General features: G+C 36.3%; 1 long non-coding RNA gene across 1 annotated transcript; it reads right to left on the bottom strand.

Moving 5' to 3' along the window:
* Positions 1–24590: 24590 nt before the first annotated feature.
* On the bottom strand, positions 24591–57458 carry LOC127557567 (uncharacterized). The gene is made up of 3 exons (XR_007952591.1): positions 57355–57458; positions 26847–26973; positions 24591–25267 (listed from the first exon to the last, which is right to left on the bottom strand). It is a non-coding gene; the product is annotated as an uncharacterized LOC127557567 (long non-coding RNA).
* Between the last annotated feature and the right edge of the window lie 14631 nt (positions 57459–72089).

Genomic DNA, 72089 nt, shown 5'->3' on the forward strand with positions numbered 1-72089 from the left:
TGTTGTTTTCTCCTTTTCCCAGACTATTTCTTGGCTTTGAACTTTAGTCAAAATTGGGCTCTGTTTCTGGGGTGGGAGGGTAAGGCACTGATGCATGCTTGAGCCTTTTTACTTTGCGATTTTCAGACCTAGTTTTGGGAGCTCAGCTTTCCAATGATCCCAAAGTGAGATTATCCCTTTGTCATTGTTCTCTGAGCTTGTGCTCTGGTGTTGACACAGGAAGGACCTCTGCTCCCCTGAAGCCATAAATACTATCCTTCTTCCTGGCCTGAGAACTTTGACCAGGTCCTCTGCTCCCCTGCAGGCACAAATGCTGATAGTTCTCTCTTCCCTGAAACTATGAGCAACAACTCTTCTCCCTTCTGACTAATGACAAATACTCTTCTCCTTTCAGGAACTGTGGCCAGAACACGGAATGGGAAGTGAGTTTTCAGATAGTGCACAGTGTCAGTTCAGAATTCCTTGTAATCTGTTTCTGACAAGTTGTTTGACTCCCTCATTGTCCCTTGGATGAGAGATCCCAAAGCTGTTGATGCTACTGTTGAGACCACCTCTAACATGCTGCTGCATGGACCAACCTCACTCTAGTATCACAGACTATCTATGTTTTCTTGCCAACCTCCTGTGTTTTCTTGGGCTGGAAATATGTTTCACCCTAAACTTTGGTGGCCTTTGCCACTCCACTATTTTAAAGTTGTTTGTAAGGATCAAATGAACTAATTTTTATAAAGCATTTGGCACATAGAGGATACTTAATAAATAATTATTCTTTCCCTCCCTCCATTCATATTTGAATCTAGATCTCTCTCCCCCCACCCAGATAATATCTCCTGATACCCTAAAATATAACTTTCTCTTGTATACATAATTCCCTTCACTACCCTCCGACATAGGCCAAATTTTCTTTCTTTCACTTTGTATACAAGGTAAAAGGCAAGCATAATGCTTTTTTCTCACTGCCTCCTTTAGGTCCTCCCTGTGCCATTATCAATCAACTACCCCTCCTCCCTATTAAAGTTCCCACTAGATCCTTGCTGCTGTTTTCTATGGACCTTCATAACTATACATTATAGAGATTTCTGCTATTTCTGTTCTTCTGTGTATTATGGAAAGGTTCAAGTTTGATGGTATTTGTCAAAGAAAAAAAATTAAATTATAAAATCTATCACATCTTCTTCCCTGTCACTCTTTTTTCTTCCACTATCAGCAAAAGATAGGTATTGGAAAGTCCTCCATGAGTCCATGCAAAGTGAAACGTACTGTGTACAAAGTAATAACAATATTGTGGGATGATCAGCTGTGAATGACTTTGCCATTGTCAGCAATATAATTCAAGATTAATCTGAAGGATTTATGATGAAAAATGCTATCTGTACTAGAAAAAGAATTGATTGTGTATAAATATAGATTGAAGATTTTTTTTTTACTTTATTTTTCTTGTTTTTTTTCTTGGGGGGAGCAAGGATCTATGTTTTTGGGGGGGTTTCATTTTTTTTGCAGCATTTCTTTTATGGAAATCTTTTCCATAACTTCACATGTGCTTCTTTTTTCTTTTTTTGCTGAGGCAATTGGGGTTAAGTGACTTGCCCAGGGTCACACAGCTAGGAAGTGTTAAGTGTCTGAGATCACTTTTGAACTCAGGTCCTCCTGACTTCAGGACTGGTGCTCTATCCACTGCACCACCTAGCTGCCCCTACACTTGCCTTTTCAATAAAGGTGGGGGATGAAGAAGAAGGAAGGAGGAAGGGAGAGAATCTGGAACTGCATTTTTAAAACAAATGTTTAAAATGTTTTATAAGTAACTGGAAAAAATAAAATATTAAATAAAAAATAAAATAAGGATAAGTATCATCATCAATGTGGGAGAATATAATGACAACTTTCTTGATACCGAAAATGTTCTTTCTACTGCAACATAAAGCATTATATGGAATCATGGATATTACAACTGAAATGAGGCTCCACAGACTACATTGCCCCATCTCATTTGACAATTAAAGAAGAGGAAACCCAAAGAAGTTAAATAAGTTTGCTAATTTACAATAGCTAATTTATGGCAGTCATATCGAAAACATGTATTTCCAGTCTACAAATACAAGTTCTTTTTTCCATCATCACATGGCCTTTGGTTGGTATATGTGGCTAATGTAAATGGAGCTCTTTTTCTTAGATATTTTGTCAGTGTAAAATTGTCAGGTATTGTGAATCTGTCCTCAATTTTCAAAATACAAATTTGGCAGCTTTTTCTAAAACACCAAATATACGTGGGATAATTATTGTTGTCTTGAAAATCTGTCAACCCATTTTCTGTCAGTGTTTTGTGCAAAAATGGTATTCAAGAAGTAGTTGTTGATTAAGTCTGAACCCTAATCTCTGCTACTTCTTTCTATAATAACTGGCTATGGAATGAAAATGTACCACCAACACCATACTCAGTGTAAAGGGGACTGTTAAAGACAATAATTGTAGCCCTTATTAACTTCCATAATGGACTGATATTCTGGCCTGATATAACTCCTCATAAGGAAAAGGCTGGGAAACTCGCATCTGGAGAATCTTAATTATGTGTAACGGAAATGCCTTGGAAAGTCTTTGGAGCATATGGATACCTTCTTAACTGGTTCTGGTCTACTAACCACATGGTGACTGGCATTCTTTTCAACTGGCTGCAATTGCAGAACTATAACTGTGGGGTACTTTCAAAGGACTTAATCTCTCTGTCTCTCTCTCCCTCTCTCCCTTTTTCTCTGTCTCTGTCTCTGTCTCTGTCTCTCTGTCTCTCTGTCTGTCTCTATCTCTGTCTCTCTCTGTCTCTCTGTATGTGTGTGTGTCTCTGTTTCTGTCTCTGTCTGTCTCTCTGTCTGTCTCTGTCGTCCTCCCCATCCTCTTACCACCCCTGTTGATCGGTTCTTTTCTCTTGGTTTAATTCCTTCCTGAGACAATAAAAAATGACAACTTTTTAAGTTCTCTTCTCTCCAGGGCCATGATGTGGACAGTTGAAAATGAATGTCAGTTCTCTGTCTAGGTGTTCGCTCATTTTAGGTGAGATCACAATCTATGACCTCATGAGATGAGGGTATAAAGTCATCTGCAAGTGTGAGTAGAATCTATGCCAGGTTTTGCTGAAATTAATGTCTCAAGTAAGGAGAAAGAACTCATCTAGCAGGACTGCCCCATTGGAAATGATCTTGGTGAGACCCCTGCCATGTAGAAACTATATTAAGTCTGAGCCAGTTTATCCCAGAGAGTAAGGTAGTAGGGGAGAGATTGTGCCCTTGAGAAGCTGGGAAGGAATATTTTATTTTTTTCTTGTTTTATTTTCAAAGCAAATATGCCTTTGTAAAAACTAATTGATATTTATTAATTGGCTAAACAGAATTGGGACTTTTATCAGTGTGGGGACCAGGGGAGAACCTCATAATATTGGGAGTTGGAGTCAAACACATTAAAGAAGAAATACCCAATCCCTCAGGGATACTGCCTATAATTCAGAAAGGGAGATATAGCAGTCTGGCTCTGGGATAATAAGGCCAGGGAGATAGCTTGTTACCAGTCACTAGGGTATTTAGGCATCTCTGGAGAAAGTGAATTTGTGTTGAAAGGAAAAAGGTATGTATTTGGAAACCCATAGGGAAATATATGTGGATGGAACTGTATAGTCTTTAGCTTCAAGGAGCCAATTTTGGATTGGATCTATGGAGATCAGATTCTATACCAGAGTAAGGCAGAGTAAGCTTCCTTGCCATCCTGAAGAAAGCAGAAAACAAGTGGTTCCTAGAGCTAATTCCCATAAAGTGATCTCAGATTTGGGGGAAGATGTAATATCATAGATTTAGAGAGGGAAAACATCTAACCTAACTTCTTCTTTTAACTGGTGAGAAAGCTGAGGTTCAATTCTAATAAACTCACTAGAGCTCATTAACAAGTACTTTTAGATTCAAGATTCAAACTGGCTTTGTTTGGGGTTTTTTGATACAATTGGGGTGAAGTGCTCAATTTCACACAGTAAGTATTAAGTGTCTGGATTAAGAGGCTGGATTTGAATTCAGGTCCTTTTGATTCCAGAGCTGGGGCTTTATCCACTGTCCATCTAGCTGCCCCAACAAATACTTTTAAAACATAAATCAATAACTTAACTTGGCACATTCATTCTATCTCTCATAAAAATCAAATGGTATATCCCAGGGTCATACTGGTCGTAAATGCCAGGGCCAGTACTTGAATTCGAGTCAACTAACTCTAAATTTGTATACCAGTCTTGAGCTCTCTGATGTCCCAAATGCTGCATTCTCAGCTCTCCATAGTCCCTTCAGAAAATAAAGAAAATACTCAGGAAGGAGTCAAGGAACTCAGAGTGATAGTCTGATTTTTTGAATGTCTCAATCACCAATCTCTTCAAATATCTGAATAGAGTGATCATGAGCTCCTCACCAAATCTTTTCTCATGCAGGATAAATCTTCCCATTTGTTTTAATTCTGTGGCGTGATTTTCAGTTTCTTTCACCATCTTAATTAAACAAGGTGCTTAATTGCCCCACACTTAACACCGTACACCAAGATAAGATCAAAATGGATTCATGACCTAGGCATAAAGAATGAGATTATAAATAAATTGGAAGAATATAGGATAGTTTACATCTCAGACCTGTGGAAGAAGAAGGAATTTATGACCAAAGAAGAACTAGAGATCATTATTGACCACAAAATAGAAAATTTTGATTATATCAAATTGAAAAGTTTTTGTACAAACAAAACTAATGTAGACAAGATTAGAAGGGAAACAATAAACTGGGAAAACATTTTTACAGTCAAAGGTTCTGATAAAGGCCTCATTTCCAAAATATATAGAGAATTGACTCTAATTTATAAGAAATCAAGCCATTCTCCAATTGATAAATGGTCAAAGAATATGAACAGACAATTTTCAGACGAAGAAATTGAAACTATTTATAGCCATATGAAAATATGTTCCAAATCATTATTGATCAGAGAAATGCAAATTAAGACAACTCTGAGATACCACAACATACCTGTCAGATTGGCTAGAATGACAGGGAAAGATAATGTGGAATGTTGGAGGGGATGTGGGAAAACAGGGACACTGATACATTGTTGGTGGAATTGTGAACACATCCAGCCATTCTGGAGAGCAATTTGGAACTATGCTCAAAAAGTTATCAAACTGTGCATATCCTTTGATCCAGCAGTTTCTACTGGGCTTATACCCCAAAGAGATACTAAAGAAGGGAAAGGAACCTGTATGTGCAAGAATGTTTGTGGCGGCCCTGTGTGTAGTGGCTAGAAGCTGGAAAATGAAAGGATGTCCATCAAGTGGAGAATGGCTGGGTAAATTGTGGTATATGAATGTTATGGAATATTATTGTTCTGTAAGAAATGACCAGCAGGATGAATACAGAGAGGACTGGCGAGACTTACATGAACTGATGCTGAGTGAAATGAGCAGAACCAGGAGATCATTATATACCTCAACAACGATACTGTTTGAGGATGTATTCTGATGGAAGTGGATCTCTTCGATAAAGAGAGCTAATTCAGTTTCAATTGATCAAGGATGGACAGAAGCAGCTACACCCAGAGAAAGAACACTAGGAAATGAATATAAACTGCTTGCATTTTTGTTTTTCTTCCCAGATTATTTATACCTTCTGAATCCAATTCTCCCTGTGCAACAAGAAAACTGTTCGGTTCTGTGCACATATCTTGTATCTAGGATATACTGTAACCTATCAACATGTAAAGGACTCTTGCCATCTGGGGGAGGGGGTGAAGGGAGGGAGGGGAAAAATGGGAACAGAAGTGAGTGCAAGGAATAATGCTGTAAAAAATTACCCTGGCATGGGTTCTGTCAATAAAAAGTTATTAAAATAAATAAATTAAATTAAAAAAAAAAAGGTGCCTAGAAGACAATCCATTTAATGTGGCTTGAAAATACAAGATAAACTATGGGTCTGTCTTGTTCTAGACACTTTTCTTCTATCAAGATAGGCTAAGTTCATTTTTTCAGAGTGTGTTGTTCACTTCTAAAATCCAACTTTCCCTGGGTTCCCATCGAGCAGAGTTTTTCAAGTTACTACTTTTGACAGACAGCTTTAGAATAGGGTCCTTGATGACCTCAGCAATCCCTCCAGCTGCAGAAAATGGATCAATTCTGCATGAAGGAGCAAGATGTGCCAGACACCAGCTGGAGGGAAGAAAGAGGGATGGATGAGTCAAGCAACATTCTGGGAAATCCTAGGTATTTGTTGGGAGTATCTCAGGCTTTCATTTTGTCAGGTTTGAGAGGTTTAATTCCCAGCTTACTAATTAACCTCGTAAAATGTAATCAACAAAAATGATTTCACAACTAGTTTCTTAGATCTGGAAGGGTTTTTTTTTTTTAATTAATCAATATTCAATAGTATTTCCACTTAGGGTAAGGCTGAAACAGCTGCTAAACTCCTGAAGTCCTAAACCAGACTGGTCAAGGAACACTGCCACCATCATGACCCTGATAATAAAAGGAGAGCAACGTGGATGATATGGACCTGTAGCAAAATAGCAGGCTCATACTAGATGCTTTCTGTAAAACTTCTGCTTCTCAGAGCTTAGAGTGGTTAGTAACAGGAGGAAAAAAAAATAAATCTACTTCTTGGGCTATGACTGCTCTCTCCAAATCCTCACCCATGTGAACTTCCTACAAATTTGTAGTGACTCAGCATCAATCTCAGACACAGTTCAAACACAGACTGTGTATTTGTAGTGTGGCAATAACTGGGCTGACTTACATGCAGGAGGGTTTCTACTAGAACAAACTATGTGTGTATGGGAAAACAAGCTAGAGGCGTAATAAAATTATCTAGTCTATTCTTGACCAGGTTAAGAGATTGTTGTGTCTTCCCTATAATTTTTCAGTGCTGAAGGTCTCTTTCTAACTTAATTCCTTCTTTCTTCTTGAGAGAAGCCTGGTTATTTTCTCCATTCTTCTTTAACCTATTGCTGTCCTATCCTCCTTGCCCACCCCACCCCCCAGTCAATAACAGAGAACTTTCCTTCAATTCTCCTAATCAATGTAGAAATGAGGTTAGTTCTGTATGCTTTACCATTAGATTTACCAATCTAATTAATTACAAAGTCTAATCCAATCTGTAGTTTACCCAAACCTCAACAGCCTAAGTAACTCCATTCTACTAGTCCCCAATCATAGAAGCTCCCTTCACAACCTTCTATCTCTTTCATAATCCTTTAATTCTCCAAACTTCCTTTCTAACCTCTTATCTGTCCCCTTCAATTCAATTAAATATAGAATTAGTAAGCACCTATCAGGCACAAAATTCTGTTTAGGTGGCTATGAGACATAAAACATGTACAGAATTCATTACAATATGGAATGATGTCACTTCAAAGTTGCAGTAGAATAGTATATGCAATGTAAAATCTGATTCTTCAATAAAACCTGAAGTCATAATATGAAGGGGAGTTATTTTCAAAGAATAGTTGATTTTAATGAGATCGAGTATCTTATGCTATCATCATCAAAAATTCCTAGAAAATCAGACTTCTGTGGAAGGAGGATCAGCACAAATAGAAGGAGAAGATAGAAAGTATAAACTTAATGGGAAGGAAAAAGGAATCACGTGGGTGACTTAAAGGGATTTAGATTAGTGAAGCAGATCAGAAGTTGAATTTGTAGAAGAGAAATTTGGAAGAAATTAAGGAAAATATGAAAGAGGACAATTCCAGAACAAACTGCTTCTCTAGAATGTATATCAGGATTGAAAGAGGAATGCAATCAAAGATAATTAAGACAAAAGATTCAAGAAGTTTCATGAAAATTCAAAGAAGATTAGGGAGTAAAAGCTGAAAAGGACACTCAAGAAGAAGGTAGTTGGCAAAACAAGTCAAGGCAAGATGAAGTAAGTGGAATAATGAAAGGGTAAAAGAAATTGATAGAGTAGATAGGTGGATTGGACCAACTGGTGAAACGGTCCTGTTAGTGAAGAATTGTATTTCTTTTTGCTTATATTTATATTCCCAGAGATTAGTACAGTGTCTGTCATATAATAATAAATGCCTATTTCCTGCCTGTCTGAAGAGGAGATGGGTGTGAATGTGGAATTGTTGTTGAGGTTATGGAAGAGAATATCATTGCATCTATCATAATAACAAGAGGAAATAATTTGATATGAAAGTTTTGACCAGGCACTTAGGATTTAGATGTAAATACCCACAAGTAGTTTTTCTTTCTTCCTTTCTTTTTTAAAGACTTAAATCTTAGTCAGAGAGAGTAGGAGAAATTGTACAGTGACTTTCATGTAGTATATGACCTTTCTTCTGAGATAGATTGTGAAGAGACTCAATGTATATATCTCTACACTCCAGGATTCAAAGGAGGGGGAGAAATTTTCAAGTTCTGCAATTTACTACTTGTCTGATGTTAAGGAAGTTACTTGATCTCTTTTGTATTAAGCAATTAATCCTCATCTAAAAAAGGAAGGAGTTGAATTAGATGAGCTCTAAAGTTCCTTCCAGGTCTAAAAGCAATCCACCTTAATTAATCAATATAACACTATACCAATCAAACTACCAAAGAGATAATTTATAGAATAGACAATCTGTCGTTTACAACCTGTGGCCAGATCCTGTCAATTCTAACTCCCCAATATCTTCCATATATAGCAGATCTCCTTCTCTTCTCCAACATTGCTGCCATCCTAAATGCATTCTCTCATTTTGTCATTCTTGGACTATAGCAATTGCTTTCTGGCTGGCCTCCCTGTTTCATCTTTCCCCACTCTAGTCTATTCTTTAGTCAGTTATAAAATTTTATTTCTAAAACACAGGCCTGACCATGTCACTCTCTTTCCTCCATCTAATGGAATCTCCCATTTAGCTTTAAAACCTTTTATAACTTGTTCCCTTCGTTTTTTCCAGTGTTCTCATACCTTCCTCTTTCCTGATTGCCCTCTCACTTATTCTACTACACAATTTGACTTGTCCTTGCTGTTCCTCAAAGACCACATTGTCCCATCTCCCATGTCTGAATTTTCACAAATTCTTCTCCATCCTTGATATTTTTCCCTTCTTTTCTCTTCTGACTTGAGATAAAACAATAATAAAAATCATTTGAAGGAACAAAAGGCCTAGAATCTCAAAGCAATGTTTTTTAAGTGGGAAAAAAACAAAGCTGAGATATTCACAGACCTCAAGCTATATTATAAAGGACTAATCATTCAAATTATTGAGAACTGGTTAAAAGTAGAAAAGATCAGTGTAATAGAGTAGATAAATGAGGACCAAAAATACTACTAATAATAAAAACCCAGTAATGAGCTCAAGAACATGGTATTTATATAGAATATCCATATATCTAGAATTGATAGGAAACTAGAAATTAATAAGACAAATCAGATTTAAAGCATCATCTTACCCATAAACTACAAATGGATATAAGATATGGTTACCAAAAGTCAATCTTTAAAAAAAAAAAAAAAAAAAGATAGAAATGAATAAAAGAAACCTTTCACAACTTTACCTAAATTGGGAGAGGATGAAAAATGTTTTAATCATACAAGGATAAAGTTGATCATAAGAGTTAAAAGAGAAAATCTTGATTAAATAAATTTTTACAATTTTTTGCATTAACAAAACCAGTATAACAAGACTGAGAAGAGATGCCATTGAGTGGAGAAACTATTTGAATATCTATCATGGAGAAATATTTAGTGGTCAAAAAATATAGAGAATTAAGACAAATATATGAGATCAAGAGCCATTCCATAGGAGATAAATGGCCAAAGGATATGAAAAGCAGTTTTCAAAAGAATAATTTCAAATTAACAATAATCATATGAAAACAGGATCTTCAAGAAGAACTACCATCTCTGGTGTGAGGGCCTTGTAAGCCCTTTTCAGGGCTGCTCATCCACCTTTGGTGTGTATTAGGTACTCAACTCTCACCTATATCTCCAAGATGCTTTAACATCCGCAGCAACCACATTCTGGTAAAACCATTTTGGAAGAAAGGCAGATGGATTGGGGATAATCAACAGTCCTCAAACTTATCATTGAGCTAAGAAAATGTCTATCCTAAGCATATGAAAACTTCCTGAGCAGATATGAATAATTTGTTGATGGCCATGAAGCCATCTAAAATAGATGCTATAGAGCACTTCAAAGCTTCCAAGGCCATCCACTGTATCCCAGGATATTATCATTATCAGTTGTCTTGACTTTTGTCTTGTCACTGGATTTCAATGACTGAAAAAAAAATGAGGTTTATGACTTTGTGCAACTCTGCCTCTCTTGAATCCAATTCACACATGAGTCAAGACAACCCCATTTGTCATTAGTCCTCTTTGAAAATGAAAGACAATCACCAGAGAAATACAAATAAAATAATAGATTACTGGCAAAGATGATAAAAATGAAAATTGTCAATAATGAAAAGGCTATGGCAAGACAGATCCATCAATACAATGTTGATAGAACTATGAATTGTTTCAATGATTCTAGCAAATTATTTGGAAATAGGAAAAAACTAGTAACTAAATTTTTGATACCCTTTGACCTAATGCATTCACTGATAGCTGTATACCTCAAGGAGAAAGAAGGAAGGAAAGAAGGAAGGAAGGAAGGAAGGAAGGAAGGAAGGAAGGAAGGAAGGAAGGAAGGAAGGAAGGAAGGAAGGAAGGAGGAAGGAAGGAAGGAAGGAAGGAAGGAAGGAAGAAGGAAGGAAGGAAAGAAGGAAGGAAGGAAAGAAGGAGGGAGAAAGGAAGGAAGGGAGGAAGGAAGGAAGGGAGGGAGGAAAGAAGGAGGGAGGGAGGGAGAGAGGAAAGAAGGAAGGAAGGGAGGAAGGAAGAAGGAAGGAAGGAAGGAAGGAAGGAAGGAAGGAAGGAAGGAAGGAAGGAAGGAAGGAAGGAAGGAAGGAAGGAGGGAAGAAGGAAGGGGGGGGAGGGAAAGAAGAGAGGGGAGTAGAGAGCAAAGGGAGAGGAGGGAGGAAAGGAGGAGGGAAGGAAAGAAGAGAGGGAGGGAGGAAAGGAAGAGATGGAGGGAAGGGAAAGAGGAAGGGAGGGAAAAGAAAGAGGGAAGAGGGGGGGCAGATGGAGGGGAAAAAGGAAGGAGGGAAAGAGAAGAGGGAGGAAGGGAGAGGAGGGAAGGAGAAATAAAGAAAAAGAAAGAAAAATGAAATCATGTCATTCTCCATTCATTTTGTGTTGTTCTCCCAAACTTTCCATGAGTATGCTGTCTACTCAAACTCCCTATTTTTCTATGGATACTTTCAATCTTTAATTCTAATTTTACATTGCTTTTCCCTACTGACACACTATTCTCTCTCTCTACCCCAAACCAGATTCTTACAATCCTTGCACTAGAAGAATAATTGCTAGCAGGATGAGTAGAATGTTAAAATGTAGAATGTTATGCTGCCCCGCAATACCATCTATTCTGAGATTATATGCTCTTCAAATATGTTGTCATTTTTCATCACAAAATGCTTTAAAATTTTAAGTAGTTTGAAAAAATAGAATTTACAACAGTATCCTATGGTACTTTTAAGGCCCAAATATTTTGAATATATATATATATATATTTGCTCAAACTTACTCAATGAATTTACAGTACATACACCTTGAACATAACTATGTCATTTAAATCTAGAACTACTTTTTAAAAATCAAGAAAGTATACTGACTCATGATTCATGCCAAGATAAAAATTGGAATGAAATTCCAGTAGACTCTACCATTATAGAGTCTTCAATTATTCTCCAGTAGACTCTACCATTATAGAGTCTACAATTTTCCTGCCTGCTTCCAAATTCTCCACTCTCTGATCTTCCACACAGCTGCCAAATTTGAGAGCTTCAGAGGCTCAATGTAGCCTCCAGGCTAAAATAAAATTCTTTATCTTTTCATTTAATGTTTTTGGTAATCTTATCCAAACCTGTATTTCTAAATTGATTTGCCTTTCTTTTTGACTTCACATTAATCTACTTATGTAGTCTAATATACCAGTCAAACTAGCTATATTTGATATTTCATTTTCCTTCTCTTTGCTTTTGTCTTCCATGGCTAGAATGCTTTCCTTTTTTCATCTCTGTTTCTTGGAAGTTTAGTTCAACTTTTCCTGAGCTTGCCTCATCGAGACAGCTAGGTATCAAGAGAGTCCATTTTGTTTTTCTTTGTAATATTTAATGCTTATGACATCTAGTATACTCCAACTCTCTTCTTCATTAAATCACTAATGATAGACATGTGTGAGAATTCTCAATTATTTCTAAAACTTTAGACTCTTTCATTTCTTAATCTCAAACAGTGGTGTTTTTTTTTTTCTTATAACTTTTACAGATTTCCTCTCATCCCACTTTTACCATGAAGTCATTGAGTATCAAGGGATATTTTGAATTTTTTTAAAATTCTTCTCAAGTTTTTCATATGCTTTCTCAATCTTTTATTTTTCACCAAAGAAAATAAGCTTTAATTATCATCCAGGTGGTCTGTTTGCTTAAGTTTATCCTGAGTACTACAAGGCAGTATGACCAAAAGTCATACTATGAAAACAACTAAATTATTTCTGAGATATCTAAAATTTAATGATCCTATGAACTTCTCAATTCACCTCTCAAAGAGAAACTGTGATCTATTCTTCTATTCAGCTATCATTTCTTTCTGTTCTCTGGTTTCATTTATGTTGATAATTTTAGGTGGATGTGCTTTAGTTTCTTCCAGCACCTAGGTAGGTACCTAGGTGGCTCAGTAGACAGGGCATCAAGTCAGGAGAATTGAGTTCAATTTGGGCCTTAGATAATTATTAGTTGTGTGATCCTGGGTAATCTTTGGTTGCCTCAACTGTAAAATGGAGATAATAAGAGTATTTACCTTTCAGGATTGTTGCAAGAATGAAATGAGATAATATATTTGTAAAGCACTTAGCATAGAACCTGGCACATATAAGTGCTAAATAAATGCTTGTTCTCTCTCTCCCTGTGTCATATCAGCTTGGTATACATTAGACAATGATTGCACCAAAGGAGTCTCATAGCCTTAAAAGAATTTGGGGTCTGAATTTTTTGAGGAGAGAGTTTTGGGTCTGAAGTTAGGAAATCAGTGTTTAAAGACTCCTGCAGGTACTTGCAAGTGTATGACCACTTGTAAATCACTTACCCTTTCCAGGCCCCAATTTCTTCAGCTGTAAAACAGAGATCATAATTCTTCTGCTTCCCAATTCACAGTTATGTGAAAAAAAATTACATATTCCTTGAAGCATAATGTAATAGTAACAAAAATTACTTTTATTTTTTCAGATTAACAAGCATTTATTTTCTTTCCCTTACTCTTCTTCCTCAATAGAACAATAAAATAACTTCATAAAAATATGCATAGTCAAAGAAAACAAATCCCTGCCTTGGCCATGTCTAAAAATGTCTGGCTTATTCTGCATTTTAAATCCATCATTTTTCTGTAAGGAAATGACTGTAGCATGTTTTATTTTTAGTCTCCTCAAACTGTGATTGGTGACTGCATTGATTAGCATTCTAAAGTCATTCAAAGTTGTATTTCTTTTTAAGGTTGTTACTGTATAAGCTATTCTTACTGTGCTTGCTTCATTCTGCATCAGTTCATAAAAATCTCTCCATGTTCTTCTGAAATTGTTCATTTTTCTATTTCTTATTGTGCAATAATCTTCCATTGTATTCATATTCCATGATTTGTTAAACCATTTCCCAATAGGTAGACATCAATATAGATTTATCCTTTGATAATAAGAAAAAAACTTGTTAATAAACATTATTGTTATGCAATAATATTGTTCTTTCTTGCTCTCTTTTACAGTATATGCCTACTAGTGGCATTGGTAGGGCCACAAATTATGTATACAGAATTTAATGAATTTTGAGATATGGTCCCAAACTGCTTTTCACAATGGTTAAACCAACTCATAGTTCCATTAATGGTGTGTTAATATGCCTGATTCCCCATAACCCTCCTGTACTTTTCCTCTTTTGTCATCTTTGCCAATCTAGTGGATATGAGGTAGTCTCAGAGTTGTGTTAATTTAAATTTAGTTATTCTTAGTTATTTGGACCGTTAATTTAATGTTTATAGTCAGTTGAAGAATCAGGCTATTTGAAACCTTCTCTGTCAATTCTTGCTTTCCTTTGAGACCATCACTAAGGAAATGGAAGGGGCCACATGTAGGAATGAGAGCCCTTTCGTGGTGGTGTTTTTCAGTTTCATGAGTTTTCATGGTCTAAAAAATCATTGCCTGCAAGCCCAATCTTCTGATGTTGAGCCCCTCCATATTTATGTAAACCAAACTCCAAAGCTCCTTGATATAGGACTCTCCCCTTATTGGGGAAGATCAATGGCCTATATCTGGTGAGTCTGGGGATGAGGGAGAGAGCAGAACAGTTAGAAAGAACAGAAGAGAGATTCCAGCTCTTTAGTCTCTTGGGGTTCTTCTGCTTCCAGCTTCAAGAGTTATTGAAACTATTTTATTTAAGAATTAAGGCTGGCTCTCTCTCTCTCTCTCTTTCTGGAACTGAGTTATCCCACTCCCAAAGAGACACCTCATTCAATCTATACTTTCTGACATATATTCTCAAATGTATACTTTGTCTGATTTCTGTTTTTCTATCAACTTGAATGAATGGGCTTCTTTGCTACATACTATGTAAATACATTGTGAAATTGATATTTGGTAGAAAAGGAGTCAAACCTTGGATACAGAACTTGGTGCCATTTTCCCCTATTAATAAGCAGAGATCGGGAATTTAGTTTGAAGCTTAAAGTTGTTTCTTCTAGTAAACAATGTTTGAGGGGGAACAGATATAATTCTAGCATGGGACTCCCTCTTTCTGAAGAAACTAGATTAGCCTGCCTCTGATTCTAATCTCCTGCTTCTTAAAATCTCCCTTTGAGGTAAGTAGGGAAGGAGACACTAAAGATGTCTATTCTTGCTTTTCCATAAGCTACTACATTTAATCAGGCTGGTCCTTAGAGAGTGGATTGTTTCATCATCGTGTCCATTCTAAAAGTCTTGCCAACTTGGTAGCTCCTGTCAGGACTTGTGTTCCATTGATATAGCTTTCAAGAAACCAGGGTCACCTCCATACCTTGTTTAAGCATATGTGAGTAGTAGAACTTAATTAACTTAGGGGAAAAAAAGAACCTTGAAGCAATTGTTTAATTTAAAGGGAAAGTAGACTTTCTTTCTTATTCTCAGAGTAACTTGCTTAGATTTCTAAAGATCACATAGGATAATAGAACTAGTTAAAGAACTATATAAGGGCTAACTAGTTACCAGTTTTTGTCTTAATTTTCCTGGCAGAAAAATAAAATAAAAAAATTTTATATAGAGCTTTGATTCAACTCAAAAAGCAATTCAATTCAATAACTACTTCAGTGCCTACTCCAGCAGGCACCAAAATGAAATATTATCTGCCCTCAAGGAACCTACATTCTACTGTGGAAAACAACACCTACACAAGAAATATAACTACAAAATATACGTAAATATAAAATGATTCTAAAGATGAAAATAGGACTAAACAATTCAGGATTGTAGGTCACACCAATACTTCATTCCACCAACGATTCTGAATCTGATTGTGTCAGCAAGGGACATTCTGAGAGAAACTGTGATGTTCCTTTTGCATGCTACAGCTAAAGAAACACTGGATTTGGGGTAAAGAGACCCAGCTGAGGTCTCCTTAGCTCTTTTTGCATTTTTGAACCTCATCCATGTATTCATCCATATACCATAAAACTTTCTTTAAGGCCTTACTAATTTCAGAAATAGAGTTAAAAAAAAAAAAGAAATTGGGGAATGGTGGTAAATGTCTCCCACAATAGAATGAAGTTTAATTTTTGTCTTTGTATTCTAAGTACCTAGCATAGAGTTAAGAATATAATCTTAACTAATGCTTGTTGATTGTTCAATTATTGAATATATGAGATCATGGTGGAAAAAAAATCGGTAATTTTTTTTTTATTTTGTTCTCAATTCCCCTGGCTAGTAATACATTGTTTGTGGTGTTTGATTTTTGGTTTTAGAGAGACTGAGTACTTGTGCTCTACTAACTGCTCTTCACTAAACTGAAGTAGTTTCAGAGGTACCTAAAAATATATCACGGTTTCCTCCAGGCCTTCCTTCCCTTGCACCTGAACTGAATGTGAGAGACTTCTCCCTTCTGGTTCTTCTCTTTTCCCCACCCCAATTAATTTATCCTAGACTCAGCAGCAAGAATTGTCTTGAAAGTGTCATTCCTTGTGAGCACAAGTTTCCATGCCCAGAAAACTGAAGGTTTGCTGACATCCAAATAAAGATTCTCCACACCCTTGCCCTCCCCTGCAGACTTTCTGAACTGGCCTCCCCATCACTGGCCCTCTTCCAATAACTTGCCACTTCTCCATGTCACACCTGACTCTTAGGCCAGTCTTCCCACCTCCAGTATCCTCCCTATGTCATTTCTATCAAACCAAAGCCCCTTCCCTTCTTCAATATTTTGTTCAACTCACTCTTCCATCAGGTCTTTACAGACTAGCTCCAACTGTCTAATGCACAGAAAGATGAAGGGTGTAGCCAATGAGAATTTAATATATGCTAGGTCCCCAAGCAGGCTAGTTAAGTATGCCAGTGTTAAGTAAGAGAGGATCTGTGGTATACCAGAAAAAGCACAGCAGGGTATGAATCCTGGAGGGACTACCTCCTCCTCTCTGCTGCTGCTACTGGTTAGCATTTATTATAATTAAGGTTTGCAAAATGATTTACAGGTTAGTTTGATTCTCACAACAACCTTGGCAGGTAGATGCTATTATTATCCCCATTTTACATGTGAAGAATCTGAGACTAAGATACATTAAGTCACCTGCTTAGATTCATACAACTAATAAGTATCTGGATTGATCGTTGTTGTTTAGTTGTTTTCAGTAATTTTAGATTTTCCGTGACTCCATTAGGGGTTATCTTGGCAAAGACACTGGAGTAGTTTGTGTTTCCTTCTCCAGTTTATTTTACAGAGGAGGAAACTGAGGGGAACAGGATTAATTGACTTTCCCAGGGTCACATAATTAATGAGTGTCAAAATTCAAATTTTGGTTTTCTAGATTCCAAGCCCAGCAATCTATCTACTATAACACATATCTGCCTCTAATACAACATATTTCCTGAAATCTTGGTCAAGTTATTTCATCAATCTAGATTTCCGTTTCTTCATTTTTGAAATATCCAGCTCAAACATCCTATAATGGATTTGAATGGGGATGTGGGTAGAAAGAAGTTGTAAAGAATCTTCTCCCAAATGTCCCATCATTGCCCTATTCTAGTGACTTCCAATTCTTCCAGTAATCTTCCCTATCTTTTAATTGGCTCACGTCCCAGGCTCCTTAGCTCTCATACCTGTGTGCTTGTAAATTTGAATGGGGATCTCAATTTGAATGGGGGTCTGGGTAGAAAAAAATTGTAAGGAATCTTCTCCCAAATGTCCCATCATTGCTCAATTCTAGTGACTTCCAATCCCTCCAGTAATCTTCCCTATCTTTTAATTGGCTCACTTCCCAGGCTCCTTAGCTTTCATACCTGTGTGCTTGTAAATGTGAATGGGGGTCTTAATTTGAATGGGGGTCTGTGTAGAAAGAAATTGTTAAGAATCTTCTCCCAAATGTCCCATCATTGCCCTATTCAAGTGACTTCCAATCCCTCCAGCAACCTTCCTTATCTTTAACTGGCTCTCTTCCCAGGCTCCTTAGCTCTCATACCTGCATGCTTGTAAACCACAGTGAGTCATGTTCTCTTGCTTTGCCTCTGCTCCTTCTCCCCAATTATACACAGGCTACTTGAGAAAAGGAATCAGGTATCGGCTCATTTCCTGCATGTCAGACTCAGGAGCAGGACTGAATCTTTTAAGGAACAATTTCACCCTGGTGGCTGGTGCCTTCCTTGGGGCTTCACGAAGCATCCTTCTTCTCTTTCTAACTGTATAGTTCCAAAAGTTAAAAGATGGATGAGGGCATCCCAGTGGCGCCCAGATCTGAAAGCATCAAATATTATTATTAGCAGAGAACTGCCCGTTAAAGGCAGACAGAACCCGGTCCAGCCCTACCAAGCACAACACCAGACCTTACACTCTCCCCATAGTGGGGAGAAAAGCGCATCCTAATCACAAGGGATCACAGGAGTAAACTCTGAGTTCAGCACAGAGAGAACAGGCTGTGACTAACTCACAGGTATATTTAAAAGGTAATAATTGTTTCAGCAGCGAGTCATAGGGAGACTAACCCAATCACATTTATCTGCCACAATAAAAAAAAAAAAAAATGCTGTTAATGCATTTCACAACTGCCGAAAGCTGCAGACTAAATTGGTTGGCAAGGCAGGAGGCCATCAGCGCACTCAAAGGAATTGTCTCAGCAATTATCACTAATTAACCACCCCCCTAACAGTTGGGAGCCAGTTGGAGAAGCTTAAGCATGCATGTAAATGAGGGAGGAGGGACATGATGGAGTGAGGAGGCTGTGTGGCATATTTGTTTTGTTTTGACTTCTTTCCAGACATATTTCAGTTTACATAAATATTTGAAGGTTGGATCAGACAGGATTTATAGCACAATGGCACTAGGAATGCCTTCATTAAAACACACACCAAACTCACATCCCCCCACCCCCAAAACTTTGATATGGTCTAAATTAGCTTCCAGAAGGAAGAATCAGAGAAAAACCCTTTTTCAGTGTTTAACCTGGTGCCCTGACCAACATCTCCTACTAAGCTAATCAATTTACAGGCTATATGACTTTGAATATTGTGAATTTTGTGACTCTTCCCCTCCCCAGCCATTTAGCTTCTCATAGGAGGGAGGACATAGGCTTTTCTGCAAGGAGACAAGACAGGCCAGATGTCTGAGCTTAGACCCACTTGTTACAGCATGTTTGAAAGTGACCTTTCCTTAACCTAGAGTTTTTGGACTTTGAGGGTTAAAGCTAACATTTGGTATTTTGTGCCTTATCCTTCCCCCCACCCAAAGTGTTTAGAGAAATAAGAGAGGGCCCCACCCTCTGCACTGGGCAAGCTGTTTCCTGTAGAAAGTGCAGTTAATGCCTCACGAAAAAGAACTGTTCTCGAGAATTACTAAGGGTCTGTTTTCATTACTTTTTTTTTCCAAAATGGGGTAAAAATGTTTACAGTGTTTGTTTTTCCCCAGCATGCAGGCAGATAGAACAACTGCACTATGGGAAACCCAGATGCCTCTGTGATCCCAAGTCGTGTCAGACTGAATGAACCCCAAGTCAGATACTCACCCTACTCCCTCAACCTTGATTTCCCCTAGACAAGACCCTTCCTCCTCAGATCTCTTTCTTTGTGGACAAGGGCATTGTGGGAAAATTCAGGTCCACATAATCATCCCTTTAACAAAAACACTTTAAAAAAAAAAAAATGAAACTCGGGGTTTTATAGGTCTGTTCACAGTGAGAATGCAGTCCTCTGTTTCTAAGTGAAGCAGGAAAGGCTTCATAGAGAGATTTTATTGTTTACATTCAATGAAAGGAAAAGTCTGACTTGAAGTACTCAGATGTAATCTCTCTCTGGGTTTAAAATGGCTCTATTGTACTCAGGATCGGTGGTGCTCTATGGAAAGGTGAACCAAGGTTCTCCCCCAACCATGTTCTGTCCCTGGGTAGGATTTATGCATGTGCTCACAGTAGCTCACTGGCAAATGTCCCCCATTTGAGAAAAAGAAGTTTATTTTCTTTGAGGATGCACAGTCGAACAATGTTCTGGTGCCCTGGAAATTTCATAACTTTCCATGTAATTAAACAGTTGGCATGACCTCCAGCAGCAGCAGCAGGGTAATAACAGAGCCAGCAGAGCAAAGGGGTGCACAGAAAAACACATTGATCTGTTACATTCGTGCAGAGAAAAACTCAGAATGCTTCCAGTGAATCCCAAACTCTCTCCCAAAGCAAAAGCGTTTCTACACTGTTTTCCCTGTAAGTTGTTATCCTCCCAGCAAACAAATATGATGCAATTCCCTGTAAGTGGAAGCCTGAGAGCTATAATTGGCTAGGGTTCCCATCCCAGCTGAAATTCCCCTTCTACCTCCCATCTAAACTTAAGATTCCTCAAGATTTCTATCAGATCTTTAAAAAAAATTTTTTTTTTTAATACACCATCATGGGATTGAGGTGAAGATGGGAGGAGAGGTAGGGTCAAAAAGAGAAATTATGATAAAAGGTAAGAAATAAGCAGGAAGTACAAGTATACCAATCATAATAAAATAGCTTGCAAATCAAGACAGAATTCATCTTTTAAGAAGGCTAGATGAATTTGAGGGTTTTGTTTCTAATAGAATGGACCTCTGAAATATCAATTCAAATTAATTAAATTAACTCAAAAAGCAAAATCTTAAAGGGAGTTTTAGTTTCCCTTTATAAATAATTGAGGAAATCTTCTAGGGTGAAGGATAGGACAGAAAATCACCCGAACTCTGTTCTTTGGATAAGTGGCCAACCTTCTGTTCCTCCCCACAGAAACACGACAATGTGCTGCCCATAACTCATCTAGTCCCAGGTGCTGAGCTTCAGAAGTCTCAGTAATGGAAGGAGTCTCATCAGGAAAGGAGAAAGAAGGAGTGTTCAGTTTGCCCTGTTAGTGTCCAATATGCCTGGTGTCTCCCAACCCAGCTAGACTATGGGTTGTTTTAAGAACTTAATTTTCTCCTACATATCATTCCAGTTTTATCTAACTGACCAAAAGAGAAGGAATTAAATGAAAGTCACTTTGACTGGCAGTCTCTGATTTCATATGTTCTGAAAGATGGTTATATCCAAAGCAGCTGGCATGCTGAAACTTACAGAGACTGAAAGGACAACTGTCTAATTCAATTCAAAAGCCACCAAGAGGGCAGCAGTTGGACCTATGTGATACATTCCATTTTTCCTGGAAATTATTACTATAAGCTAATCAAAAGCAGCAGCTGCAAGACGAAGATTAATCTGCAAATCCTGGTAGGAGCTGCTTGTGCTTTAACACATTCCAGAAATCATCCATATCCACTCTCCTATATATCTTAAATTTCTTCATCTCCATTGGTTTCTTCCCATGTGATCATAATTGTGTTCAAGTCACCCAATAATAATCTCACCCTTTGCCCACCATCCAGCCACTGCCCCATCTTTCTTTCTGCTCTTTTTTTTTTATCAAATTTCAGAAGAGAAAAAAAAATAAACAAAAAACCTTTTATACCCAATGCCTCCATTTTTTTTCCACCTTTTGCACTGAGGCTTCCATTCTCACTATTCTACTGAAACTTTTCTCTCAAAGGTCACCCCAATAAGTTCCTAATCACTAAATCCAAAAGCTTGTTCTTCCTTATTGACCTTTTATGAACTATTACCTCCTTTTAGATCAGGACTTCTTAAACTTTTTCCACTCTTCACCTCGGTGAAAACACCTAAGAAATTTTTACATGACTCTTGGTATAGGGGACATTAAATAGGTACACAAACCAAACATTTGCTGATAATAAATCATTTTGCAATTTTTACATTCAGTTATGAAATCTTATATGGAGTCACAACTCACAGTTTAAGGAACTTTGTTCTAGATAATCTTTCTTCCTTGACTGCAGGAACTCCATAGTGCCTATTCTCCTCCCTTTTTAATCTCATACACTCTCTTTCTTTTCTTTATTAGTCATGCCCTTGACAAACCTTTAAGGATGTACTTGGCTATCTTCTCTTCTCTATCTATACCCTTTCCCTTGGTAATCTCATTCATTCCCACAGCTTTAATTATCAGCTCTATGTAGATAATTTCCAGAAGTTAGGATAAACTCAGATCACACTTTCTAGCTCTAGTGTCTACCTTCTCTTAATTTCAGTGCACTTCTGCTCTCTGTTATTTCCCATTTGCCTTGTGTTTGTTTGCTGTTGTCTTTTTCATTAGATTGTAAACTCCATGAGGACAGGGAGTGTTTTAGGTTTGTTTATATTTTTTTGGCTTCTCTCTGTATTCTTAGCACAAAATCCAGCACATATCATGTGCTTAATAAATGTTTATTGATTAATTGATTGAAATCTCTAATTGTCTATGCCTGGATGGCCTGCTATCCATAATCAAAATATCCAAAACAAAGATTATTATCCTATGTAAAAAGAAAAACACCTCCTTCTGACTCCATTACCTCCCAGGGGCAGCAGCTTTTATCCAATCTCCTGTCTTCAAATTCTTGGTATTATCTTGAACTTATTTTCATTCTCCCTAAGTCATGACATCCAGTCAGTTACCAAGTCCTGTTGATTCTGTTCTTTTTTCCTGCATCCACAATGCCTAAATCAGGACTTTGCACATATCAGAAATCTAATCGATATTTGTTGAATTGAATTCTCTCTCCACAATATCTCTCCCATTCCCCTTCCCCTCTTCCTATTGCTGTCACACTCATTCAGTCCCTTATTACCACCAGCTTGGGCTATTACAGTAATATGTCTTCTAAAAAGTCTTTCCACTTCTAATCATTTACTCCTTTTGATTCATTCACTCTATTCTTCTATTGTGAGAGTAATCTTCCTTAGGTATCAATTTAGTCATTCTACTGCTCTATTCAAAATCCTTCAATGGTTCTTTATTTCCTAAATCAGTAAAAATAATAATAATAATAATAAAGTTCACAATTCTTTATCTGTCATTTCAAGCTCTCAACCATATGGCAATCACTCTACCTTCCTATCCTCATCACATACTCCTCCGTGTGCTCTATACGAGTTCTTAATTTTCTTTTTGCTATAGACAGCCTTCTCAGAATAATAATTTTAAATTCATGAAATAAAATAGGTGGAATCACAAAGCCAATTGTATTGAAATCAAAATAACTTTAAAATAAAATTTTATGGATATAAATTTATTTTCTCTTCCTGATTCATTTTGGGGAGTCAAATTATTGTCATAAAGATTTATAGCCCAGCAAAGCAAATTCCCTCATCAGCTAAGTTTCTCCCAAAATATGTCTCATCCTGTAAACAGAGTGTATCATTTTTCTGTCAGAATTTAGATGGAATGCTTCATCATTGGTTCTCTGGAATCATGAATTCTTTCCAAAGAAAACCCATCCACACTCTGGCCATTCACCAAAATTACCCTCCTCACTCTTGTATCTATCTTTGTTAAGTTGTTCCCTAAACATTGTGGAATGTTTTTTGTCACCAGACCACCAAGAACAACAACCACCTTCTATCTACTGCATTTCTTATTCATCTTTTAACTGCCAAGTTAAATTTTACCTCCTTTATGAACTCCTACCTGGTCCCGTTGGATGACTTTTCTTCCCTTGGATCTCACACATCATGTTTGCATTCCCCTTATTCAAGAGTCTTATATAATTTTATACTATATCTATTTATGTATGTCATGCATTACTAAGTTCCCTGAGAGCAAGGACCATGTCTTATCTAAATCATATATCTCTCCAAGGGTCTAGCATAGCATTCTTCAAACAATAGATATTTAACAATAATTGAAATTTATATAAGTTTTAAGTTTTACACAGGCTGCCTCCTAATACATGCTTCTCAGGTATGATTACTGTTCCTAACAACACTGTCCTATTACTCCAGATTTGTGGATCATTTAGAAAGACAAAACAAACTATAAAGTAAAAGATACTTTTTTTCCAGAAAAGATGTGTTGAAGTGCCTTCCAATTATCATAGGACCATCATAGTGTGTACCTTAAGTCAAAAGTGGTCACCTCTCCCCCCAAAACACACCTAATGTGCCTTTAACTGATAATTTCTAGGCTATCCTTTCTTTGACTCAATTCCTAAACTTATATAAGAAAGCAGAATGATATAATGGAAAGATTTGAGGATCTCGCATTTGAGAACCTGGATTCTGCCTCTTCATGCTGCTGTGACTTTGGGTAAGACATTTTAGTTCAACAGGTCTTAGTTTACTCATCTATAAAATGAGGTAGTTAGACTAAGGTCCCTCTGGGTTTCCTTCTAGTCTAAATAATATTGTTATTTTTTGTTAGTAATGGGGCTATCAGTAGACAGCTGTGAGTCTTCCGTATATTCTTTAGAAAATGAGCTAAAAGAAAAGAGACTTTTTTGTTGTTGTTCACTCATTTTTCAATGTATCTGAATCTCTATGATCCCATTTGAGGTTTTCTTGGCAAAGACACTGAAGTTATTTGCCATTTCCTTTTCCAGCTCATTTTCCAAATGAGGAAACTGAGGCAAACAGGGTTAAGTGACTTATCTAAGGTTACATAGCTGGTAAATTTTTGAGACTAGACTTGAACTCAGATCTCCCAGACTTCGGGACTCTATCCACTATGCCACCTACTGCCCTGAAAAGAGGTTTTTCTTTAATTCCCCACTCCCTGTCTATAACTCATAGTGCCTTCTCACTAAATTAACTTGTATTTATTTTATATAAAGGTTTGTTTTGCATACTTTTTCCTTGTTGATTATATTATTTCCTCTGACAAAAATGTGAACTCTTTGGGAAAAGGGATTATTTTATTTTTATCTTTGTATCCCCAGTGTCTAACAAGTAGACACTTAATAAATACTCGTTGATTGATTGGTGGATTTCTTTTTATTCCTAAAGTAATGGGAACTTTTATTAATTCAGAACCTATTTTGGATTAATTCACTTCATTTTCTGATGAAAGAAGGAAGTAAGTGCAATAAATTAGTCCACATCCAAGCTGCTGAAGACATAAGCTTTAAGGAGTGTGATGATAAGACAATCAGCTTCTATATCAGTAGAGTCTTGAGAGCCTCTCATTCTCAACCTGGACTAGTTGGCAGTAGTTAGATACTTCTGTACTTAAAGTTGAGATGTCTTCTAGGGATGCTGGAGAATAAAGTAGGATTGGCTATTGCAATTTGTTTTGTGTACTACACAGTACAAAAACAGGTGTTTCCTTCAGATTTCTCTGTCAACTCTCCCATGAGAGTTAGGGAAAATTTGACCATCCCAAAGCTTACCAGTTAGTCGAGCTCAAGCCCCAAAGAAATTCCATTTCTTCTGATCCAAGCCTCATTAGTGAACTATTAAACAATTACAAGCCAGGCTGTAGTTAGGAACTTACTTTTTTCTTCAGAAGCTTTTTCCAAATAGCTATCACCAATAATCTTGACATAAGGATTTTGATGACTCAAAGAGAGAATGAGGCTTTTATCTCTGCTCAGGTCTGAGCCTTGCTTAAATTCAATTCACTTGAAAGATAAAACACTGCCATCCTGATGTCACTGGTGCTCTTTCTGAAGGAAGGATAAACAACAACAATCAAGTGGCTTTGAAAACCTATGTATATTTTGAGTAAAGAAGAAGAATAAAGGAAAGTGGAAAGAAGGAGAAGATTTATCTTGGTCAGTGTGAAAATTGTTCAAGATAAAAAGGAAAAAGATGTGCTACTTAAAGTTTAAAATTAAAAATTAAAAAAAATTGAAACAAACTTTTTTTTTCTTTCCAACAAATGCATATTCTTTTTTCCAGAAATATCTTAGAAAATTAGCAAATATAATCCTATGTTCAAAACCGTAGAGGAAGGTTTCCTGACCTACCTAATGAATCATAACAATATATATTACATTGCTCATTTGAAGTTTACAAAAATTAATATGTTATCTCATTTGATAATTACAACAACCCATAGCTCTTATGATACTACACAAAAAGACAAAAAGATTGAAGATGATTGTTCCCAACTTTCTCATCTGCTCTGGTTAGGGCATACCCCATAGGAATATGCATGAAATTGAGCTGAATTCCATTGGCAACTTCCAGGTATGTACATGCTCATGGTGATGGACTTTAGGATTATACAGTAATTCGTCATCATCATATTAGCAGAAGGGCAAGAAGGCTACCTCAAAGATGATTAGCCACTGAGTCAGAAGTGTTGTCCACTTAGTTGACTTTAAAGAAAGAGACAATTTCCACTCTTACTTGTTCTTCTTCCTCTCTCCCCTAAATGTGCAGCATGGAACTTTTTCTTTCTGTCTCTGTCTCTTTCTCTGTCTATCTATCTATCTATCTCCATTTCTTTCTGTGTGTATGTATCTCTTCACTCCTTTTTACCCTAAAGGAAATTATTTAGAAAGGGAAGTATCAAATTGAAATTGAAATGTCTATTCAGCAATACCTCAACATATTTTATTTTTTATGTTTTAAGTACTAAGTTCCTGGGAGAGTATAATACCAGGCATAGATCACTGTTTCATGTTTTAAGTCATTGTCAATGAATTCTTATAAATCTTTAGTGTTTCAAACATTTTCCTCATGTAGAAGAAATAATTTGCTACCTTATACCTGATCTACTTTTTTCACTGAATACCTTTCTGGAAGACTCTTTTGATTCTTTTTCAGGATACTCTAAATCTGAATCAAATCTGTATTTTAACTGATTTTTCTCTGAGGCTCTGTTTGGGAACATAAGGAGTCAGAGAGTGTGAGAAGGGGGAAAGTCTGTCCCCTGTCTTTAGAGGCCAGGCTCCCCCAGTAATGAATTTGGTCTACTAGAGCTAGAGCCCCTTAACAGAAGAGAGTGAGCATCTTCTGTTATATTAGATAAATAGTTTGAGAAATCACATTTACCATATGGGGAAACTGAGGCTCAGAAAAGTTAAGAGACTTGCCCATGATCCCAGAGCCAGTAAGTGTCAGAGCCAGGTCAACCCAGATTTCTTGATTGTATTAAAACTCAACTTTTTTGGTCTTATCATCACAGTTAATTTCATAGGTAAAAAAAGAGGTTCCATTAATCTTTTTTTTTTTTTGCTAAGAAATATCTAATATTTTTTAAGACAGAGCTCCTGTGCTGTATCAATTTCTACCAACCTTAATATGATGTTCCCGCAAGGAAAACACTCACATAGCCACATTACAAAATGGCAGGTAAAACTTGATGCTTCAGGGTAGTAATGTCAAAGATATTGCAGACTTGCTGTTCAAACTTCTGGGTTTGCTGAAAAGAAAAACACTCAGATTATTAATGACCCATGCATAGGTTCAAAATCTAGAAAATAAACCATTAGTGTCCATTCTATCCTATTCTAGGATCAATGTAACAGTAATACTTACTTGAGGACTTCACAGAAGATTGCAAATACCAAGTTACAAGTTCCTTTCATTCTCAGATACAAAAGTATCTGGAAGTAGAAGAGAGAGGAGGTAGCAGGGATATATTAAACATTTCTGAAATGTTGACTGAATCAGAGCTCAAACTTTATAGCTTCCATGTAGTTTTTGACATTCAAAGTAGAATATGAATGGGTTAGAAGGCTTGATGTCCTTAAGAGTGGGTGGAATTACTGTTACAGAATTGTCATTTTCAGATGAAGATTGTGTGGGCAGATTTCTTTATTGTCAACAAATTAGAGCCACAAAGGAATTTGTTAATTAGCATCTGGTGGTGGGTGAGTCCTGTAATGTTTCTCAGAACTCAGATTAGGTCCATGCAAGTGTTTTATTAAAGTAATTTCTCAAAATATAATACCCATGAGAGAAAGAGTTGAGTAATGAAGAGTGTTTAAATGGAAGGGAAAACCCTCAGTTATAATTGTGATGTTTGTAAATAGATGGAAGTTTGAATAGAGGAGGTAGTTACATAGTAGGCTCTTAATAAATGATTGTTCAATAATTAAAAGTCATTATCAAGTAGGGTGAGTAGTAATTGATTGTTCTAAATTGCCCATAAAGAAGAACTGGAATTAGATGGTAGCAAGAATTATTTGGGTTAAAAGGAAAGTGTCAGATTAAAACAAGGAAAACTTTCCAAATGATAAATTTGGAAGTAGTTTTAATGGGAGTTATTTCTCCCTCCTTTGCTAGTACCTGTCCTATTTACTTCAACCTGAAATTACCTATTACATTCAAGGTACAGTGACAGATGCTGGGGACACAAAGATTAAAAAAAAAAATCACAGTCATGGAACTTCTGGTTTGCTTTGTTGTTCAGTTATTTTTCAGTCATATCAAACTCTTCATGAACCCATTTGGGGTTTTCTTGATAGACATATTGGAGAGGTTTGCCATTTCCCTCTCCAGCTCATTTTACAGAGGAGGAAACTGAGACCAACAGGATTAAATCACTTGCCCAGAATCACCCAGCTAGTAAGTATCTGAGACCAGATTTTAATCAAAGAAGATGAGTCTTACTGACTTCAGGTCTATCCATTCTGCCCTTTGCATTCTGGTTCTAATCTAGCTTTCCAGACTTATACATTATTCTTTTCATACTATACTTATTACCAAACTAGTTTTGTTGCTGTTCTTTTTACACAGCTTTCTATCTCTGGAACTTTGCCTGGCTGCCTCCTATATCTGAAATTAGCCTCCCATCTTATTTCTGCCTCTCAGAAACCCTAGCTTCCTTTAAATTTCAGCTTCAGGGTTATCATGACCATGAGGTTTGTCCTGATTCTCCCAGCTGCTATAGAAAAAAAAAAATCCCTCAGTAGTCTCTCAGTGTTCTGTTTTGTTTCTGGCATTTATGAGGATATAACCTCTGGCAACATAGAATTCCTTAGAGAGTTACCTGGGAATACTAGTGAGTTAAATGACATTGGTTAATGATGGGTTGTTCCCTCACATTAAGAGGTCCCAGTTCTGGGATAATGTGAACTAGTTTCAGTCCCTGAGGGAGCTTAACCTCTAAAGAGAGGGGGTCAAGATTTTTCTCATTGTCTCTGGATTATTACACATACTACTACTACCACCTTTTCACCCCTCTCTATAAAAAGGGAGATAATCTTTCAAATAAATTTTTGGTCTGGCTCATATATAGTTCAATTCAAAATGGATCGATGCAATATCTTTCATAAAGTCTTTCAGTGTACAAAATCAATCAGGTATAGGAAAGCTATTTATCTTTTTCATTATATAATAACAACAGTAGTTAGCATTTATATAGCACTTAAAGTTTTGCAAAGCAATTTAATTTTCACAAATTCCTAGGAAGTAGGGTAGCCCTTTATTGTCCCCTTTTTACAGACTTGGCTAGGGTCACACAGCTAATATGTATCTGAAGTAGATTTGAACTCAGATGTTCCTGATTCTAAACCCAACCATCTACCCATTACCCTACCTAGCTGCCTACTCAAAACACAAAAGATTTATAATTACCTGTTGACAAATATTCAAAGAATGACGAAAATTTCCCCCAGTTTCTTTTAAACTCTCTTGGAGGCTAATATTTAAAACATCAAAAAATAAAAAAATTTATGATATTGTTGAAAAGGTATTTTACCTTCATACCCTCTGTGTCCTTTCTAAGCAATTCACAAGATCCCTATCTTCTGCTAAGTCATGCTGTACGTGCTTTGAGCTCATCTTCCTTTAAGAAGTTATTTAAGAGACCAGCCTTTGGACCCAGGAGCACTAGGTTTATAGGATTTCCACCAAGGTTAGGAATAGCTATCTTGGGATTGTTATTCAGTCATCTGTACTTAGAAAAAGAAACACAAAACAGATAAAAGAGCCAGAGATTTGAACTCAATCTGGATAAGCACCGGCTCTTAATTGCCATTGAGAGCAAACCCTATAACTGTTGAGAAGTCAGGGAAAGGAGATTAAAAAGGTGTCAGAGTCCTAACATATATGATACTCAACAAGGGGGCAAAAAGAGGGATGGAGGCTTGACCTTGGAGTCAGGAAGATATGAATTAGAATCATATTTGTGTCACCCTTTCTTCATCTGTAAGATGGAAATAATCATAGCTCCAGCTTTCACAGAACTTTGTGAGAACTAAATGAAATAACATGCAAAACATTTTCTTTAAACTTTAAAATATTATATAAGTGTTTTCTGGAAGAGAGAAAAATGGTGGAAGAGAAACAATACTATCGAGTACATAGAATATTAGACTTTGCAGTAACTTGGGGTCACCTTTCAGCTCAGACACTTATTTGTTGTATAACTTGAGCAGATCATCTAATCTCTGTGTTTCAGTTTTTTATCAAAAAAATAAAGGTCTGGATTCAATGACCTCAAAGTTCTCTTCTCACCCTAAATTTATGATCCTCTAAGTTTTCTCCTACTTTAAAAGTCTACTGAGTGAGCAACTCTTTCCTGTTCAGATACCAATCATTTTTGATACAACCTTCAGTCATGGGGAACCAACCAGAAATTTTTATTTGTACATATACTTTAACAATGGGTCTGCTTACCAGAAGGAGCCAGGGTGCATGTTCAGATCTGGGGGGAAATGAATTAGGTAGTAAGTAACAGAAGATTTCCTTGATTATCCTATTACACTTATATATGTGCACACTGTTTCCTATTAAATGTGAGCCCTGTGAGGGCAGGGAATGTCTCATATTTGGCATCTAACTGCCAAATTTGAGAAATGAATGGATAAATAAAATATGTAAGAAGCCATGATGGAAGCAGATAAAGATTTAGACAAAACACTCTAGAAATGCTGAGAAAAGACAGAATACTCTTAGCTGGGGGAATGAGGGAAGACATTACCAAGGAAGCCTCTTCCCACCTACTCTATATTGCAGCAAAGTCTATAGCAGATGGATGCCCATCAGTTGAGAAATGAATTGACAAATTATGGCATATGGATTTAAAAGGGATGATTTCATGGAAACCTAGGAAGAGTTGTATGAACTGATGCAGAGTGCAATAAGAAGAACCAGAAAACTAATTAATAAATTATAAAAAGACAACTTTGTAAGGTTTAAGAATTCTCATTGATGCTATAATCAACCACAATTCTAGAGGGCTAAGGAAGAAACATGAGCCACATATTTTTTGGATAATGCTGATGTGGAAGTTTGTTTTACTTGATTATGCACATTTGCTACATGGGTTTCTTTTTTATGGAGGTGGTGAGAGGGAGAAATTATTTTTCCTAATTAAAAACATTTAAATTAAAATTTTAAAAGATCTAGAGCAGATTCAAGTCACTTCTTAATTGAGACTTAATAGTAACAGCATGCCTGTTACTTGGATTATAGTTTAATGACACAAATGGTCCCCAGATTCAGCTCATGCTTCTCTTTCTTGGTGACTTTCTACTTCCCAGAACTTAACAAAGTCAGTGAAAACTTTTCATTTTGCCTTGCCTCTAGTTGTGTGGAGGTCTTGCCCATTGTAGCTGTGTGACTGTGATCCAACTAGTAATTTATAACAGGGATTTGAGTCCTTAGCCAAATCTCATGTGTACATCTACCTGATGTGTGGCCCAGAGGACAGCCACCAGCTTATAAGGAGAGCTCTTTAAGAAGAAGTTCCAAAAGGCTCTCTGAAGGTGGACATTTTTGTAGAGACATAGGAAGCATATTCTAGTATCAGTTTCTAGTTCCTCTTTTAGTACAGCTGCATAAAATGAAATTCACACTACTGGGGAAATGGTTCCTCCAATATATTCATTCGGAGGAAAGAGAGAAGAAACTATTTGCCTACTTGTTTGGCTGGCAACCAAATGCATGGATATATTGCTTTAGGCAGAATGGAACACTTTTTTATTGGATTCTTTGAGCTCTTTTCCTGATTTTATGGAGGTAGGAGTACCCCTATTTTGATATGGAACTCAAATGTGTCAGGCTGTCTTCCAATCTATATCTCTTCTTTCTTGCTTCTTTCTACACTCAGCTCCAGCCAACACCCTTGGTCTACCCAGTCCATGAACTAATTGCTTTGTCTGGTATTGTACAAAGAAGTCTAGATCTCAGAATCATAGGACCTTAGTTCTGTGACTTACTATCTGGGTGACCTTGGGTAAGCTGTTACATTTTAGTTTCTTTATCTATAAAATGAGAAGGTTGGATTAATTAGGTGATCTCTAAAATCATTTCTTTTTCTTCTCCCAATTATAGGTAAAAACAATTTTTAATGTTAATTTTTTTCAAAAAATTTGAGTCCCAAATTTTCTCTCCCTCCCTTCCTCTCTTTTTCCCTCCTTGAGAAGACAGGCAATATGCTATAGATGATACATGTGCAGTCATGCAAAACATATTTCCATATTAGACATGTTGCCAAAAAAAAAACAAAAAACAAAAAACAAAGACCCCCCCAAAAAAAAAACTCAAGAAAAATAAAGTTTTAAAAATTATAATTTGATCTGCTTTTCAGATCTTAACTATCCTTTCTTTGAAGGTGATAGCATTTTTCATCAAAGAATTCAGAACTGTCTTGGATTTCTGTATTGTTGACAATAACTAAGTCATTCACAGTTGATCATCATAAAATATAGTTTTTACTATGTACAATGTTTTCTTGGTTCTGCTCACTTCATTTTGCATCAGTTCCAGAAAAGCAAGGCTTTTCTGAAAGTATCCTGCTCATCATTTCTTATACCACAACAGTATTCTATCACAATCATATACTACAATTTGTCCAGCCATACCACAATTTGTCCAGCCTTTCCCCAATTGATGATCATCTCTTTATTGCCAATTCTTCACTAACACAGTATAAATATTTTTGTTAATTTTTTTTCTTTTCTTTCTTTAAAAAAAAAAAAAAAGGTTTGGAATACAGACCTAGTAGTGGTATTGTTGGATCAAAGGCATTCTTAATTTGGCTGCCTTTGGGGCATAGTTCCAAATTGTCCTCCAGAATGGTTGCATCAATTCACAACTACATAAACAGTGTATTAGTGTTCCAATGTTTCCACATCCCCTCCAAATCAATCATTTTTCTTCTTTGTTCTATTAGCCAATCAGATGGATGTGAGGTAGTACCTAAGAGTTGTTTTAATTTGCATTTCTCTAATCAGTAATGATTTGGAGCATTTTTCCTTTGACTACAGATAGCTTTCAATTTCTCCTGAAAACAGCTTATTCATATCTTTTGACAATTTACCAGTTGAGGAATGACTCAGATTCTTATAAATTTGACTCCCTTATCTATATATTTGAAAAATAGGGCCTTTGTCAGAGAAATCCGCTATAAAAGTATTTTTCCAGTTTTCTGCTTTTCTTCTACTTTCTCTAATGTCACTTCTTGATCAAATTCTGTAAAGATCTTCTCTATGATCCCAGAGCTTCATCAACAAGCCTTTGATATTTTTGTTGTGTCATTTTGCTAGTGTACACTCTTTGTAATCTTTTTTTCCCCAAAAAATGCAGGAATAATTTGCCATTTCCTTTTTCAGCTGATTTTACAGAAGAGGAAACTAAGACAAACATGATTAAGTGGCTCGCCCACTAAGTGGCGAGCCCAGAGCTAGTAAGTGTCTGGTGCCAGATTTGAACTCATGTTTTTCTAACTCTAGGCTCAGAGTTCTATCCATCATATCACCTAGCTTCCAACAACCACGACCACAACCATCATAACAACCATCATCTAGGAGCTTCATGAATAAGTCTCTGATATATCCAGAATCACAAACATCATTCATTTCTTAAGCACCTATTATGTAATGGACACTGTACTAAACATATCTCACTTGATGCTCACAACTCTGAATGGCAGATATTATTATTAACCCATTTTACAGATGGGGAAATTGAGACAGAATTAAGTGACTTGCCCAGGGCCATACAGCTAGTAAGTATCTGAGCTTAGGTCTTTTTAACTCTAAGCCTATGTTCTATCTTCCTATCTACTTAGCTACCTCTAAATCTAGGACCCTTGTTGTACTTTTGAGTCATAAGATCATAGATTTAGAGGTATGAAAGACCTTAGAAGGTAAGGTATCTAATCCCTTTATTTTATAGATGAGGTAACTGAAGCTGAGAGAGATTAAATTATTTGCCCAGTGTCACACAGCTAGAATATGTCTGAGGCAGAATTTTAATTAAGATCTTTATGACGACAAGTCCGATAATGACAGAAATGAAAGATTAAGCCATAACAAAGAAGAACTAGGTCAAATTAGTGCTTCCATCTGAGTTCAATTTCACCTACTACTCTTTGTCTACCCAGAGATTTAGATGGGAAGACTCCTTATAAATATATACATTTTTGGAACTGCCTTAAAAAATTAAATTTTATGCACAGATGAAAACAGTTCACTTCTTCAATATAATTTAGCCCTTGGCTGTAACAAGATTCTAGAAACCAGTGAACCCCAGTTAATTTTGTTATTTAAGGAAACCATGAATAATGTCTTCTCACAAACTAATACAGAAATTTAAGTTTTCCATCTTTCAAAGAGAGAAAGGGGGAAAGAGAAGAAGGGAGAGGGAGAGGGAAAGAGACAGAGAGACACATTGACTGACTGACTAAATACTAGGCCTTTGATCTGGTCTTTCAACACTGATGTGTGAAATTCAGATTTTTTAAAAGTATCTGATAGGATCATAAAATCTTCCTGAAGGTACTCAGTCAGTGATAGCATCTCACTGACAGATCAGCAAACAAAAATTCAGGAAGGTTTATATTGTCCCCTACTTCCTCTTCAGGGAGACTTGTAAAATATGTTGCCCGAGGTCCCATAGACCAAAGGTGTCAGAATAAGGACTTGAACATGGATCTTCCTTATTCCTATGCTTTCTATTCATTACCTCTAACAACTCTCTATGACATAAAGTTGTTTACACTGACAGAGGAAAATTCCTCATCAAGAGTTCTTTATAGTCGTGACATCATGGATTTAGTTATCCACAAGAAACAATGGAAATTAAAATAGAAAAGTCCTACCTCAATAACAGACCAAATAGTTGGGCCATTCTCCTCTTTGCTTCTCTTTCCTGGGAAGAGACCCCAAAATAAGTAATTGCTCTGCTCTTGAAGTTCTTTTCTGTGCTTTGAGCCCCCTACCAGAGAATGCAATCAGGCAAAATACCAGTTTTAAATCTCTCTTTTTCCCAGGAAGCTTTTTTCCAATCACTTCTTCTCTGCTGCATTTGAATATTGACATATTAGATGAATATTGCAGCAGATAAGCAATGGATCTCTATCCCAAAGAGATCATAAAAGAGGGAAAAGGACCCACATGTGCAAAAATGTTTATAGTAGCTCTTTTTGTGGTGGCAAAGAATTGGAAAATTAGTGGATGCCCATCAATTGGGGAATGGCTGAATAAGTTATGGTATATGAAAGTAATGGAGTATTATTTTTCTGTACAAAATGGTAAGTAGGCTAATTTCAGAAAAATCTGGAAAACACATAAAAACTGATGCTAAGTGAAGTGAGTAAAACAGAAGAATATCATACACAGTAACAGCAAGATTATATGATGATCAACTATGATAAGACTTAGCTCTTCTCAGCAATTCAGTGATATAAATAAATTCCAATAAATTTTGGATGAAAAATGCCATCTGCATTCAGAAAAAGAACTATGAAGACTGAATGTGGATCAAAGAATACTGTTTTCAATGGGGTTTTTTGGTTGTTTTTCTTTATTGTGGTTTTTCCCTTTTGTTCTGATTTTTCTCTTCTAAAATAGCTCATCTAGAAATATATAAAAAAAATGAATGTACATGTATAACCTAAAAAATTTTAATAAAATTTTTTAAAATAATGTGAAAGATATTAGTATTAATCATAATTAACAACTTAAGAGACAAAGTAAGCAAAAGGACAAACAATTTTTTTAAAGATATAAAACTATGGGGCAGCTAGATGGCACAGTGGTTAGAGCACCAGTCCTAAAGTCAGGAGGACCTGAGTTCAAATGTGACCTCAGACACTTAACACTTCCTGGCTGTGTGACTTTAGGCAAGTCACTTAATCCCAATTGCCGCTGCAAAAAATAAGTAAATAAATACATAAATTAAAAATATATAAAACTATCTCCAGGAAACAAGGCATATGTCTCAGAAGAGAGGAAAAGAAAGAAGAGAATGAAAATGGAGAATTACTGCCTTGGATCTTTCTCTCTGAATGGATTTTTAGCAGTGCAAGACCCATATTCTATGCTCAGAAGACCTCATCACCGAAGTCCCTCTTGTGCTTCCCTGATGGTGGTACTCCTTCCTTCAGGACTTTCTCTATGGTGTTAGCTGGAATAGTTGAGAAAAAACGGTTAAGAGTGAGTTCTGAACTTCCAAGGCAGCTTGCTTTGTATGCTTCTCATCACAGGACCCAGGGAATTAGATCAAAGCTCTTACCATGTTTCCCCGATAATAAGACACTGTCTTATTTTTTTTTTTGGACGGAAAAACACCAGAGGGCTTATTTTCAGAGGAGGGCTTATTTTAATGAACATTAACAGCAATTTAAATAAACAGGTAAATGTGAACAAAAAAAAGTACCTTTATTCAATAATGATCATGTCATCTTCTTCAACAACATCGTCATAAGTGTCCATACCCTGAATTCCATCCTGGATGGCTTGCGCCTCTATTTCCTTCAGAAGAAGTGGACCCAATCTGTCATGGGGGGAGGGGGGATCGGTGCATACAGAGGGTACCGTAATGTAGTGTGTAGTGCAGGGGATCACCTTCACTACAGTAGCAATCTCAATAGGGTTATTTTCGGGGAAGGGCTTATTTTAGAGGAATATTACACAGTAAGGGGAGGGCTTATTTTTGGGATAGGTCTTATTATCGGGGAAACACGGTAGTTTTAAGATAAGCCCTGAGACTCTTGCTATCAACCAGAAGTCACCACTAGTCTATAGTTTGCAGATTCTATTTACTTCCTTTTTGTAAATTCCCATGTGGTTAATGAGGAAATTGAGGTTCAATATAATTAAATTATTTGCTTAAGGTCATACAATGAGTGTATATTGGAAGTCCACTTTGAATTTTATTTTTCACCTTTGCAACTGCAATAGGGCAGCTAGGGTAGCATAGAGAGAGCTCCAGACCTGGAATCAAGAAGATCTAAATTCAAATTCGATCCCCAACACTTAGTTGTTGTGTGACTCTGGGCAAGTCACTTAACACTGTTTGCCTCAGTTTCCTGATCTGTAAAATGGGCTGAAGAAGGAAATGTCAAACCTGTCCTGTATCTCTGCCAAGAAAACTCCAAGTAGAATCACAAATAGTTGGACATGACTGAAATGACTAAATAACAAAGCTAAATATGCTACATAAGAAGTGCCAGTTAGTATTTAGCATATGGCATAATCTCTCTGGAGGCAGGAAACAGGGAACATGAGTGGTGTCCCAAATCATGGGTCAATTATGGAATCTTTAGCAAAGGTGTAGGGTGCACATATAATGATTTAATGGCTAGAATGTTTGATCTGGCATCAGATCAAACTGACAATATTTTGCTGCATTTCATGCAACAATGAAAAAATAAAAGGAGAAGCAAGATAGGTTTCCAACTCTATAGAAACTTCTTTCTCTCATTATCTTTCTTTCATGGGACTAATGCATTTCTAGCCCTGCCTCCACAGACATCACCTCTCATTCACACCATCAGTCACACTCTTTGACACTCTGTCTTTAAAGAAGAGTTAGAGTATCCCCCAAGGCACTTCCAGACTTGACTTTTCCATAATCATTCAGCAACTCTTTTCCTTTGAAGTTTACAGAATCGAAATTGTCCATCTAAGACAGATTGTTTAAGGCAACTGTTGTTTGCCAGTCCCCAGATCATTCTTTTTTTCCTAAGGAATTCAGCATCTAATTCATTGTCTTCCACTTCTCTCTCACGGCTATCCATATTGTAGGGAATTTTAACATTCACATCAATGCCCCACCCAATTTCCCTAACCTCCCAATTCTTCCATATCCTTAAATCCCATGACCAACTCCTTCACCCAGTGTCAGTCACACAAAAATGGTCACACACTGGATCTCACCATTATCCACAAGTGATTCAATTTGTTATTTAAAAACAAGTCTTAGGAATCCTCAAACTATAGCCCACAGGCCAGATTCAGGAGCTAAGGACGTTTACCCCCCTCACCCAGGGCTATGAAGTTTCTTTATTTAAAGGCCCACAAAACAAAGTTTTTGTTTTTACTATAGTCCAGCCCTCTAACAGTCTGAGGGACAGTGAACTGGCCCTCTATTTAAAAAGTTTGAGGACCCCGGCATGGTCTATCTGGTCATAATCTATCATTTCATGTCTCTTTAAATCTCACCTCTCTCTGTCAATAAAAAGTTATTTTAAAATAAATAAATAAATAAATGATCTCACCTTTCCTAAATCTATTCCTGAGGTTCAATGTTTCCTCTAATCCCTCCATCCTATAGTATTGTCTCAGATCATTGTTCCTCATCTCTTCCCCCATTGAACTACACTTTCCTCCCTTCCCAATCTTAACCCTATAATACATATCCAATTAAATTTTACATTGTTAATTTATTACTGAATTCCTTACTCTTTTGTCTTAAACTACTCATACCATGTAAAGCCTAAGACCTAGTCTTCTCCTTCCATCTGTTTCTACCACTCCTACTCACTTACAGAAATCACAAAACCAAGCTTCCTGGGCATATTTTAAATTCAAGCTATCTGTCTTCAACCAGGCAATCATTTTATTCTTTCCTAATTGGTTCTTTATCTGTTTCTGAAAAATGTTTACAAATCTCTTTTCTCCTCAAGTTTTCCACATTTTTCCCCCTCTTATTTATTATCAGTTAAGGATGTTAATGAAAAAATTGAGATCCTCCTCTATGAGTTCTCTCATCTCCTTTTCTTCATTCCTTTATGATCCTCCTCAATCTCTCCTTATTTCCCTCAGGATCTGATCATGAGGTGATCCTTTTCCTTGTCAAAGCCAAGTCTTCTATACATGTTCTTGAAATTGTATCTTCCTATTTTCTCCAATGGTTGCAAACTTGCTCATTAACCCATCTCTCTCTAAACTTTCTCTATTTTCTAGTTCTTTCTGTACTGTCATCAAACATGTCCAAATCTTCCCCATGCTTTGTAGGAGCCATATCCTAACCACTGATCTTCATGCAGATTAGACTACCTTTTCCTTGAGATTTGGCTTCTCATCTCAACACTCAACTAAAACTGCTCCTTCCACAGTTATTTCTTAATTGCCAAATCTTATGTTCTTTTTTTTTTTTTGAAAAATCCTCATCCTTTCCAGCAACACTAGCACCATATTGCTCCTGATATTGTTAGCCAGTTACACCTCCTGATTATTCTAGCTTGTGTGGGATTTTGTGATTCAGTTTTCTCTTAGTTCTCCTCTTACTGCCTAATCACTCCTTCTCAAACGTCTATGCTGGTTCATCATACCTATCTAGTCACCCAACTGTGAGTGTTCCTCAAAATTCTTTCATAGGTCCTTTTCTTTTCTACCTTTAACACACAAACTTTCTACCTCTCTCTCTTCTTTGTTGTCTCTGGCTCACTATCTCTTTATTTCTTTTTCTCTCTGTGTTTCTCGGTCTTGTCTCCATCTCTGTCCTTTCTTTGTCTCTCTGTCTCTGTCTCTGTCTCTGTCTCTGTCTCTCTCTCTCTCTCTCTCTCTCTCTCTCTCTCTCTCTCTCTCTCTCTCTCTTTGTTTCTGCCTCTCTCTCTGTCTATCTGTTCATCTGTTATCTCATCAGCTGCCATGATCTTCATTATCTCTCTGTTGATCTAGATATGTAGTCTCAGATTCTCCCCTGAGCTTTAATCTCACATCACCAATTGCCTATTGGATATTTTAAACTGAATGTCTTGAATGCATCTCGAACTTGATGTCCAACACAAAATTCATTATTTTTCTGTCCTTCAACCCCAACCTATTTTTATTAAAAGATACAATCTTTCTTCTACCAGGTTCATAATGATGGCTTTTTCTTTCTCTTCTCTCTTTCCTGTACTCCACATAGACAATCAGTTTTCAAATCTTGCTGATTTTTATCTCTTAAATGTCTCTAGCACACAACCTCAGTTTGGGCCTCCATTACTTAGTGACTAGATTATTATAACACAAACCCTAATTGTTCTATCTGCTTCAACTTCCTCCCCAGTCCAGTCCATCTCCCACTCTGCCTCCAAAATTATTTTCCTTAAATACAGATTTGATTATATCACTCCCCTATTCAATCAACTCCAATAGTTTCATATAGTCTCTAGAATCAAATATGAACTCCTCTATTTTGTCTCCAAAGTCCTTCAAATGTGGCCTATTTTTCCAGCTTTATTGCTACATATTACAGCCCTTTTCTGTATTACACGATCCAGATAAATCAACTTTCTTTTTGTTCCTCAAACACATATTTCCCATCTCCCCAAGCCTGGTGTGCCCTCCTTCCTTACTCTGTTTTACTGAATCCCTTTCAAGCCAGAGTTCTAACCCCACCTTTTATAGATAATCTTTCTTAATATCCTCAACTTCTAGTCCCCTTTCTTCCAAATGACTTTATGTTTAAGTAGTTTGTAATTATTTTTGTTATATATATATATATACATATATATATATATATGCATTTGCACACATATATACATGTGTGTGTATATATATATATACATACTATGCATATGTATGTATATATGTGTGTATATATATAAAATGTCCTTGTCTCTTTTATTAGAATGTAAGTTCCTTGAGGAAAGAATTATTTCATTCATTATACTTGTATCCCCGGCACCCAACACAGTGCCTACATAGTAAGCACCTGATAAACACTTATTGTTTGCTTTGTATCAATATTTAGACATAGAGATACATAAATAACTTTTCGCCTCCATTTGAATTAAAAGGAGGACTGGAATGAAATAGCCAAAGACCATTGATGAGACAGTTGACTGAATAGGATTGGTGTGCCATCTTTATGCAAATACTTATAAATTAACTTATTTTTATTTACTGATCTTAAAATTTGTTAAGAAAGTGGGATGCTTTATAACCAGGGCCCTTCCAGATAGGACAAAATACTGTATTAGGAAGGAAAGATATCAAGAATATTCTGTCTCTAAAAGGGTGTCTCAAAGAGATGCTTTTGACCACTCACTACCTACACTGATGACGACACAGTTTCCAGTATTTGTTGGGCTCTTGGATTTAGCCAGACAAGTAATTGTCCTGTCCACAAGCAAGAGATTGACCTTTTAGGTCAATTATTTCCTTAATGCTTTCTGGCTCTTTTTTGACTCTGAGGATCCTGCCTGGCTTTGCTTCTCAGGCTCCATCTTAGGATTTCCTAAATCAGAAAAAGCCATCATCCCCAGTTAAGTAAAACTTTATTCTTAAATTGGAGGCAGAAATAGGGAAAGGGGAGCAAGGAAGAGCTGAGAGCTACTAGCACTTTGCACATGATAGGAACCCAATACAGAGAGCATCACTGATTTCTCATCCCCATTTCTCTGTTACTGCTCTTTTTTCATCTTTTTACTTTGTTCCTTATGTCTGATGGAAATCCTCATAGAATCCAAATGCCTATGTCCTTTTATTAATGAGTTATTAGCATATTTGCTAATAAGAAAAGTGATGTTTATTGATTCACCAAGAGTAGGACACATACTTTCCATTGCATCTCTAGAATTAGAAATAGGTATGCCAGTTCATCCATCCATCCTCTCTCACCTATTTCAGTAATAAAAAGGAAAAAGCAGTGATTCTGCAGTCAGAGGACTAGGTTCAAATCCTACATCTTTTACCACTTTGTGATGTTGGACCTCAGTTTACTCATCTATAAAATAGGGGAGGGGTTGGAGTCATGATTTCTAAGGTCCATTCAAGCTCTAGAGATCCATGATTTTTATTGGCTTTTTAAAAGATATCAGTGCTTCTAAATATAGGAAAAAATACCAAAAGCTCTTAGAACTTCCAATACAGTAATTAAGACTTAGAGCAAAGTCAAGGTGAAGTTTATTTTGTAATGTACATCTGCTTTGTTTCCTTAACTTTAGTTTAAGTTCTCTCACAGCTAGAACTACTTATTTTTCTCATGTATCTTAATAAGCTCAGGTCTAGGCAATCTGTATTCAACAAATACCTTTTGAATTAGAATAACTCAGTCTATCTGGGTATGAAACCACATGAACATTTCCTTATTATCCCCATGTTATGGCTAATCACAGCAGAAACCAACCAAAAGGCAATTACTCATATAACTGGGCACAGATAGCATAATGAGGACAGTGCAATTCAAATGAAAGGAATCGTGGTAAAGCAATAAGCTAGTAAAATGGCAATAACAATGAGCCCTCCCTCATACAGTTATTCTAAGGATCAAATGAGATATCATAAAGTATTTTGTACAACTTAAAGTGCCATGTGGATATTGGCTATTAATTCAACAACTTTCTCTCATGTGGAAAAACATCAAAGAGATTTGGAAAATTTAGCACAGAGTATTCAAGTGACTTGCCTATGCTTGCAAAGGTAGCGAAAACTATGGTATAATTTAGGTTCTAAGATTCTGACTCCAAATCCATCAATTTTTCTACTCTACCCTCACAATAAATTTAAAAATTATGCCAGCGACCCTTCTTTGTACATGAGAAATAAACTAGGGAAAAAACAGAAATCATATTATAAGTTAAATATTTTATATATCTTATTGAATTCATTTACCCTGTACCTAATTCCCTCCAAAATGTGGAAAGAAAAAAGTCTATATGGTCCTTATTTCAGGATCAGGAATCATGGCACCACAACCCAGACATCTAAATTTTGTCATCCTGGGCCAAAGCCCTGTTTGTCCCACCCTTGTTATGGATCTGTTATTACTCAAAACCTTGGAGGACCAACAAAAATAGTCCTTCACATGAAGAGCCTTCAAAAACTAAAGATCACTAATGTTCAACGATTGGTCAATAATTAGACCTATGTTAGATATGTTAGAAATGTTTATGAATGTGTTGTTTCAGGAAAATACAATACTACCTGTCCTTACATGGAGTAGTTCATCTCTCTGATGGGTTTTTTTATTTAATGTTTAAAATTTTTATTTGTTTTACACATGTTTATTTTCTTTTCCACTATGAAAGGTCTCACATTAAAGCAAGGATTCTTAACCTGACAGAATTCAAGGGGAGGAGGGAGGATCTGAACTTGGATAAGAAATAATTACATCTTAATTTTTACTAATCCTTAACTGAAATTTAGTATTTATTTAATTATGAATGTAGGTAATAAAACACAGGTGCACTAGGTTTCACCAGAGTGCCAAAAGGACTGACATAGAAAAAGTCAAGAATTTCTGCAGTAAAGGATTTTCCATTTTTTTAACAATTAGCAAACCAGGCCTGTGATACCTGCTACCAGGACCCCTAAGGCTAATGGATCACTTAAACTTGGACATTGAAAGTTGTGATGGGCTTAAACTGATTGAATGCCCCCACTAAGTCTGTCACCAATATGGCAGGCTGGTTCAGGTTGCAGGGGTGGGAAATTGTCTCAGTGACAATTACTAGGGGAGTGGGTCATGAAAGGGAAAGGCTGCTGCATCTGAAGAATGGGTGAGAACAGGGGGAAACTTGATCTCAGAAACACAAAAAAACAAAAAACAAAAAACAAACAAAACAAAACAAAAAAAAACAATTGATGAGAGAGTGTGGTTAGTAGGTAGCAGACCTTGAAGAAATCCTAGGCTTAGGAAGACCAAAGTCCAAGCTTTCTCTTTGACACAAATTGGCCATTGACTTCTTAGTATCCGTTAACCAAATCTCTAAGTGGCAGATCTGTATTGGTAAAAGGAATTTCCTCAGTGGAAACCCTATAGTAACGAAATCACAGGTCCTGTCCCTACTCTATCCCATTATGAGATGGCCATTTATCAGAAAATATGGCCATTTAACAGAAACCAAAAAGTAGAAGTAGAGATACTGAGGTAGTTATTTTTTCCCTACAGGAATAAAAAAAGGCAAGTTATAAAAAGGCAAATGAAAAATTATATTAGACTTCAAGGTACAGGTTAAAATATAATGGACAAGTTTAATTGTTGTATTATGATTGCTTCGATTGTTTGCATTTCTGGAATATGGCCAACTGCCTTGCTTTCCTGCTGGCCAGTTTGATTTGGATTTCTAAAAGAATGCAGTCAGGGGCTGATGGGGGCTGTGCTGCCAGGTGTGCTCTAGCTAAAGGAGACATCCAAGACAAACTGCAGAAAGACCTGGAGATGTTTACTTTGGTGGGACATGACTCCACTGGGCTGAAGGAAATAGTTCCTCATTGAGTCTCAGTTCTTGTCTGAGAGTTCCTAATATGGCAAAGACAGGACAGGACCACTCCAAACCGTCCAGGTGCAAGGGAGAGGGAGGGAAAGGGACCTTGCCCTGGGGTGTAACTTACTGCTGTTCTCTGTCCAGACTGTTTGATGAAATCCAGAGAGTTTCCCCTTTGAACCTGTTTTTAACTAGTTATTGTTTTCTGTTCAAACTTACAGCAGGGGTGGGAAAGTACTTTCTCCTCTCTCCCTTTTTCCCTCCTCCTATCTTTGCCCTTTCACCTCTCCTATTATCAAAGGGGCAAATAGAAGAGAATTCTATGGAAAGAGGCACTGGTTTTTAACAGTTTCCCTTCTAATTACATCTCAGCTTGTTTCTCACACAAAGAGTAGCTCATCTCTGATGGCTTTGTGCATCGTTTTATAATTATATATTAACCTTTTATACATTGTGTCTTTCACAGGAAGAGTTCATCTCTCTGATGGCTTTTGTTAACTTACATATTTTATTTTTTTCTTTATAAGTATTTCTTTTCTTTTCCACAATTAAAAAGAAAGAAAAGAACATCATATAACAAACTGCAGAGTTTAGCAAAATGAATCCCCATCTTGTCTATCCAGAATTGTACATCTTATTTTGTATTCATCACTTCTCTGACAGGAGGTAGATAACTCATCACTAATCCTCTGGAAATGTAGTTTGTCACTGAATTGATCAGAATTCTAAAGTCTTTCAAAATTGCTTTTCTTCAATGAACCAGTGCATCAACTGAAATAAACTAGGAAAGTTTCTTTCTTTCATTTTCAACCCAGGATGCCATTGAATCCAAAACTATTTGTCCCTTGACAAAGTAGGTATGAACATACTTTCTTTCCAGGTGATCCTTTTTATACCACTACAATATCATATCTATTTCCCTCTATTGATCTTCTCTCAAATCATTTCATTCAGCTCAGGTTCTTGGATCTCTCTTTCTCTCTCTCTCTCTCTCTCTCTCTCTCTCTCTCTCTCTCTCTCTCTCTCTCTCTCTCTCTCTCTCTCTCTTTCTCTTTCTCTCTCTCTCTCTTTCTCTCTCTCTCTCTCTCTCTCTCTCTCTCTCTCTCTCTCTCTCTCTCTCTCTTTCTCTCTCTCTCACACACACACACACACACACACACAACATATATTTGCTGAAGCAATTGGGATTAAGTGACTTTCCCAGGCTCACACAGGAAGTGTTAAGTGTCTGAGATCAGATTTGAGCTCAAGTACTCCTGACTTCAGGACTGGTCCTCTATCCACTGTGCCACCTAGCTGCTCCATAAATATATATATTCTTAAGGCATTGCTAAAGTAGAAATTTTCATACACCCCAAAAAAACAAAACCAAAGTTGCTTTTCTTTATAGTGTTGTCTTTATATAGATTGCTCTCCTAGTTCTGCTCACTTTCTACCACATCAATTAATAAAACATCAATTAATAAAACTATTCCCAGTTTCCTCTTAAACTGGTTCTTTCATCATCTTTATAAGGCAATAATATTCTATCGCATTTATATGCCATAATATTTTAACCATTCCCTACTAGGCAAATACCCTGTTAGTTTCCAGGGTTTTTAAATTACTTTTAAAAATAGAGCTGTACAAAATAATTTTTGTAAATATGGGTTCTTTTCCTCTTTTATTCTTGAGCTATCCGAGTCAAAGTATTTCTGATTTGGTGAGGTTCTATGCATAGTTTCAAATTGCTTTCCTGAATGGATGCATCAATTTACACAATTCTACCAACAGTCTATTAATGTGCCTAGTTTCCCAAAGCCTCTCCAACATCTGCAATTTTCCTTTTTTGTCAATCTTTGCCAATCTGACAAATGTGAAGTAGAACCTTTAATTCGTAGTTCTCTGATTATTAGTGATTTGGAATGCCTTTTCATAGATAGCTTGGATTTTTCCTTTGAATATTGCCTATTTATATCTTTTGACCAAATATCTATTGGGGAATGGTTCTTAGAATGAATTAGATAATTAATTCTCGGATAGGCTTATGCTATGGGTTCTAAAGATGTGATGCGCTACTTTCCTCTCTTGAAAACTGGGTCCCCTGAAGTCAGGAGGACCTGAGTTTAAATCTGGCCTCAGACACATAACACTTCCTAGCTATGTGACCCTGGGCAAGTCACTTAACCCCAATTATCTCAAGGAAAAAGAAAAGAAAAAAAGAAAACTGGGTCCATTTCACTTTTCATGTCTGCTATTCATAACACTATTCTAAAAACATGACTTCTCTTACTTTGGGGAAAAATCTAAGTTTGTTACAAAATGACATTATTTCATAAAGGTAAGACAATAATGAAGAATTCATAGGATTGTCAAAGCTAAAATGAAGTGATACAGAGAGAAGAAAGAATAATAACAATGAGCTATGTTGCAACCAAGTTTGCTTACTTACTCTTTGCTATATGTAATGTTCCAGTCTCCATATCTTTACATGAAGTGTTCTCCCAATCCTGGATTGCTTTCCTACTTCCACCTTTTGGAATCCATACTTCTCTTAGAGTTCAGCTCAGGTACCACCTCCAAAAATTGTTCTTTCCCAATGCCCCCAGTTATTAGTGAATTCCTCTTGATGAAGCTAATTATATACATATTTTTTTTGTTCACCTGTATGTATGTGTGGTACAAATCACTACCATGCACCCCCATTTAGACTGTTAGAAGATCTTTACACTTTACTCAGCTCCTGGAGGTCATATCTTTCTTGAGGTTCTTTCAAGTTATCTTACAAGAATAGCTACTTTACCCCTTTTTTGATTGTTGTGGTTATTTTGTTTTGGGGGGATTTTTTGGCTGTTCCATGTTATTTTGTCTATTTGGGGAAGAAATTTGGAGAGCCTGGAAACTTCTTACCTACTCTACCATCTTCCCAGGTTGCTCCAATTGAATGCTTCTTGAGAGCAGAGATAATTCCTTTTTTTTTTTTTTTTTTTTTGTATTGCCATAACCTAACACAGTACTTTAACTGTGGCAGACAATAAATGGTGGTTTAAGCAAATTGAACAAAACTCAGATAAAAAACTAACATTAATTCCAATACATATTAAAGCATCATCCCTTCTTTAAACAAACAATAAATAACCAAACTAGAAACCGGCATTCTATTAATCATAATCATTTTTTGTCAGTGGCTTTAATTTGCAGATGATCCTTGTGAGTTTCTTGGACTTTCAGAAAAGATAAAATATATCAATATTTTAACAACAACAAAAAAAAAAACAAAGTGACATAATTTCTTAGACTCAAATAAATTAAATCATTTTCCCAATAAAGACATCCCCAAATTGTGTCTTCATCGTGTTAATTCCTAAGGAAACACAGGGGACCCAAAGCCCTATTTTCCAGTTTCTTCCCTAGAAAGGGATGCCATTGTGTTTATTGAAAAATTTGTGAGTTGCATTAGATTAAAATAGCCTCTTGGGGTCTAAATGAAAGATTTTATATACCATTTGTCCTCAAGGAGCCTTATAATTTTTGTCAATGCCACAGAGCAAACAGATATGTACCGAGACAAAAAAGTCACAGAAGTATAACTGAAGCTGAAAGGAAGTAGAGTAGATCTTCCCAAGGCAGTGAGTTTAATTTAGATTTAAAGTAAGGAAGGAATAAGTTATAGCAAGCATGAAAAGAAGAAATCTCTGACCAAGAATTTAGAAGTGAGTTAAGGAATCTTTAATGTGTTTATCTTAGGAACTGGGAGAAGGAAGACAGTTAAAAAGGAGACATGGAGACAGGAGAAGGAGACAGGTAGAGTAAAGGGTGAACTGAGAGCAAAAAGCTGGGATAGGACTCATGGGTGGAAATTTAGAGAGGCAATAAATGATTTAATATTTCATCTCAAAAGCGATGGAGGAGCATTGTATAAATATGAATGGAAAGGCAGATATGGAAATTTTTCCTGTAATAGTATAAAAACCAGTTTAGTGGGAAGGATGATAAAGTACATTAATATAGACATGAAGAAGCTAAGCTTTGGATAAGGATTTTATAGGCTGAGGGGAGCAAGTATACAGAAAGTGACATGGTAAGACTCAATCCCAGGCTATGAACAAGAAGCAAAAGACAAAAGAGATGTCAAAGATCACCCAGGAAATTTCAAATTTAGGGGTCAGGCAAGGTACTGGGGACTGATCGTTAAGTGAGATAGGGAGAAAGATAGATGCCAGAGTCAGAGAATCCTGTCTTGAAACTAATATGTTAGACAGTGATAGGACATTGATGCTGGGAAGTACTAAAGACAAATCTGCTACCATTCAGAAAGGTCAGAGACTGGGAAAAACCAGAAGAAACAGGCCTAAGGGGAATAGAATTGGAAGCAACAGGACAAAATCTTCAGAGAAGCCTAAATGGAGGTGACAGAAAAGAAAACCATAAGGAAGGATGAGAAGGCTCAGAAGTATCATAGGAGCCAAAGCTGGAGACAATATCTGAAAGGCAAATTCTAGAAAGATGAAGCCCTTGGTATTGTGGAAGGGTTTTTAATTGTGGAAGGGTTTTTAGTCTAAACTATCTTTGGATCAATTTCAAAAGAAAGGCAGTCTGTAAATTTAGATGAGGAAAAAAAATTAACACCTTTATTTTCTGCAACTTCTGCCTGAAATCTGCCATTTTCTCCCATTATTTAAAAAAATTATCCTTTTACATGATAGCTTTATTATATTTTTAAAGGAATAACAAGTTACATAACAGATTTGCCATTTCAAATATGATCTTTTTTTATTCTATTGTTATGGAAGCCCTTGTTAGTTGCTTAGATTCAGAACAAAATTAATTTAATTTTAAAATTATTCTGAGAAGATATTCATAAGCTTTGCCAGAAAACCAAAGGAGTCCGTAAAACAAAAAAGTTATGTAGTTCAGATATAGTGCAAAGAATGCTGAAATTGAAGATAGTAGATTCGGGCAAGTCATACTATTTCAGAGCCTCAGTTTTGTCTCCTGAAGAATACAGGGCTTGAATTAGATAATTTCTAAAGTCCCTTCCAACTCTAAACCTTAGGTTCCATAGACTGGTTACAGAGCCAATATCCTGCAGGTTTCAGATGAGTAGATTCTGCTTTAACCAGCCACAGAGGACTCTAAGAGAAGAACTGAAGGAAAGGAAGTCTGAGCAAGGAGCCACGAAAGCAGAAGTGAGAACAGCATGCATGTAGGGGCTCTCTGGACAGGTAAAAGCTTCCTGAAGCTATTGGAGACACCTGAACTTATCAAGAGCCAGAGTCCAGAAATAGAAGCGTGTGAGCTTTTGAAGTTATTCTAAGTTCTGGCAATTGCTATGACCTGTTTATTTCACATCCTCTCTTGTTTGGCAACCTCAAGTACTATTCAAAATGATCCATCTTACTTAACTCCTCCCCTCTCCATTTGTGTGTGCACAGCTACAAAATAGGAACACAACCAAACTCTAGCAAAGGGTTTTCTAAGAGGTCAAATTCCTTTTCTTTAAAAAAAAAATGACAATAACAACAGAAATGAGTTTTTAATTGTTTAAGGTAGGAAAATGTTTGTATGAAATAGCATTCCTTTCTGTGCCACTGACAGAGTAATTTTTAAAGGAACAATAGTCCAGGAGAAAAATGAACTTGGGGGTGGGGGGAGTAGAGATTCATCATAATAACATCTTCCAGTCCTGGTATTTTGTTTTTGTTTTGTTTTGTTTTGGGGTGTGTGTGTGTGTGTGTGTGTGTGTGTGTTTGACTTTTGGGGGGTATTTTTTTTTTACTGAATTGCCTGAGGAGATAAAGAGTGGAAAGATTTGTGACTTCTTTGGCCAAGGGTATGTGTGAAGAGAGAGTTAGGTCTTCACCTGTATCTTTCTCCTTGCCTTTTCTCTAACGAGGTGCTTTCAAATTGAAAAAATGTCTCCTGACTCCATGTCTCCATACATCTGGTTTATTGATTTTTTATAAGTCTTTATGGCATTTGGATAAAACATTCAAATATTGGGAAAATGTATTATATACATCCAAGGAGAATTTCATATTGATTAAGGAAGGGATCCATTGGGGAATATGGGTGATGTAAAAACAAAAGCTAATAAAATAGTTTTTGTTTTGGTTTATAATTTTGATTTTTAAGGATCTGATACTGGTAAGGCAAAAATACTTTACCAGTGTCATGTGTAAAAAAATGCTTTGCAATTAACACACAAACACAAACATACACATGTGCTTAGACATGGTTTTAGCTTATACCTTTAAGGTATAAGATCTTATACAATGTTATATGAGGTTAGAGAATAAAGCTGTACATAAGTGAATGACTCACAATGAGCAAGGGTTTTCCTCCATATTACTTTGTTAGTCACATTCTAACTGCTATTCTTCAAGACTGCTTGCCTAAGAGACTTGGAACTGAGAAACTCAACCATGATATAGCAACCACTAATACTAATCCTTCCTCATACACAATTCCCATTAGTCAGAAAGACAAACTGAGCATCTCCAGGACACTCCTGATCTCTTCTCCTGAATACCTTTATTACAGTAAAATCAAGAGAAGAATGGCCCCTGCTATTTTCCAGAGAAATCAGGAAAGTAATATCTTAATTTATCTTAGTTTAACTAATTCCTATATTGTTGCTCCTATATTGCTCCTATATATGCAGGAACAATAAGTGCAAAGGAACAGAAGTATGAGATGTAATTTATGTGAGAAAAAGGAAAGCAGGTAGGTACCAAATATTTATTAATTGCTTTCTAATGTGCTAAGTTCTAGGTTTACAAATATAAGCAAAAAAGACAGTATCAGCCTTTAATGACCTTATTTTCTAATAGAAGAAAATAACATATAAAATAGAAAGTGGGAGGAGGGGAAGAAAATATTCTCATATTGAGCCGTGGTTCAATATGATTTAGATTATTATATAAGAAGATATTCATAAGCTTCCTTATAAGCAGTAGAGAGTAGGATGTCAGGAGCACAACCAAGAAGGGAACATGGCTGACTCAAACCATCAATAAGCTGGAGATCACTAATGGGAGAAAAGGGTCCAATATAGAAGGATGTCCCCAAATGAGAAGGCCCCAGGTATAAGGGAACGTGGACGACTAATGGACACAGTGGATAGAGTATTGGGCTTGGAATCAGGAAGGCTCATATTCAGGAGTTCAGATCCAGTCTCAGATATAATTATTTACTAATTCTGTGACCTTGGGCAAGTCACTTAATCCTGTTTGCCTCAGTTACCTCTCCTGTAAAATGAGTGGAGAAGGAAATGGCAGACCACTTCAATATCTTTTCCAAAACAAACAAACAAACAAACAAACAAACAAAAACCCAAAATGGAGTCCCAAACTGAAAGAGAAATTCCAGAGTAAGAAGCCAGTTGAATTATGATAGGAAAGTCCTGAAAGTTCAAAAAATAGCTAATGAAGGAACAGCAAAAAGGTCAATTTGGTTAGATCACTGCCTGTTGAAGAGAAATAATATATAACATCCAACTGGAACACCTTAGAGGATTGAGTTTAATATCTAAGTATCTTGCTAATCCTTGGGTGTTGATTGAAATGTATTGAGTCTTCCCTTGCTAAGTGATTACCTCCCTACCTATTATGCATCTGGGATGGTTAATCCAGGACACAAATCTCTGGTGTTATTAAGGGAAATATGGTCCATTCCTTTCTGCTTTCTATCTCAATAATAAATCATTTTTGTTCATGGATTTGTATAAATGTATATTACTATTTGGAAACATGGATAATTAGTATTACTGATGAAGTTGAGGGTTTTTTTTTTGTTTGTTTATTTGTGTTTTTAGTGTGTGTATACTCAGTATCCTCAAAGAACAAACTTTGAGCTGTAAATATCAGAGTTTCATTAGATTTTTAATAGCAACCTTGTCCAAATCTAACAAATCAATCAAATGGCATAATGTCAGGTCAAGTTCCTGTTTTTTTAAAGAATTAAAAGGATTTACTGATTTTCCAGGAGAGCCAAAGTACAGTAATAGCTTAGGTATTCAAAAGCCAGATATCTAGAGGTCAGTTATCCAAAGGTCACTTGTCTAGCAACCTCAATTATTCAGGATCTGGATGAACACCAGGAAGTGAGAATAAAAGTGGTCAAAAGATATATCAAAGTTGTATCAAAGCTCTTGTGCTTGACTTCTAAAAGTCTCTCTGCCCTCATTTAAAGATTGTTTTATTTATTCTTACTTCATACATGATTTTAATAAGCTTGGCCATATTGTTCCCTGATTTACAGAAATCCAAAGACAGTAAACTAGAATTGGGATTTGGGGAAGAGAATAGGCAATAGTAAGAAAAAGCTAATAACAATGTAGAGGGAAGAGATACAAAACTATAAAAAAGAACTTAAAAAGCACAAGACTTTAAGGTCATTCTGTATAAAAATAAAAGCCTACCATGCCTTAATAACTTCTAAGAGTATTATTATAACATAGTATATAACATATTATAACATAGAATCATAATGATGATTCTAAACTGATTATATATTATATTATAAATATATACATGTATAATATTAAACATATATTATGTTGTATATAATAATGTATTGTACTTGTATACATATACAAGCATATATATGCATATACACACACACATATATATATATATATATATATAATATGAAGATAATAATATATACTTAAATAAGATTATCTTCAGAATAATCTGTTTAAAACCATAGAGAGGTACAGGATACGCTTCAGAAAGATTTCTATGGGAAAGCTTTGCAACAAAAAAGATTTGGCACAAAAAAAGACTCATTAAGCTTGGTATAGCTAGAAAATTCATTGTTATACTTTTGGGTTTCTTTGCTTTTTTGTCAGTGTAAAAACTACTTGGAGAGTTTAATGAAACAATTCAGTTCACAGCTCTTACACACATCTATCAACCATGCAACAAATCAATTTTTTTTGTAATATTGATTGTATTTCTAGCAAGGAACCAGCCGTTGTGAAGCTATAGAATGATATAATAGTAGTAGCTAATATTTACATAGCCCTTTAAGATGTGAAAATATTTTATATATAATGCATATATATATATATATATATAATATATCATTTGGGTCTCACAATAAACCCTTTGAGATGAGTGCTATCATTATTACCATTTTAAAGATGAGGAAATTGAAGCTGAGTTAGATCAAGTGAATTGTTCAGGGGCACAAAGTTAGTATGTATCTGAGGCAACATTTGAACCCAGAGTCTTACTAATTCTAAGTCCAGCTTTCTATTCCTCTCACAATCTACCTTGAGAGACAATATAAACATACATGAAACAGAGATCAATTATATAAAATAAATAATGTGTTATGGCTACAAAATAAACTGAAGTTCAAAAAAAGAAGACATCAGTATTGATACAAAATATATTTAGCAATTTCACTGATCTTATCAACTCACAAAGATATTTTAGTAACCAGTATATTATATGCTCAGAACAGTTCTAGGATATACAAAAATCAATGGACTACTAGTAATATTTCCAAAAATCTTTTATAGGACAGGGCAAGAGGGATTCCATTGGAATTTTTGCAGAGGGCAAAAGGAAAGGTAAGTATTTCCACATCAAAGAACCAATAGCAGAAGGAGAAGAACTACTTCAGATTAAAAAAAAAAACTTATTGTCAAATATTAGGGAATTTAGCTTTTATCTCAAGCTAGAATTGTATAAATAGAAGAGGAACAGATCAAATTAAGCACCAGGCTAAAACTATATGCTTCAGCCATATTCTTCCATCTAGAGATGCAAGTTGTTGCTTCAAACAAATGGCAGCAACACTAACATTCTCCTGTGACAATATGTTTTAAAATAGCAGGTCTGGCTTTAAACCAAATTTTGTGTGTGTGTGTGTGTGTGTGTGTGGCCCTCTGCATATGTGTTTCAGGGTGTTTTCCAAAATTCAACGAGGTACTCTGGTAAAGACCTGCTGAAAAAGCTGAACTTTAAAATTGATCTTTGGGTAGAAATTAAAGGTAATATAACCATTGACTGACAACCCTTTTGCCAAATAATGATTTTATTTAATTGAAAGAAATACTAAAGTTCAGTTAGATATTAGTGAAAAATAAAGATATAATTTTTTTTACATTCAAATTCCAGAAACAGCAGAAATCTAACTACTAGGTTAAGAACCCTTGCTTTATAGTCTCATTTTTCAGACTTTTAACACCAAAAGAGGAAAAGAGACAGGAAATGGGATTGATCAGAAAAGAAGACTAAAGGAAAGAAAACTTAGCAGTCTTCAAAATATGAAGGGCTATTATAGGAAGGGTATTGACCTGTTTATCTCTATATCCTTTTAATTATTTGTTTTGCTAGACAATCAAGGTTAAGTCACTTGTTTAAGATGACACTCTATATCCTTTAAGGAGAGAATCAAGTCACTAACCTTTTATTAAACATTTTTATGTGCCAAGCACTATGCTAAGAACTGTGGATATAAATAGAAGCAGAAAAAAATGACAGTTCCTGCCCTCAAGGATCTTATATTCTAACAAGGAAATATATAAAAGAAGGTTGAAAAGGGAAGAGTTAGGAAAAAACGTATCTCCTGTAGGGGTTGAGTCCTGAAATAAATCAAATGCTTAAGTGAAAGAAAAGTAAATGCATCTTTATTTGAGATAGAGAAGATTACAAACTGAGGTCACTCACAAATACAAAACATCATCAATTTCCCAAAATAGAGATTCATGGAAAAGTCATTTTTATATCTTTAGGAGGGGAGGGAAGGAGGCAATATGAGATAGCAAGCCCTGGTCATGAAATCTTAACCAGGATTCTGAGCAAGAAAAAACATCTCATTCTGGCTGTTTTGCCCTTTGAGTTGTGAAGGCCAAAGGAAAGGGAGAAGGACATCGAAGGCCTAGATCCAGCTTGAGCCAGATTGCCCCACAAGGCAAGACATCAAGTTAGAATTTAAGGTCTAACTCAACTCAACCTAATCAACCTTATATTGCTGGGAATTGCAATTTTTTTAGGGAGTGGCAAGTAACAAATTTGGTATTAACTCATATTAATAATTTTCTGTCATGGACGTAGTGGAAAAAGTAATCTGCCCAATAACTGGGCATTCCCAGTTCTCCTGAAATGGAAACAATATTTGGAGACATACCCAAAGAAACCTGAATCACACTTAAAATGGAGGTTCTGAGAGGAACTAACCAATCAATGAAAGGAACTATAGGGGTAGAATAAGTAAAAGTTAAGGGGAGATGGTCAGTTACAGGTGAATTTCTGCCCATGACCATAGATTAAATGATTTTCCTTGCTAAGACACCTTTACGCTTATCCCTACCAGTCATAGACTCTTGGACTTCAATTAATGATGATTCACATTGATTGCAATAGCAGTCGCCAGCCATAAAGATTTCAAATGAGAACTTTGTGAACCACTTTGCTTGTGAGTCCTGAAAGAATAATGAGTCTGTTTGCTTGCAGAACTGAATCAATCACTCATCAATCGTTGCAAGGATGATGACTCACAATTCACAAGGCAAAAAATATATATATATATATATATTAGTAGTAAAGATACCTAAGTAGGCTGGACCAGAAAGCAAAGCAAATTTGGGCTATATATCTTTCCAAAAGGCATAAAACTTAGGAAGTGTGGTTTAAGAGCCTCCCATCTCCCAAATGTTTGGCTAGATTATCTGTCCTTAAGTGCCGAACCATCTACCATTTGAGATTTATTCCTTTGAGTTAAAAAATGGCACTTTTTCACAAGTCACTAAAACCTTGATTGAAAAATACTGAGTAAAAGTATAAATCCTTTTTTCTAGGCTGGCATCCCTGGCTTTCTCCAAGTTCCAGTCAAATCCCGCTTTCTTTCCCAGTCTACCTTAATTTTAGTGCCTGCTTTTCACAATTTCTAATATACCCTGCATATAACTTACATACATAGTTGTTTCCCTGTTGTCTACTCCATTAGACTGTGAGGTCTTTAAAAGCAGGGATTTTTTTTTTTTTGCCTTTCTTTGTATTCCCCATTCTTAGCACAGTGCCTGGTATATTGTGGGGACTCAATATGTATTTACTCACTGACTACTCGATTAAATCTCCTTAGTCCCAGGACAAACTGAAGCAACACAAAAATACACTGTGCTCATAAGGATAGGAAGGAAGTATTATAAAAGACAGAAAGAAGAGCTAGGAAATACTGCAGGCTTTTTGTTCTTTCTTTCCTCATCAAAATTTCAACTAGCTTGCTATAATCACAACCAACTTTAGTAGAATGCTAAATTTAAGGGCTTTCTTAAGTGTTTTCAATATATTATCTCGTTTGAACTTCACAACAAACTTGTGTTATATTATTGTTCAAGAATCAAGAAACTGAATTCAGAAAAGTAAGCTGATTGATTCATAATCACATAGTTAGTTGCATTAAATATTGGAGGCGAGATTGGAATCATGGTCCATCTAGGTCTACCACTATACGCATTTGTTGTCCAGACATTTCAGTTGTGGGTAACTCTTCATGACCCCTTTTGGAGTTTTTTTGGACAACTTACTGGGCATAAGAAGATCTGGCTCTGTCTAACCCTGTCTAATTCTGGGTTAGTCATTTATTGGATATGTCATCTTATACAAGCCATTTACCTTTTTTTGATCCTCAGTTTCCTCATTTGGAAAGTGAGAAAGTTGGAACAGATAATCTCTAAGATCCTTTCTAGCTTTGACATTAAGGAGATCTATGAATAGCTGAATATCATAATCACTGAGAGCTTAGTTATTTTCAGTCTTACAACAAGCCAGAGTGGTCTAGAGGCAGCTACATGGTCAGGTGGATGGAGTACTGGGCCGGGAAACAAGGCAGACCAGCGTTTAAATCTGACTTCAGACACTTATTAGCTTATATGAGTTAATGGGCTAATGTTTATCTGAATTTCCTCAACAGTAAAATGGGGATAATAATAATACTTCCTCCTAGGATTGTTGTAAGGATCAGACAAAATAATATTTGTAGAGCTTTGGGAAAGTATTTCAGGCCTGGAATCAGCAAGACTTGTCTTCAAAAATTCAAGCCAGCTTCCAACAGGTACTAGCTGTATAGATATACTAGCCTTAAGTGATACTTAACCCTATTTGCCTCAGTTTCCTCATCTGTAAAATGAGTTAGAGAAGGAAATGGCAAACCACTTCAGTATCTTTGCCAAAAAAAAAAAAAAATGGGGTCACAAAGAGTCCAACAAGACTGAAAAAGGCTCAACAACAACAAAAACACCTGGCATATAGTAGGTGCTTAATAAATGCTTGTTTCCTTTCTTTTAACAATAGTATTATTATCACAATTAATATGCAGGAAATTAAAGGACTATCATCCACAGTCAACTTTCTTTCCCCTTCCCCACCTCACTATATTCTCTTGTCACAGAATTTTCCATCTCTCCTTATCTGAAAACACCCCACTTACCCAGAGTTGATTTTTTCACTTTATTAAAATTCTAGATCTTTCAGATCTGAATTTCCTCCAGGCTATAGGTGTGAGTAGCAGGCACTAGACACCCACAGTTTACAGACAGATTGGCTCCATTGTCAGCAGCCAATGTTTTCAAAGCAAATCCCCAGTTTACTTTGTCAGCCTAGGAAGCGAAAGTGCCCTGGGGAGGACTGGGGAATTAAGTCCCATTGGGTAATCATGAGGCATGAAATTAACCCCTGGGAAAACTTGGGAGTCTTGACTGCCTGATATCAGAATTCAGAGGCTCTACCTAAACACCAAATCATACAGCCATGATAGCATGATTATTCATACATAGATACTTACGGACAAAGGAAATCTGTTGTTACGGAACCCACTATAACAACAGAATAGAAGACATAAAAGGGGGAAAATCCAAAATGATTTGTCAAAAGTACAGAAACTCTCTCTCTCGGAGAGATTTATAGCCAGGATCCTTTTTCACTGTTTCTGCTACCAGCAATTGAGGGAGTGTTGCTTAAGGCTTTCTAGGTGTTTGCAATATGCCCTCCTACTGAATACATATTGGTAGAAACAAATTGGGATTATCATTTTATTAATTGTGATAAATAAAGGAAAAAAGATTGGGATATCCAGACAATCAACCACATTTATTGAGAACTCCAAAGGTCAAAACGGTGCTGCCCGGGCTTGATCCCTGCCAGCAAGCAGTTTACCACCTAACAAATTCAAAATAAACAACAGAAAAATAAAAGCACATAACTGTAGGCTTAAGAAGAATGACTGATGAGGGAAGGGTAACATACATAGAATTGAAGTGTTTAGATATACCGTGATTGAAGTTAGTCTGAGAAGGGGCATTGAAGAGAGCTTTCAGCAAAGATTCAATGAGCAGAGGGAGGATGGGACCTAATTTTGGAAGGAGCAAATTGAGGGAGGTGGAGGGGACAAAATGAGAGAACAGTGTGTTCTTTGACTTGGAGGCAAGTCATAAGTGAGGGACAGAGTCTAAAACAGAGATTAAGTGACTAAGTGATATATAGGAAAATAACTGGGTAGCATAGTTTTGGAACAGAACACAGGTATCACTTTTGGGGATTTGGTCACTTACCTTTGAGCACTGCTTTTCTTATCTGTAAAAGAGATGGAAATCAGTCTCTAATTTTCAATGACTCCATACCTCTGGGGTCTTAGTCTAACATTCAGTCTTTATATCGTAAATGAGTACAGTATTCTAACTAACCCATCAAGATGTCTTTCTCTCAGGAGTCACACAGGTAAGCTTATTAATGAAATCTTTCCCACTTGCCTGGTATAATTTCATATTTGGGGAAGGAATTATTTGCAAATCTACCTTAAACCAATAGATTCTGAAATTTTTTTTAGTAATAACAAATCTCCAAGGAAAAGACATAGAATTCCTCCTCCACTTACTCCAATGACTTGCAGATTTTAAGTATTTGGTTTTTAGTTTGGTTTTTTTTTTTTTTTGACCTTTCTTTTTTTGTGAAGAAACTGAGATTCAGAGAGTTTAAGTGATTGGCCTGTGTTTACACAGCCAGGAAAACATGGGAGCAATATTCAGACCCAGAACTTGAATCCAAGGTCTCATCACTACATTGTCTCCTTCCTCATTAATCACATCTAGGTGGAGTGAACCAAAAACAGTGCAGACAAGTATCCCATTTTTTACAACCTTTAATTACTTTATGTTTACCTTGTTTATAACTTGTCTGTTCATAATTGTTTACTTGTCCTTTGCCCTATTTGACAGTGACCTCCTTGAGGGAAGGAACTATGTTTTTTGCTTATTTTTCTTTCTTTTCTTCTCTTCTCTCTCTCTCTCTCTCTCTCTCTCTCTCTCTCTCTCTCTCTCTCTCTCTCTCTCTCTCTCTCTCTCTCTCTCTCTCTTTGCTGAGGCAATTGGGGTTAAGTGACTTGCCCAGGGTCACACAGCTAGGACGTGTTAAGTGTCTGAGGCTAGATTTGAACTTGGGTCCTCCTGACTTCAGGACTGGTACTCTATCCACCTAGCTGCTCCTTTTGCTTCTTTTTCTATCCCCCCTCTATGTCTGGCATAGAGTAAATACTTAAAAAAATGTTTGTTGAATAAGAAGGATTTGAGCTGAGCTGTGAAAGATGGTAGGTAAAAGATGGAGAGAGAGAGCATTCGGGCCATGGTAAAGTTAGAAAGTGGGAAGTCTCAGAGCATGTTCTAGTTGCTCCAAGTAGACCAAAGTGTTTTTCTAGGTTTTGTTTTGGTTTCATTTTGTTTTTGAAACTGGGTTTTTCTATCTCACCCAGACTAGAAATACAGCTGTCCCTCGTGAGCCTGACTCCCCTGCTGACCAAGTTTGACTGTCCTTATTTCTGGTCTGGGTGTCTTTACATAATTAAGGCAGCCTATTGCCTCTGGCTGGAGGATTGGGCAGTGAGCAGCCAGATTCACCATACTGATACAGGATTGAGTGCAACTCCTCACCTGACTTTAGTCCCACTTGCAGCTCAGAGCCCCTAGCTCAATCAATTAGCCCCCACCTTCCCAGCAGCTGGAACTGCAATCATGAACCATCTCACACGGACTATTTGAATAACCATGGAGTCTATAATCCTGACATCTGAGATCTGAAGCTGCTGACTGAGGCAACTGGAGAATCAGATAAAAATACAATTGGATAATATTTATCAAAATAAATAAAATACAATAGAATCTAGATACTGTTAATATATATTTTCTAAGGCTGGCGATTCCATTAGAGTTTGACCTAATCTATATTTTTTTTACATATTTTACACATAGTAGACACTTTAAACAGGAATTTAAATAATTTCATAAGTTTGGAAAGGTAACTAGAGCCCATTGTATAGACTTGGATTAAACTGCCATGCTAAAGTATCTGCACTTTAGGCCATAGAGAATTCTTAACTATTTTTGACAGGGAAGAGGCATGAGTAACCACAAACTGTTTTAAGATAATTAATCTGGTAGCAATATACGGAAATTATTGGAGGAAAGAAGGGGAGAGAGACTTCTTCTGCAAGAGTAGTCACTTGAAGGACCTTTCTTGATGATCCAAGGCCACCTTTTAAAAACCACTTACCTCAATACCAGGTGTAAGGACAGATTGAAGCCTAAGCTCTTAGCTATTCTGATCAAGCTTTTTCCCTTGACCTCCCTCCCTTGGTAAAATAAGTTTTTAGTTAGGAAAAGCCTGCACATTTCATACTATTGCCCTTTTGAATTTTGCTTCTTTCTTCCCCCACCCCTTTCCCATCCCCAAATAATGTTTAATCAGCTGAACAGAACCTGCCAGTCCCGCAGGCCCTCAGGAAGCTGTCTGGGATCTCAGAAGCTCCAACACCTCTCAGAAAGCCAATTTTCATATTATGAAAGACTGTGCAAGGTGGAGTCCTCTGTTTGGGGAATGCCAGATGTGACATTCCCACATCTGTTGCTGAAAGGGGCACATCTTCTCCCTACACAAAAAGCAACCTTCAGAAAAGCAAAAGCCAAGCCCAGAAGCTTGTAAAGTTTCCACCCACCTCGGGTCAGAGCACCCCAGCTGTTGCTGAGAACTACGGCCCTGGCAAGGCTGACAGCTGAACAACACTTGGTTCTGCTCGGTTTTTCCCACCTGACTCTTTGCATGCTTCCTCTCCAAGTGCTAGTGTTGGGCAAACCTGTTTAAAGTGTTATGTGGAGAGATCTCGCCTCTGAGCATTCCTTTAAATTGTCTGCTTTGGGAAGGAAATCCCAATAGTAGCAGGAAAGGAGCTGGGAGGGGACTAGAACATTCACATACCCCCACCCCTTAGCAAGTACTTGGGGAGAATCCAGCAATGTCCCACAATCTGGAGCCTTGTAACTGACTTCACTGTCCAAAGTAGGGACTTTCCCAATATGTAGTCAGCTACAGGGCAATCATTCAGCGTGAAAGTTAGGGATGAGGAAAAGGGGGAGGAATTAAAGGGAAGATGAAGGGAACAGATAAGTGGTGGGAGAAAGGGGGCACAAAGTATTCAGTTGGTCTAAAATGTTATTTAATATACATTCTCTTCAGGGAGCAAGCAGAGCCCTTACAGGCTTATGTGCAGGTTGATTAAAAACCTGCAATTTCCCATAATTGGGTCTCATTAATAAATTCCTCAGAGTTCCAAGAGAATTCAGGAGATATAAAACAAAGAGTTGGAGCACGAAGAGCAACAGGGGGTTGTAAGGATTCTGGACTGGGGAGTTAATTCCATTTAATCAGTTCAGAGAAGGTCTGCATTCAGAATCAAGTCCCTAGAATTCATTGAATACTCACTTCCTCAGCAGGGCTGAGCAAAGTCTCGCTATCCCCTGGAATTAAGTCTTCATGCACTCTGTTTCCCCTTATTTTTAACTCTCATTTCCAACAGGGTAAGTAAATCATCCCCCCCCCAAAAAAAACTATTCCCTTAGATTTAAATGCTTCCCACTTCCCAGTGATCACTCTGCTTTCTGTTTTTCCAATAGAATAAGGAGTAGGAACATGTCACCTCCAAGTCTTACTCAAATACCAAACCAATCTCTAGAAATTATGTTCATGTTACTCCTCTCTCTTGCCATGATAATGGCTCTTAGAATCTCTACCTTCTTTCAAAATTCAGCTCAAGATCCAATATTCAGTGGAATGCCCTCAATCCTCTTCTCCCAGCTGATAGTGCCTTTCTGACTTCTGGAAATTGTCTTGTATTTGTTTCTAACATATTCTGTATCTACATAACCTGTATACTTAGGGAAGATTTTAGTTTTAGGAAAATCACTTAATTAGAGTGGGAGAGACTTGAGACAGACAGGCTTTTTGCAATAATCAAGGCATAAGGGGATGAAAGCCTACATATTGCTATACTAGAGGTAATGTTAGGAAAGAGGAGGGACCATGTTTGACTATTATTAAAGTGAAAATCACCTTAGCAATAGCTTGGATATGGGGTGAGAGATAGTGAAGAGTCCATAATGATTCCTAAATTGTGAGCCTGGGGAACTGGGAAGGTGCCATTGTTCTCTTCAGTAATAGGGAAGATAAGAAGTTGATAAGAAAAGTTGAGTTCTATTTTGGACATACTGAGTTTAAGATGTCTACTGAACATCAAGTTCAGTAAGATTGGAGTTCAACAGAGAAATTGGGGCAGAAAAGGTTGATTTGAAAATCATCAGCATAAAGATTGTAATTAAATCCATGGGAGTTGATGGTGATTACCAAGTGAAGTTGTAAAGAAGGAGAAGAAAAGAGGACCCAGGACAGAATGCTAAGGGATTTAGGGTTAAAAGAGAATCCTGCAAAAGAGACAGAACAAGTAATCATAAGTAGGAAAAACCAGGAGGGAATGGTGTTGATGTTGGAAAAACCTAGGGATAACAGAGTATCAGGGAAGAAAGAGTGATCAGGGATGTTAAAGGCTGCGAAGAGGTCAAGGATAATAAAAATTTCGAAAAGGCCACTGGATTTGGCAACCCAGAGATCTTTGGAGAGAATTGTTTCTGTGGAATGTTAAGATCAAAAGCCAGTTCCTAAGAGGTTAATAATACACTCAGGGTAGAGAAAGTGGAGGCACCTGTTGTAGATAACCTTTGAAGGACTTTAGCAACAAAGGACAGAAGAGTAATGGATAAATAGTTACAGGAATAAAAGTATCACCTATTGCTGTTTTTCAAGATAGAGGAAGACATAAGCATATTGGTAGACAGTAGGAAAAGGGTCAAGAGAAAGGAAAATTTTGAAAATGAAGATATGAAATATATGAGTTATGCGAAAATTTGATTTTAATCATTAGTTGTATGATGGTTTCTGAATACAGATTGAAGCATTCATTTTTACTCTTTTTTCTTTTTTATTGTTGTTTGTTTTTGCTCTATTTTTTTCACAACTAACATTGACTGTTTTGCTTGACTACATATATATAACGTTACTTGTCTTCTCAGTAAAGAGGGGTGGGGTAGAAAGAGAAAGGAAGAGAATTTGGAACTCAAAGTTTTAAAAACAAATGTTAAAAATTGATTTTACATGTCATGGAGAAAAATAAAATAAAATCATGAGTTGTAAATTTCTAATCTTTAGATGAAGACTGTTAGACAGAAAACCTTTCAAGTTTGTTGCTTATATTCCAGAGAACTAACACTGGTGGGAAAGGTAGAGGGCCTAGGACATCCATAAACTAAATAGAATTTAAATCAGAGGTGTCAAAATGGAGAGTGGGCAAAATCACATTAAAAATTTAAGTGGAAAATGTTTAACAAAATAAATAAATACACAATAGAATTTAGAATAATGTTAACTTGTGATTTTCTAAATCTATTTGAGCCCAGACAGGATCCATTTCTACCTGGGTTTGACACTATTTAATTAAATGATAATTATTTCACCATATCAGGAACCATTTTATCCCCACTTCCAAGTCATAGATAGTCCAAAATTTAGAGGTGGGAGAGATCTTAGAAGTTCTTTGTCCAATTCCTTCATTTTGCAGAGAAGAAAATATTAAGGCCCAAATTATCTCAATGATTGGTCCTAGGTCCCACAAAATTAAAATCTGAACCTGAGTCCTTTGACTTTAAATATATGGTAATGTCTCAGGACATTTCAGGAGACATTCAATTCGTCAACAAGCATTTATTCAGTGCCCACAACATATATATATATATATATATATATACACACATACACATATATATATATATATACATACACATATATATATATATATACATATATATATACATATATATATATAGAGAGAGAGAGAGAGAGAAAGAGAGAGAGAGAGAGAGAGAGAGAGAGAGAGAGAGAGAGAGAGAGAGATCAGGGACTTATATATGTATACACACACACACACACACACACACACACCACACACACATATGTGTGTGTGTGTGTGTGTGTGTGTGTGTGTGTGTGTGTGTGTTTAAGTCCCTGATCTCTCTGCAGCCTTTAACACCGCTGATCACGCTTTCTTCCCTGATACTCTGTTCTCCCTAGGTTTTTCCAACACCAATCCCTCCTAGTTTTCCTACCTATGACTGCTTGTTCTGTCTCTTTTGCTGGATCCTCCTTCAGATTACACTCTGTAACCATAACCAATGTAAAATCTTTGTGTTTCTTTCTGGCCAAGTTGCCATGGGGAATTAAGGATACTGTAAATAATGTTTTTAACCAGATATTTTTACCCAGAGTTTCTGAATACCTGTGATGATGAATAAAGCAGAACTGAGATAAGAGAGAAGCCACAGGAGTTATGCTGAAGAGACTGGAGTCAGAGTCCAAGCAGGAAGCTGGGTGATAACTTGATCCTTATCGACCCTCAGGTTGCCCAGTGAGAACATTCACGATTCCTGGGTCCCAGGTCACGATGGGAGCAGATGCATGAGCAGTGTGAATCAGATAAGATCAGACACAGTGGAAGCAGCAGATGGTAGAGTTGGCTGATGAGACATCCACATGAGGTCCCCTGACACCTTCCTTTCCCCTTCTCCATTAATTACCTAACTATTCACCTTCTGGTTCTCCTTACTTCCAAATATGGTGGTGAAAACTTAGGTGAAACTTTTCCTGTTCCTTATTGACTAAAGCCCCTAAAAAGTCAGCATTTCAAACTGCAAACAAATGCTGCCCTCATTTCTTTTCATTGCTTTATTAGTTTACACTTAAAAAAGAAAGGTACTGGTCACCAACGCAGACCTTGTGGTTTGTGACGGGGCACCCAGGGCCTGGATTCTATATTGAGATGCATCCCACAGTCTGGGAAAAGGTTTCCCAGATCTGCTTATAACTAATGGTCATTATGAGAATTTTGAAGATGGAGAACTGAATGTGTTTGAGATTTGGGCACAGATCCAAAAAGAGGTTTTTAAATTTTATTCTCCTCTGGGTCCTTTCTATTGCCATCAGTTGCCTCTTTGTCTCCTATTCTATTAAAAATGGCTTTTATTAGCCATTTGACATGAGCACCTTCTTCTTTCTTATTCAATACCTCAAAACCTCTTGATATCTTTACCTACTTTCTCACTCCTTCTCCCTGACTCTCAGGATCCCTCTGAAGAACTTTAGAATTGATTGTATAACATGGGAGACACTGGCACAGAACTGCCAGCATGGCGTGCCCTCATCAGGGAAGATGCTGTGCTCTGTGAGCAAAACAGAACTGAATTAGTCCAAAGGAAACATGAAATGCACAAAATTAGAGAAGCCGCCCCAAACATTCATGGGGACTGTCTGTGTCCCGTGGCAGAGTACTCTGTGCTCCTATTGGTCTGATCAGCCACAGTCAGACACTGTAGCTGGACTCTAACATAATGATTAATGTTATTTCCAGAACGAAGGGCAGCAATCAGCCAGGTATCTAACAAATGTGCTCCAGTCACCATGTTCTTAAGAAGCTTTCACTTCACTCTGACATTCCCTCAAACTATTATCCTTATTACTTCTCCCTTTCACTGTCAGACTTCTAAAAAGAATCATCTCCTTCCTCACAACCCACTCTATCTTCTTAACCTTTGTCTATTGGCTTTTGACCCTACTATTGGATTAAAAGTACAGGTTGTCAGTGGTCTCCTCATTGCTAAATCAAATGGCCTTTTTCCAGTATTCATCTACCTTAATCTTTCTCTAGCTTTTAATACCATTGAACACTCTTTCCTCCTGGACACTCTCCCTCCTCTGTTGCTTCATGATAATTGTTCTCTAGTCTCTGCCTGTCTAGAAAAATCATTGTTAGAACATCACTGTTCTCTATACCCTTAGTATGGGTATTGCACAGGTCTCTCTCCTGGGCTTCTTTTAACAAAATAAACCAAATGCTACAATGGAGAAAGTATTGATTCTGGATTGAAAGAACCTTGGTTTAAATATTAACTCTGACATTCAGTTTCTGTGTGACAATAGGATAAGCACTTAACCTCCTGGGTTTCGATCTCTTCATCTGTGAAATGAGAGGATTGCACTGGTTGACCTTTGAGGTCCCTGCTAACTATCTATGACTATATGAAATACTTTAAATTAGTTAGTAAAGTAGGTGATACATTATTAACCTTACTTTACACATAGCAAACTAAGGCTCTGAGGGACTCTAGGATCATTGCTTTAGTGAACTTGCCTGATATGAGATCTGAACCTGCCTCCTGACTAAGAGACTCTAATCATTATTCCACCCCACCTTCAAGTAAGACAAGGAACAAAAACTTTAAATGAACTAAGTGAATCGGGACTCAGAAGACAAAGGCACTAACATTGCCACCTTCATGACTTTGGAGAAATATCCCTCTTAGATCCCAAAGGTTTTACTTACTGCCTCAGGGTGGAATATTAAAATTGGAAGGACCTTAGAGTTTAAATATTTTATTTTATGCTTGAGGAAACTTCAGATAACTTGTTTCCTTTTCTACTGCACCTCGCTCACAAAGCTAGACAATGGTTTGAGTGAGAATCCAGTTCTTATCCCCCTACACAATGAAGTAATATCATTAATAAGCATATATTCACCAAAGGACATAAAATCCAAATTCTTAAAGGAAAAGTCAAATGATTTAAAGGAAGTTAAACTATTCACGAGGGATCTTATCTTTCTCCTCTCAGAATTCGATAAATCTAACCATAAAATAAATAAGGCAGAAGTTAAAGAGATGAATAGAATTTTAGAAAAATTAGATATAAAAGATATCTGGAAAAAATGAATGGAAATTAAAAAGCATATACCTTTTCTCAGGTGTATATGTCACCTTTACAAAAAAAAATGCCCATTTGCTTTAGTAATACAATAATAAAAATAGCATACAAACTTCAAAAATGGAAAAAAGCAGAAATATTAAATCCATTTTTTCAAACCATAATGCAATGAAAATTACATTGAATAGAAAGCTGTAAAAACAAATAAAAATTAATTGAAAACTAAATAATCTAATTGTAAAGAATAAATGGATCAAAGAACAAATCATAAAAATGATAAGTAATTTCATGAAAAAAAATGACAGGGGTGGAGCCAGATGGTGAAGAGTAGACAGGTCTTTGAGTTCTTCTTGGCTTCCCTCAGATCAACACCAGATCAAGCCCCTCAACTGGTTTTGGAGTGATAGAACATGCAAATGTTTGGAATGTAACAAATTTCCAGCAGAAGATATTGTGAAAGAACTTCAGAAAAGGTCTATTTCAATCAGATGGTAAGGGGAACAGGAACAGGCACAGCGCAAGGACTAAGGCCATGTAGTGTCTGCCTTTCCTAGGGAATCTACCAGGAGGATCTTAGCCAAAATGCAGCAGCATTAGCTACTCTATCCTGGTTCAGAGGCCAGTGGATCAGCAGACAAGTTGTGAGACCTCCAATGCAACTACAAAAGACAACTACTAAATTCCAGAAAAATGTAGAATTTGGCCATGCCCAGCCAGCACAGGAAGGAAGTCAGCATCACTGCCCCAGGACAGCATGAATTTTCTGTTAGAGGAATGTCTAGGACATTCCAGACCTCAAACTTTAAAAATAAGCAAAAAAGCAAAAGGAGCTCTGACCAGAGATAGCTCTTATGGAGATAGAGAAGAACAAATCTCAAGCCCTCAGGACGCGAACTACAAGTAATTGCCAGATGAAGCCCCAAAGAGTGATATAAGTTGGTCTTCATCTGATAAGGCTCTCTTGAAAAAATTCAAAAGAGGAATAAAACAGAGACACAACTGATAATTTCATCCAAGAGAATGACAATGAAACAACATACCAAAATTTATGAGAGCAGTTCTTAGGGGAAGTTTTATATCTCTAGATGCTTACTTGCATAAAATAGAGAAAGAGAAGATCAATGAATTGGGCATACAACTAAAAAAAACTAGAAAAACAATAAACCAAAAACCCCCAATTAAATGCCAAATTTGAAATTCTGAAAATAAAAGGATAAATTAATAATATTGAAAGTAAGAAAATTATTGAACTAATACACAAAACTAAGAGCTGGTTTTATGAAAAAATCAACAAAATAGATAAACCTTTAGTTAATTTGATTATAAAAAGGAAAGAAGAAAATCAAAAAGGGAAAGGGACCCACATATGCAAAAATGTTTGTAGTTGCTCTTTTTGTAGTGGCAAAAAACTGGAAACTGAGTGGATATCCATCAACTGGGGAATGTCTAAATAAGTTATGGTAGATGAATGTTGTGGGATATTATTGTTCTATAAGAAATGACCAGCAGGATGATTTCAAAGAGGCTTGGAGAGACTTACAGGAACTGATTCTAAGTGAAGTAAGCAGAAATAGGAGAACATTGTATGCAGCAATAGCAAGATTATACAATGATCAATTCTGATGGATATGGCTCTTTTCAATAGCGAGGTGATTCAGGCTAATTCAAATGGTCTTGTGATGGAGAGAGCCATCTTCACCCAAAGAGAGGACTGTGGGAATTGAGTGTGGATTAAACATAGTATTTTCAATTTTTGTTGTTGTTTACTTGCTTTTTGTTTTCTTTCTTATTTTTTTCCATTTTGATCTGATTTTCTTGTGCAGTGTAATAATTGTAGAAATATGTATAGAAGAATTGCACATATTGGATTGCTTGCCATGTAGTGAAAGGGATGGAGGTAAGGGCAGGAAAAAAATTTGGAACAAGATTTTGCAAGGGTGAATGTTGAAAATTATCTATGCATATGTTTTGAAAATAAAAAGCTTTAGTAATAGAATTGGAGGAAAAGAGAATGACATTACTAAAACACCAAGGGATACAGACATAGAAGGGCTTAGGAGAAATTTTACATAAAATAGAAAAAGAGTAGATTAATGAACTGGACATATAATTTTTAAAAACTAGAAAAAGTACAAATTTTAAATCTCCAATTAAACATCATATTGGAAATCCTGAAAATCAAAGGAGAGAGTAATTAAATTGAAAGTAAGAAAACATTGAACTAATAAAAATAGAAGCCAATTTTATTAAAAATATACAAACAATAAAATAGATAAATCATTTGTTGATTTAAAAAAAATAATCACCAGACTCAAAAATGAAGAGGGTGAATGCATTAACAATAAGGATGAAATCAAAGCAATTATTAGGATCAACTTTGTGCAATTATCTGCTAATAAGCCTGACAATCTAAGTGAAATTAATGGATATTTACAAAAATGTAAATTGCTCAGATTAACCGAGAAAGAAAAAGAATACTTAAAGACTCTATTTTAAAAAAAAGAAATTGTACAAGCCATCAATGAACTCACTTAGAAAAATTCTTCAGGACCAGATAGATTTACAATGAATTCTACAAAACATTTAAAGAACAATGAATTCCAATACTCTACTAATGATTTTGGGGGAAAATAGGTAAATAAGGAGTCCTAATACATTCCTTTTACTGCATAACTATGGTGCTGAAATAAACTAGGAAGAGCAAAAATAGGGAAAGGAAATTGTCGACCAATTTCCCTAATGAATATTGATTTTTTAAAAGTTTAAATGAAATAATAAGAAGGAGGTTCCATTAATATATCATAAAGATTATGCATTATGACTAGGTGAAATGTAGGTCTGCTTCAAAATAATATAATTATCTCAAAATACAGAAAAAAGTTTTGAAAAAATACAACACATTTGTATTTTTAAAAATTTAGAAACTAAAGAAATAAATACAAATATCCTTAAAATGATTAGTAGTACATGCCCAAAGAGTTATAAAACTGTGCATACCTTTTTTTTAATTAAAACCTTTTGTTTTCAAAACATATGCGTGGATAATTTTTCAACATTGACCCTTGTAAAACTTTGTGTTCCAAAATTTCCCCTCTTCCTTCCATTCCCCCACATGGCAAATAATCCAATATAAGTTAAATATGTTAAAATATGTTAAATTCAATATATGTACACATATTTATACAATCATCTTGCTTGTGCATACCTTTTGATGCAATAGTGCCACTATTGGGTCTATATTCCAAAGAAATCATAAAAGAGGGAAAAGGACCCATATGTGCAAAAATGTTTGTAGCAGGTTGTTTTGTGGTGGCAAAGAATTGAAAAATGAGCAGATACCTATCAGCTAGGAAATAGCTGAATAAGTTATGGTATATGAAAGTAATAGGATATTATTGTTCTGTAATGTGAAGCTTTGTGAAACAAGGAGACCCAGGAAAATATTGTATAAAGCAACAATGGGATTATGAAATAATCAACTATGGTAGACTTGGTTCTTCTCAGTGGTTCAGTGATTCAAGGCAATCCCAATAAACTTTGGATAGAAAATACCATCTGCATCCAGAGAGAGAGCTATGGAGACTCAAAGTAGATCAACACAAACTATTTTCATCTTTTTCTCTGTTTTGTTTCTTGTAGTTTTCCTCCTTTATTTTGATTTTTTTCTTCCAACATGATTCATATGAAAATATGTAAAAATGAATGGACATGTATAAACAAAAAAATCATTTTACATTTAACTGGAGAAAATAAAAATAATAAATTAAAATAAAAACAAAAAATGATAAGTAGTATTTATTTAAAACCATCACCAAGCATTATCTATAATAGGAATTAGCCTTCCCAATAAGCTCAGGATGGAAGCAAGAATGCCTATAATCGCCACCATTATTCAATAATATACTAGAAATTCTAACTATAGCAATAAAAAAAGAAAAAGAAATTAAGGGAATTAGACTAAGCAGTGAGGAAGCAGAAGTATCACTTTTTGTAGATAGTATGATAGTATACCAAGAGAAACTTAGAGAATCAACTAAAAAGTTAGTTCAAACAATTAACAACTTTAGCAAATTTGCAGGATATGAAATAAACCCACATCAATCATCAGCATTCCTATATCTTGCCAACAAAATCCAGCAGGAAGACATTAAAAAAAAAAAAAAAAAAAAAAACACTGTTTAAAATAATTGTGGACAACATAAAATACTGGAAGCCTACCTGCCAAACCAAACTCAGGAACTATATGAACACAATTACAAACACCTTTCACACAAATAAAAACAGAGCTAAACAACTGGAAAAATATTAATTGCTCAATGGAAGGCTGAGCTAATATAATAAGAATGACAAGTCTATCCAAATTGTTTTACTTATTCAGTGTTGGCCTGTCAAATTAACCAAAAATTATTTTAGTGCTAGAAAAAAAATTTATCTGGAAGAACAAAAGGTCAAGGACATCAAGGGAATCAGTTGCAGGGGAAGAATGTGAAGGAAAGTGGTAATACTAGATCTCAATATTAGATCTCAAATTCTATTTCATCAAACCAATCTGATATTGCTTAAGAGAGTAGTGATTAGTGAAATAGATTGGGTACACAATACAGGTTAAATAATGACCATAGTAATATAGTATTTGATTAAATACAAAAATCCCAGCTTTGGGGACAAGAACTCACTATTAGACAACAATTTCTGGGAAAACTGGAAAGCAATTTGACAGAAACTAGGAAAAGATTAACATCTCCTATCATATAAAAAGATAAGGTCAAAACAGGCACACATAGTTTAGAAGTAAAAGTGATACCATGAGCAAATTAGGGGAGCATGGAATAGTTTTTGTCAGATCTATGAACAATGGAAGAATTTATGACCAAACAAGTCAGAGAGGAACACAGAATGTAAAAGGGATAATTTTGATTATGATAAACTAAAAAGTTTTACACAAGTAAAACCAATGTAGCCAAGACTAGCAGGAAAGCAGGAAAACTGTGTCAGAGAGCGATAGGGGGGGGGGGGGGGGGGAGGGTTGCGGAATTTATAGCA

This window comes from Antechinus flavipes, chromosome 1 (genome assembly GCF_016432865.1).
Source record: "Antechinus flavipes isolate AdamAnt ecotype Samford, QLD, Australia chromosome 1, AdamAnt_v2, whole genome shotgun sequence".
Taxonomy (NCBI): Eukaryota; Metazoa; Chordata; class Mammalia; order Dasyuromorphia; family Dasyuridae; genus Antechinus; species Antechinus flavipes.